Below are 71699 nucleotides of genomic sequence, written 5' to 3'. Positions count from 1 at the left end.
TAGGGAGAAGGATTGATTGGGAGAGAAGGAGAGAGAGGGGGAGAGGAGGAAGAAGCTATAATAAACTCAAAAGTATAATGCAAATATATAACTATTACTTATGGCAGAATAGTGACCTGCAATCTCCTTTGCCTTTTTGACAAAAGGTAAACATTATTTATATAAACAAAGTTCCCTCTATTAAAGGTTACTACCCAATACTTCCTGAAGCCACCTGGCCTTCCTCCTGGTCATATTCTGGCTTCCAGGAACTAAGCAGTCTCCTGTACAGCACCTTCCCTGCCATGGTATGTCATGCTGTCACAGGCTCAAAAGCAATGGCACAGGTAAACCTTAGAGTGAAACCTCCAAAGTCAGACCAAATAACCGATGTCACATTATAAGTCCATTAGTGGGGTGTTCTGTTGTAGTCCTGGAGAGCTAACACTATGAAGTTAAGAGACTAAGCCTGCTTCAGAATTTACAGGCAGCAGCTTATTGATAAAACCAGGGCTAGAACCCATGGATTGGTAGAGAACCACCTACATTCACCAGTATGGCATAACTCCTACTGTCTTCTAGTTCTTTCTGCCTGGTGGAGCTAGTATTATTATTGAGGAAAAAACTAAATCAAACCTCCATCTTCACACATTCTAAGGGACTTAAACCTCACTCAGTTTGGAGGTCACTAGCTAGACAATATGCTACTACTCTTCCAATTGCTTTTCTGTAGAGAACACTTCAGCCATGTGGGTTCCAGGGACCTGGTCACTGTTGTATTGAAACCACTGACTCTTCTTTGCCCATTCACACATCCACTGGGTAACTGGAGTGGAACCAAAGCCTTGGTCTTCACATTGTGTCTGAAACCTTTCCTGCCTTGACCTTTGAGTTAGATACTTCTGCTCAACTCTGCATGTAGACTGTCAATCATCTGAGGAATGTTTTCTTCTAAAACTGTGAATCAAGGTTAGTGACCTGGACTTGCCTGATCTCTCCATCCCACTTCAAAGCTGATGATACCACACAGCTGTCTGACAGGAAATGACAGGCCATGAATGGACTGAGCAAGTGTTCCCCAGAAGGTCTCTCTTATTACCAGAAAACAAAACCCAGTTGTTCCTCCCCTGTGTACACCTCCCTTCTTCCCTCCTTAATCTTTGATCTTTAGATCCAGAATTGTCTAATTCCTTCACTCGGTTGTAGGTACTTACAGTGTTTCCATGTTTTTGTTTTTAATGAATAATGCTGCCATGAACATTTTTCAAATGTGTTGGTGTGGATAAATATTTTCTATTCTCTTTAATACACCTAAGATTGGTGTTGTATTTTATTGTTGATGTTATAAGTAGCGTTACTATTGCTGTGATGAAACACCATGACCAAAGCAACTTGGAAAGGAAAGGGTTTATTTTGTTTATGCTTCCACATCACAGTTCATCATTGAAGTCAGGACAGGAACTCCAAAAGAGCAGGAACCTGGGGCAGGAGCTGATGCAGAGGCCATGGAGGGATGCTACTTACTAGTTTGCTCCTCATGACTTGCTGAGTCTGCTTTCTCATAGAACCCAGGACCACCAAGCCAAGAATGGCACTACTCACGGTGGGCTGAGCCCCCCTTATCAATCACTAATTAAGAAAATGCCTTACAGTCAGATCTTATTGAGGCATTTTCTCAATTGACACTTTTTCCTTTCAGATAATTCTAGACTGTGTCAAATTGACATAGTGCTAGCCTGCACAGCTGGGCACTAGGACAACTTTCTGTTTAATTTAAAGATCTTTTTACTGGTTTCTAAGGCCAATGTACCATTTCTCACTCTCACAGAGACATCTTTCTTACACATATTATTATTTGTCTTCCTCCACTCCCACCCCATATTCTTTTTAAGTTAGCATCATACAGTGCATTATAGAGCATCATGGTGAATACAATGCATTAGATATCATTATGTTCTTTTCAGCAAAGTTTGAACAGATTCACCTCCTCCCCATCTCCCCCTTCATCACCCGTTCTCCTTACAACATTTCTCCAGTTTCCTTTATGCTTTCTCATTAGAAGTGTCCCTGAGGCCCTCCTTAGCACCTCTTTTTATCTGCTTCCTTTTCTCTTTTTGTTTTGTTTTTGTTTTTTGGATTTACTCACATTTAAACCTAATTATATACATAAGCATTTATATTTCAAGCTAGGAACAACATATGAGAAGTAATATGTTTCTGTTTTTCTGAGACTGGATCACCTTGCTTAATACAGTGGTTTTGAGCCTTGTTGGAAGAAGTGTATCACTTTGATTAAGCTTTGCATTTTCAAAAATCCATGCTAGGCCTGGTCTCTCTCTCACTCTCTCTCTCTCTCTCTCTCTCTCTCTCTCTCTCTCTCTCTCTCTCTCTCTTTCTCTGTCTCTCTCTACTTGGTGGTTTGAATGTAAATGGCCACCATAGGCCCATATGGGGTAGCATTTTTAGGAGGTGTGGCCATGTTGGAGGAAGTGTGTCACTGTGGGTGGACTTTGAGGTTTCAGATGCTCAAGCCAGGCCCAGTGTCACTCTCTCTTCCTGCTACCTGTGAATCCAGATGTAGAACTCTCAGCTACCTCCCTAGGACCATGTTTACCTGCATGCCATAATGCTTTCCACAATGACAATAATGGACTAAATGTTGAACTCTGAGTCAGCCCCTATTTAAATTTTTTCCTTTATAAGAGTTGCTGTGGTCCTGGTGTCTTTTCACAGCAATAGAAACCCCAACTAAAACACTCTTCCTACCTGCAACCTGTGAATAAGATGTGAGCTCTCAGCTACTTTCCCAGCAGGATGCTAGCCTGTCTGCTGCCACGATCCTTACCCTGATGATCATGGACTAACCCTCTGAATCTGTAAGCAAGCTCCCAATTCAATATTTGATTTTTTCTATAAATTACCTTTGTTTTGGGTCTCTTTACAACAACAGAATAGTAAATAAGACAGAAGTTGGTACCAGAGACTGGGATAGTGCTGTGACAAGTCTGCCCATAGTTTGTTGGAGAAATATAGTCTTTGAGACTTTGGACTAGAAAAGCAGTAGAATGCTTTAAGTAGGATTTAATGTGTCATCTTAGTAAGAACATGGAAGAATGGAAGACAGTAGTGCTGAGGGCAAATTTGAGCTCGGGAGGCTCAGTTCAAGAGGTTTCAGAGGGGATGGAGATTAGCAAGTGGCCTGAAGACCATTCTTGAGATATTTACGCAAAAAAACCCCAAAAACAACAACAAAAAAGGTGTTTTTGTCCTTGTCCTAAGAATCTGCAAGAGGCTAAATTGAAGAATTTAGTTTGGACTAATGTCATTGGCAGAGGAGATTTCAAGACAGCCTACGCTGATTGTGTCATGTGGTTATTAGTCATCACACTTATGCTGATCTCCACTGAAAAGTTACAAGGAGGGAAAAGAGAAATAACAAATTTTACAGATTGCAGAGAAAAGGAGAACTAGAAAATTACATGTTGTATCCCAGTCTTGTGCTTCCAGAAATGAAAAGTTTAAAGAAAGGCCTGACTCAAAATAGAATAAAGGAAATGGTGTTCTCAGGGTATGACCCAACCCGCTAAGCTTCCAAATTGTGAAAGAGAAGTAAAGGAAAGCTTAAGTAGCAAAGGAAACATGGACAAGGGAAAGCTTATAGAAATGTAATACACGGCATTGGGTGGGCAAGTTCCAGCTGCAGCAGTCATCAGAATTGGGCAGCTTTGACCACAAGGTTCTAGATTTAACCATACTGGAGTAAAGCCATTGTGGAAACTTCCCCCTGGGCAAAGTAAAGCCACTGAGGGAAGTGTATTGCATTCAGAAAATCTGGAAGAGGAGAGCCGTCTGATGAACTCTTGAACATCACAGGTGGAGTTGCGGAATGGAGATTGCCCCTCTAGGTTTCATTATTGCTTTGGTCCAGTATTTCCTCACTATGCCCATTTTATGTAGTGGTTTGAATGGGAATAACTGCCCCCCAGGCTAAAACACCATATTTTTATTATCCACTAATCTTTTGACGGCCATAGATACTGACCCCATTTCCTTGGTATCAGGAATAGAACATTAACCTTTTAACATCCTACATGGTGTTGCAGAATTGGCATTTGTCCCACTTGGTTTCATTTTTGCTTTCATCTAGTACTTCCTCATTATATTTCCTTTTGGGCTGGTAATTTGTATTTATGTTATTATATGCATGAAGTATGTGATTTGCTTTTTGCTTTGTTTTACAAAGTGTTGTAGTTTATAGATTTCCTTGAGTCTCCGAAGAGACATGCACTTTGGACTTTGAAACAATATGGTGACTGTGAATGACTTTGAAAAATTTTGAAGTTAGACTAAATGCATTTTGCATTATAATATGGCCATGAGCCTATGGTTGACTAGGAGCAGAATGTGGTGGTTTGAATGAGAATGGTAGTCATAGGGTCATCTGTTTGAATGCTTGGTCTCCAGTTAGTGGTATTGTTTGGGTATTGTTAGAGTAGGTGCAGGCTTGTTGGAGGTGGTGTGTCACTGGAGTGTAGTCAAAAGTTTTCTTCCGTCCCACCCAGCCCCATGAACGTGCAGCCACTTATAAAATAATCACGCAGAGGTTAAATACTATTTATAAACTGTATGGGTTATGACAGGCCTCTTGCTAGCTAGCTCTTATATCTTAAAATTAACCCATTTCTATTAATCTATGTTTTGCCATGTGTTCCGTGGCTTTACTGGTCTGTTTTCATGTTGCTCCTTCTTAGGCAGCAGGTTGGCGTCTCCCCAGACTCCGCCTTTCTCTTTCCTATATCTCTCCTTGGATTTCCTGTCTGCCTCTAAGCTGCCTTGCCATAGGCCAAAGCAGCTTATTTATTTACCAATGGCAACAACATATATTCATCGCATACAGAAAGACATCCCCCAGCACTGGAGATTGGCTTTGAGGTTTCAGAACCCTATGCCAGTCACAGCTCCCTCTGCCTGCAACTTGTGAACTACGTATGAGTTCTCAGCTACTCTCCAGCACCATGCCTCCCAGCCTGCTGCCACACTTCCTGCCATGATAATCATGGGCTAATCCTCTGGAGTTGTAAGCAAACCCCCAATCAAATGTTTTTCCCCCTAAAAGTTGCCTTGGTCATGATGTCTCCTCATACCAATAAAACAGTAATTAAAACACAATATTATCATTATTTAATTCATCTGTTGATGGCCATTGAGACTGATCCCATTTCACTCCTATTAGGAATAAAATATTGGGGATATATACGTTAGAACTACTTGAAGACACCACCTCATCAGTGGTGAATGGCAATCTTAAAGAAACAGGAACTAGAGAGATGGCTCAGCAGTGAAGGGCATTATTGCTCTTGCAGAGGACCCAGGTTTGGTTTCCAGCACCTACATGGTAGCACATATCACCTCTAACTATATTCCAGGAAATTCAATGGCTTCTTTGGACCACCTTGGCCTTAAGCATACATGTGGTGTACATATTTACACTTAAGCATGCACATATACACATAAAACAAATTAGTAAAACAAAAAAAAATCTAACAATGAATGCTGACTCAGAAAAGAAGAACCTTTATTCACCACTGATGGAAGTACAAACTAGTACAGCTATTTTGAAAATCAGTTCAGAGGTTTATTAAAAAAAAAAACCTAAAAATAGAACTATCTATCATATGACGCAGCTATACCACCCCTGGGCAATTCCTGTTGGGGATATTTTGGAAAATAGAAGAATTTTACTCATAACCCTAAAAACTGTTTTTCTCTATGATGATATATTCTCAGTCTTTTTTCCCTCTCTGTCCCTCCCTCCCTCCCTCCCTCCCCTCACATACACACATTTGCTCAAAAATATCTAAGCCAAATAAGATATATATGTTCCAAAACATTATCTTGTTGTACACCTGTAATCCCATAAAGCAGAAAAAGGCAAAAGGATTGTAAGTCCAAGGCTAACCTGGAGCACATAGTAAGATCCTGTCTCAAATAAACTGAAGGTTGGGATGTACCTCTGTGGTAGAGTGTTTGTGTAGCATGCATTATGTGTGATTCTCCAGAGCCACAATATATACAGAGACCTGTTTTATATTAAATATTTATAATATAAAATATAAATATATAAAAACTGGGAAAATTAGAAATTAAGAAATGATGCCCAGAATACATTTTCCCTTTTATAAGTAGATCAGTCGTCATCTGATTTTTTTTTTATCTTTCAGATTGTTTACCAGTGAACCACAAAGTTTCCTGTCATATTTCTTTGAAGCTGGCCTTCATGATGTCCTGGCAGGCGTTTTAGATCCCTCAGGGGCACACTGTGAGGAAGATCTTATGATGTGAGTATAAGGGGCTTACTGCTAGCTGCTAGACAAGGCTGGCACAGTCAGGAGCAAAGTTCTACATGCATGTACCGTCAAAGTGTCCTTTTGTTTATTTCCAGCAGAGCAGGAGAGACCCTGAGTAGCAATGGGGTAGGGTTTTTAAAGCGAAGGGAGCTTGGGGTCTACAGACTACATAGGAACACACTCAGGATTGGTTTATGCAAGTGGCAATCATGTTAGTAACTTTTAATTGGCTAGAGTTAGTTGGGAGTTACAGCTACGGTTTTTGTGCAGGCCCGGACAAATCCCAGGCTTTGTCCTTGAGCTGCCATGGAGGCTGGTTGACCTAGCACATACTGACTGGGGGGCTGCTCAGTGGCCCAGGCTTTGTCCTTGACTCATGCACGTAGCTCTAGGTTGTTGAGGGGTCCCAGACAGTAAACAATTGACTGAACCTTGAGCTGTCAGAGTACGTGCAGAAAGGGAGCAACTGCAAGGACTATGTCTTTTGTTCACAGTCCTCCCAGAAACTGCTTACTCAAATCTCAGGAAACTGAAATTGAGGCCTGATCTCTGAGATCAGCCTGTTATGGCATCTGCTTGGTCCTTTCAGTACCTGTTGTGAGATAATTAACTTCTTTCTCTGGCTTTTGTAATCTTGCTTGTTGCTGTGCTAGAGGAGGTCACACAGCTCCTCTAGCTCCTTTATCGCTGTGCACAGGAGGAGGGCAGCCCCTTACCACTGTGTGCAGGAGGAGGGCAGCTCCCCTACCACTGTGTGCAGGAGGAGGAGGGCAGCTCCCTTACCACTGTGTGCAGGAGGAGGGCAGCTCCCTTACCGCTGTGTGCAGGAGGAGGGCAGCCCCTTACCACTATGTGCAGGAGGAGGGCAGCCCCTTACCGCTGTGTGCAGGAGGAGGGCAGCTCCCTTACCGCTGTGCACAGGAGGAGGAGGACAGCTCCCTTACCACTGTGTGCAGGAGGAGGGCAGCTCCCTTACCGCTGTGCACAGGAGGAGGAGGGCAGCTCCCTTACCGCTGTGTGCAGGAGGAGGGCAGCCCCTTACCACTGTGTGCAGGAGGAGGGCAGCTCCCTTACCGCTGTGAGCAGGAGGAGGAGGGCAGCTCCCTTACCACTGTGTGCAGGAGGAGGGCAGCTCCCTTACCGCTGTGTGCAGGAGGAGGGCAGCTCCCTTACCGCTGTGCACAGGAGGAGGAGGACAGCTCCCTTACCGCTGTGTGCAGGAGGAGGGCAGCCCCTTACCACTGTGTGCAGGAGGAGGGCAGCCCCTTACCACTGTGTGCAGGAGGAGGGCAGCTCCCTTACCGCTGTGTGCAGGAGGAGGGCAGCTCCCTTACCGCTGTGCACAGGAGGAGGAGGACAGCTCCCTTACCGCTGTGCAGGAGGAGGGCAGCCCCTTACCACTGTGTGCAGGAGGAGGGCAGCCCCTTACCACTGTGTGCAGGAGGAGGGCAGCTCCCTTACCGCTGTGTGCAGGAGGAGGGCAGCTCCCTTACCGCTGTGCACAGGAGGAGGAGGACAGCTCCCTTACCGCTGTGTGCAGGAGGAGGGCAGCCCCTTACCACTGTGTGCAGGAGGAGGGCAGCCCCTTACCACTGTGTGCAGGAGGAGGGCAGCTCCCTTACCGCTGTGTGCAGGAGGAGGGCAGCCCCTTACCACTGTGTGCAGGAGGAGGGCAGCTCCCTTACCACTGTGTGCAGGAGGAGGGCAGCTCCCTTACCGCTGTGTGCAGGAGGAGGGCAGCTCCCTTACCGCTGTGTGCAGGAGGAGGGCAGCTCCCTTACCGCTGTGTGCAGGAGGAGGGCAGCTCCCTTACCGCTGTGTGCAGGAGGAGGGCAGCTCCCTTACCACTGTGTGCAGGAGGAGGGCAGCCCCTTCATCACTCTGTGCAGAGGAGAGGGCAGCTCCCTTACCACTGTGTGCAGGAGGAGGGCAGCCCCTTCATCACTCTGTGCAGAGGAGAGGTGCAGCTCCTCATGTAGCTGAGGGAAGGGAAGTAGTTTCTCCTGCAGCTGCTAGTTCCACAGAAAAGAGACAGTCGCGGTCTCCACATTTAAAAACCCTTCCCCAGTCCCTCCTGGGTGGCAACCCTCCCATGTGGTTTTAAGGTTCTCACCCTGCTAGGAGTATTAATAAACTCACCCAATTATAATTTGGATTGTCTGTGGTCTTTTCCTGGTGGTTTTTTGACTCCATAACACATAACAAACAGTTGATTCTGGAACAAAAGTGTTTAAAATGTATCTGCTATTGTGAAAGCCAAAATTACATTTTATGTTTTAATTACAAACCATAGTGATCCATGAAATAAAAATGTGTCTGATCTGCAGGCCTCTTTTTCAAGGACAGATAGTTTCTGAAATGCTGGAGGCTATTGTTTATGGAAGACAACAAGCCACATGTTTTTCAGTCCTACAAACAAGTTTATTTGACCTATCTGCACTGATGTGCTTGATCACATGTGGGCAGGAGGTACACAGGCAAGAATATGTCAGGATGTGTGCTTGCCCCTGATTGGATATAGGCTGGAGGTGCACCAGGATGTGTGCTTGCCCCTGATTGGATATAGGCTGGAGGTGCACCAGGATGTGTGCTTGCCCCTGATTTGGCCTGATGGGAAATGCAATGAATTATGGGTTTTCCTTCTTAAGTCCTTGCCATACTTGATTCTGGGCCATTTCCCAGAATCTGGGTATGGACCTGGCCAGAACCCATCCACCTGGCCCACGTGTAAGTAAAGCTTGCTTAGAATTGGGCTTTAAATTGTGGTAGTGGTCTTATTCTTGATCAGCTGGATTAACGCTATCACTTCATAACTGCTGAAAGTCAGGTCTCTCTGCCCTTGCTCAATCTCCAGTCTCACCTCACACTTGAGAAAGGTAAAAACATTAAAAGCTAGGGGCCAAGCAAGGCTATTTAAACAGCAGCCACTGGACCCAACAGAAGACGATGGCAGAAATAAAAGAGACCCAAGTAAAGAGAACTTAGTATAATTGAGATCATAGTCACACTAATAAAACTTAAATGTGTTGACTCTGAGAGTGAGGGCTTTGCCATTCAGGTGAGTCAGGCTTAAACCTGGGCTGATATATACATGAGAGAGAATGTGTGTGTATGGATATGTATTATATATTATATGTGAATGTGTATATGTGTGTGATTGTGTGTGTATGGGTATGTATGTGTGTGCTGTATGTGAATGTGTACATGTGTGTATATGGATCTGTATGTGTGTGCTGCACGTAAATGTGTATGAATGTGTTTGTATGGTTATGTATGTGTGTGTTGTATGTGAATGTGCACATTTGTGTGAATGTGTGTGTATGTGCAAAAGCACATCATTGACAGTCTGTTGATTCTAATGTTCTTGAAATTCTTTAGACATTTTGTTCCTTCTTACTTTGGTACCTTCACTGTGGATTCCAGGATTGCAAACAGACTGCCTGTAACTGTCCCTCAGCTGGCCAGATAGTAGCAAGTTTGGAGGAAACTGGGGTTAGGCCCCTCCCTCAGAATCAGCAGACAGGCAGGCAGACAGACCGACGGACACAGACACAGACACACACACACAGAGTGTGTGCCTTTTGAGTCCCAGCTCACATTGATAGATTGGGCTTACACATGATAATGTTACTGGAGTGTTAGGACACAGACACACAGACACACACACACACACACACACACACACACACACACACACACACACACAGAGTGTGTGCCTTTTGAGTCCCAGCTCACATTGATAGATTGGGCTTACACATGATAACGTTACTGGAGTGTTAGGACACAGACACAGACACAGACACACACACACACACACACACACACACACACACACACACACACAGTGTGTGCCTTTTGAGTCCCAGCTCACACTGATAGATTGGGCTTATACATGATAACATTACTGGAGTGTCAGGACACAGACACACACACACACACACACACACACACACACACACACACACACACAGAGTGTGTGCCTTTTGAGTCCCAGCTCACACTGATAGATTGGGCTTATACATGATAACATTACTGGAGTGTCAGGACACAGACACACACACACACACACACACACACACACACACACAGAGTGTGTGCCTTTTGAGTCCCAGCTCACACTGATAGATTGGGCTTACACATGATAACGTTACTGGAGTGTTAGGACGCATAGCGCAGGTTTGGGAGTTCTTATAATAAGTGAACTAAGGAAGACACAGTCATGGGAAACACAGGAAAACGGAGATTTAATCACAGTGCCTCTCTGTGGGAGGAACGGAGAAGGGGCTCCAGTGACCTCCAGTCCCTCTTCAGGGGACTGCCATGAATCCTGGTTAAGCAGGAGGAAGGAAGTGTTTAAGCAGAGAACAAGAGGTCCACATAGTTTATCAGTTCCGGTCTAGGTGTGTCCGGTTGATCTTTATCTCCAGTCTGCTTCTGAAGCTGCCTCCAGGAAGTCCTCATTGCTTTAGGCAGCGCCTTAGCTCCAGGCGCTGCCTCACAGGCATGGGGGATTGAGTGCTCTGTCTTCTGAGGCTCAAGATTGGTTGGGGTGGCTTTAGTCACTTGTCTGGAAGATGTTTAGCCATCCTGTTGTTTCTGGAATCCAAGGTAACTGCAGATTTGAGACAATGACTAAAGGTCTTCAGGGGCCTTTTGGAGTTCTAGAGCAGGGCATTCTAAATGCTAACAGTAAGTCCCTGCAGTTGACATAGCTGGAGACTATCATCATGAAGTACTCCGTGTATTCCGTTTCATTGACTCTCTATGGTAGAAGTACCTCAAGCTAACCAATTGCACCATTGAGGTTCCTCGAGTCTCTGCTGTATATAGGATGTGTGCTCCTTAGTATCATTAACGGGAAGGCTTTTATTGTAGACATGAGAAAGAGAACAGCCATAGGTATCCAGGAGAGCCCAGAGGGAGCAAAAAAGCAGTAGACTGAACACAGACACCAGACTGGGCCTAGCCATGAGAGGAGAGAGACAAAGGGAGGGAGAATACAGGAGAACAGAGAGAGAAGAGAGAGACAGAGAGACAGAGACAGACAGACAGACAGACAGAGAGACAGAGAGGAAGATAGAGAGGATGTGTGCAAAGGGAGAGTATAGCTGAAAACCCAGGGATTAAGGGAAATGAGTAGCTGGGGTGAGGGAAGCTTCTGAGCTGGAGGGAATTTAGGGTAAGGGAGGAGGGGAAAAGAGCTGAATGCCAGCATGGACTTTGAAATGTGTAACAGGTACTTGTGATACTGAGGGAGCCTGGAGGCCAGCATGCACTTTGGTATGCTAATAGGTACCACAAATAGTCATTTATCCCTTTTACATTTTGACATTTGGGGAAATGAAATTTCCTTTTGGTTCAGCTCGAGTGACTACTGTCTCCTGTTGGTTTTTATGTCTTATTTTGGGGTATCTCTTGGTCAGTCCCTCCCACAGATAACTCCATGTTCATCACAAACAAGGCTAGAGACCATCACTTATCTGCCCTTGCAGAAAGAACAAGAAAGTCAGTCTAGAAAGCCAGCTCTGCTTTGAAGTATAGGCTTCTCCTTCCCTTGGGGAATGGGGAGGCCCTGCAGAGCCCAGGCTCTAGCCCACTTCCCATGCACACTCCTTAGACAGCTATTCCAAGGGCACTTGTGTTACAGACGGTTAAGTCGAGGTGCCCCAGGATCAAATGGGAAGCTCTCAGTGAGGGGACCTCACACCAGTATTTGCTAGGGAGCCAGCTGCCTGCTCACATGGTGTAGCAAAAGCCACTTGATACTGAGCTGGGGAAGAAGCTTGTGTGGCTTCCTCTGAGTATGGCTATCGTGGTGAGGCCAGATGGGAAGTTGCAGACTGCTCAGCCTCTCAGGCAGGAAGATAAAAGCTGAACTGGTCCATCCATAGATCACTGTCACAGACCACAGTCTAGACCACTGTCACAGAGCGGCAGTTGCCGGAAAGACAGTGTAGGAGAGGTAGGAGATGGGATTGTTTGACCAAGCTGTGCCACCATACCTTGTCCATGATGGATCAGCACTTTCAAGTGGTGTCTTGTCCTAGGTTACTACCTTGCAGAAAGCAGCAGTTGGATCCATGTTAGTTGCAACAACTGAGACAGAATGACTCTGTCTTGTCTGTGTTGGTAGATACCACATTGTTTCCAGATCTCATGCTGGCCTTCCCTCAGCTCTGTGTTCCATCATGTTAGAGGCCTGTAATCCCTGCACTTGGGAGATAGCAGCAGGTAAATCAGAGGTTCAAGGTCAGACCCAGCTACAAAGCACATTTAAATTCAGCCAGGGCTACTTGAGATTATCCTGGGCTTTGTGAGTCCCTGTAAAACACACACACACACACACACACACACACACACACACACACACACACACACACACACACACGGGGGGGGGGGGGATGGAGGGAGGACACAACACAGAGAAAGATACACAGAAAGAAGGGGGAGGGGGGATAGAGAGAGATACAGAAACAGAGAGACAAAGACAGACAGAGAGAGAGAGAGAGAGAGAGAGAGAGAGAGAGAGAGAGAGAGAAACAGTGAAAGACAGAAATCTGAAAACCAAAAGAAAAACTAAGCAACCAACCAACCAAAAAATTCCTGTAAATTATTTGAGAAGATACAGTATTCTGTTGTTAATTATTCTGGATTATTTGTAACATGAAAACCATTACTAAGGATCATCAGACTTAACAATGGGGGTAAAGTGGCAGGAGACAGAGATTGGGACTCAGTTCTCAGTACATTATGTAATCTACAGCAGAAGAGTAGGTGGCTGATGGTAGGTGAAAATTACTGGAAGGGAACACCAGAGACAATGGGCATCCTGGCTTCTGCCAAAGGCAGGCCAGGGTGATCAGACAATGTCTGGGAAAGCATGGTAGCTGATCAGATATCAAGACTGATCAGGTATTGAAGTGTGTTCTGGTTAGCTAACAAAAATTCTTGTAAACGTTTGATTTTACAGGTGGGCATGATAGTTTATGACTGAAGTGTCAACAATGGGGAGGTAGAGGCAGGAGGTGAGAGTTTGAGGCTCTTCTAGTCTATAGAGTGAGACTTTATTTAAAACAACAACAACAAAAATATGGATTTCTACCAGGATGTACATAGATGAGTTTGGCTGGAGGTAGTACCAGCAGCGAACCTCCGTCAGGTACTATGTCTATGGAGGGGGATTCCATAACTAACCAAAAGATCTCTGTATTTGTCATTGTATGCGAGTTGTTTTTAGGAATTTGGATTCATTCCAGGATATTTTTCCTTTTCAGAACTCACTTAATTGGAATGCACACACCGACACCTTCGTGGATAACTGTGTGAATCAACATTAATGGGTGCTTGGCTAGGTGTTAATTATGATAACATTTGAAATGATGTAAAATGTAAGCATCAATCAAAATGCACACAGAGGAATATGGGGAAGCCAGGAAAAGGAATAAGAGAGTTCTGTGCAGTATTTTAGAGAGTTCATCAAAATATTTTTAATAGCAGCTTGTAGGTCTGTGGTAGCCAACAGAGAGAATGCTACCTTTTGACGGTAAGTAGGAAATCAGAGCTATACAGAGAACTCTAATATGCACATGTACACAGACTATACACACTGTAGTTTTGCAAAGGGTGGGCTGGAAGGATAAGCCAGAAGCAATAAAGCTGCAGGGGAAAGCTTGAAAAGGTTAAAGGGAGTAGAATACTGGGAGCATTCCTTTGTGTTTTCGAACATCAAGAGTGAAGTCTCACAGCTGGTGTGGTGGCCTGGTTTGCTACTGACATGCAGAGGGGCCAGGGCACAGCTAAACATTCTCTAAGTCGTGGCAGCCTCCACAGCCAAGACACATCTAATTCAAGTGTTTGTAAGGTCAATGCTGGGAATCCTTGGCCTAGTGTGAGGGTGAAGGAGGCAGAAAAGAATCTGAGGTTTCCAGAACTGACCAGTCTTTTAAACCTGGCCAGCATTCGCCCCACCAGGTCATCTTGCTGCTCCCTGGGAGAGATGTGAGACGTAGGAGTTTTCACTGACATTTACATAAAATGTCAATACCTGAGAGCTGGAAGAGTAGTGGAGTCTAGGACACAGCATTGACCATGGTGGCTTCTATTGTTTTTTTGTGCATGCTAGGCAGGCACTTGACTTCTTGCCGTAATCCTAAAAGCCTCTTCCTCGCTTTAAAAATTCCTGTTCAGTACTGTCTAATTTATTCCCATTAAGAGCTGGCACATTTCCCCCTAGCGGACATCGTCCTAAAAGCTCCCTCCTGGTTTAGATCAATTCCTTGGTTTTGTAGAGCCTGTATAACAGAGCAGTTAGACCCCTAGTCTAACTACACCGACCTGAAGCTAGCCGCTGACCTGGACTGGAAATTATGGTCAAAGAGCAGAGACAACCTCTCCTCTGTCCTTCCTGCTGTTCCTTCTCACCTCGACAGCCCGTGGCCACCTCTGTCACCTCCGCCCCCTCCCCCGCGCCCAGGGGGACTTCCTGCTCAGACCTCCCAGCCCTGCGGATACTTGAGGCCAGGGCGCCTGCCCTTCCTCTTCTCGGTTCTGCTCTCTGCGGGCTGGAACCTAGGATCGGGGTGAGCTCTACTGTGGTCGGGCTGTGGGGCAGGGCGCTGGGGGCACCAGAAGTGGATGGGAGGAGTAGGCATGGACAGAGGAGTGAGCCCAGAGATCCCTGCTTCTGTTCCCTGTGCTGGGAGCAGCCCCGTGGCTGACAGGCATCAGAATCCCGGAGGGATGGGAACCAAGGGGGACCTAGGGATCTGCTCAGGGCAGCAGGATCTGCTACCTCAGTGGCCTCTTACTGGCTGCTGTGCCCTAGTCTGAGAGACAGGGTTGGGCTGTTTTCAGGTAGCCCAGACCCTCAGCACTTGTAAGTGCTTATAAATTCATATGTTTGAGAGGATTGACACCCTGAGGACAATTCCAGATTTTTTTTTTAATTGAACTCATGTCGGGGAAATATTGCAAGATTCGATGTCTGAGGGACTAGAAGGACATAGCCAAAGTTTTGACCAGGTTTCTGTTCCAGATGAGATTGGAATCTATGTTCGTTTTTCCTCCCTTCCTCTTTGTTTTGTTGATGGTCCGCCAGGTTTTTTCTACCGGACACTTGCTCAGCCTCTCCAGCCCAGCCCAGCCCAGCCCAGCCCAGGCTTGCTGTTCATCCTTCCTCCTTGGATCTGTTTGGAGACATTTAAAGTATGGAAATCTGGCATAGGAGTGGTGTCAGGAAGCTGGGTGAGGTCTGGTTCTGCACTGTTTTCAGAGATCCTGTGAGCAGTTGCTTGTGATAGTGTTGTACCCAAGGCTGCCCGCTTCCTCCTGTGGTTTTAAGTGTGTGGTGTGGGGTCTGACTACCAGGTAACATTTGACTTGTTCTTGTGAGCAACACTGAGGCTCAGTAACATGCATGTGGTTACAGGAATGGCTGATATTTGAGTACTACCCCGAGTAATGGCATCCACCATGGTTTCTGTCATCACACAGAGAAAGTGTGTTTGGTTCACACTTGGCTCCTTAAACCAAGTTCCCTTGGCTCCCCATGTCTACTTACATGGATTTCACACTTAGCCAACGTGATTCAGCAGACAAAAATCAACAGCAGATGGGAACTACTGAGGAAAAAGCCAGGCCTAGTGCCGGTAATCTAAGCATCCAGGAAGATAGGAGGAAGGAGACAAGAAGATAGGAGATGGAGGTCAGCCTGGGGGGTGGGGGTGGGGGTGGGCTATGGTCTACCCAATTCAAACATGGGTAGACTGTTTTTCCTTTTCTTCTTCTCTAAACAGTATGGTATACAGGCATCATTTATATGGCATTTACACTGTATTGGGTAATATAGGTTATGGTCAGACAATTTAAAGAATATGGAAACATGTATATCGGTTATATCAAATACTATGCTATTTTATTTTTAATTTAAATATTTTGTATATCATGTGGTTTCTTGAATGGGGACATGTGGCGGGGCAGCTTTTTATGTGTACATGTGCATGTGAGTCTCAAGGTTGATATCTGGCATCGTCTTTATTATGCTTTCTCCACTGTATACTTCCAGGCAGGGTCTCTTAGTGAACACAGGGCTGGACATTTTGGCTATTCTGGCTGACTGCCTTGCTCAGGGGGATTCACTGTCTCTTCCTCCAGTGGGTTGGCAGAGGATGCTGCATCTGTCTTGGTTTTACGTGGGTTCTTGGGATCCAAACTCCTGACTTCCTGCTTGTGAGGCAAGCACTTTACCCTCTAATAGTCTGCCCCACCTATGATGTTACTGTAAGGGATTGAGCACCTGAGGATTTTGTATCTTCAGATTTTAACTAATGGTCTTCAGATACCCAGGAATGACTATTTAAATTTATACCAGGCCTAGTCCACTGCACTGTGTCTTACTACAGTTCAGTGAATCACAGCTAGCTCATTGCAGGAACAGCAGATGAAATCAGAGCAGGGTTTGGAATCAACAGTTTTCCCAATATCTGACATAAGGGTGTTGTCAGAGGAGCAGCAGGTGGCAATTGTGATTGGAGGCTCACCAGGAAACAAAACCCTGATGGGTGAATCTCAGCTAGGCAAGGCCCAAGAGCCTGGGCCCCAGATGTTTCTTGCTGCTGCTGTGTCTTTGCGTGTTTGCCGCTACCATTTCCCCTGGTATCTGGCATGATACGACTGGGCATGGGGAGATCCCCACTGTTCTTGATGTAGTCTTGGAAATATTCTGTTCTACTGGGCATTTTTACCTGAAGATGACTTTCTCCTAAGCTGTATGTACGGTTTAACTGAAGCCATGATTTTATACAATAATAGTGTCAGTTTAAATAGGATTTTGATAATTGAGAGTTTTTAATAAATATAGCAAGGGAATATGATAGTGGTTATTTTAGTGGAAAAATTAACATAGGTAAATGGAGAACAAAATGTTGCCTCTGCCTCTGATAAAGCAAAGGCTGCAGAGGATAAAATATAAAACAAGGAAGTGTCACACAGCCAGAACACATGAGTTTCTATTGAGGAGCCATATAGACTGTGGCTTAGGTTAATGATTAAGAAAAACAATTGAGTCCCAGTAGACCAGATAGCTTAAGTTCTTTTAATCTTAATGTTGGGAGACGTGTTCACAGGTTTTGGAATGCATCACAGCTGAAACAAAGCTTTGAAAGTTTGAAAATAACTTAAGGTTAGACTAAGAAGTCTTTGTCAAATAGCTTTGAGGTGAAAAACCCAAGAAGACAATTTAAAGTTTGAGAAAGGCACATAGCTGAGTGAGGGACTCGTTAAGGCCAGGAAACAAGAACAAAGCAGCCCAATTATCATTAGCTGACATGGCTTTCTTGCTAGGATTAGTTGGTGATCAAAGATGATGATTAATTCCTTGTACCCATTTCTACCCCCAACTGCCTCATATAAAAAACTGTTGATGAGTGGGTATGCACCTGAAAGATTTAAAGTAGAACTGACAGTTTTTCATATATAAAAGTTTAAGTTTGTGCTTCTTTTAAGATTTCTTATAAGATTACCTTTCAAGATAAGTAATAAAGTGATTGATTCTTTCTTTGTAAATGCAATATGCAGCCTGCCAGTAAAAGAACTGGCTGAGAAAAATACCCTGCTTGCTCACACTCTGTTAATCTATTACAAATTACTTAGATGTGAATGTACGTGGATTCTTGGGATGACTTTGTTTTAATCATGTAAGGGAAATGGGAAACATGTTTTTTAAAACCTGTATTCATTATAATCATTCACTTGAAAAATAGAATGTAACCACATTGTAATTTTTATATTACCTGAAAGATTTTGTTGAGATATATGAGTTGTAAAGAAAAAATAAGAACTGAGAAGATGATAGAAAGAGAGAGAGAGAGAGAGAGAGAGAGAGAGAGAGAGAATTTCCCTCTCTTGCGGGCCCTAGAGTTAATTTTAGCCTTCCCCCCCCCCCCACACACACACACATCAGCCGGCTTCAGAGAATTAAGTTTTACTCCCTCAGATAGAAAATTTCTGGAAAGATGGCTCAGCTGTTAAGAGCACTGGCTGCACTTCCAGAGGTCCTGAGTTCAATTCCCAGCAACCACATGGCAGCTCACAACCAACCGTAATGAGATCTGGTGCCCTCTTCTGGCGTGCAGGTGTACATGCAGACAGAACATTGTATACATAGTAAATATATAAATCTTAAAAAAAAAAAAAAAAAAAGTCCAGGTCCATGGACTCTGTAGGCTCCCCCTCAAGCCCTTGCTACTGGAGGCTAGTCCTCATGGCAGCCATAGGGCATGCAAGTGGATGTTGCCCACTCTCACTGAAGACTGCACCCCCTGTTTCCTAACTTGCTAGACCTAGGCCAAGAAGATGTTAGAAAAGACAACAGTGTATAACTCCTATGTTTATTAGTCCACCTTCCTCCCCTTGCAAAGGAAAAGAAAGGAGAAAGCACACAAGGGCCTAAGTGTCCATTAAACTAGCGTTTGAATGGTCAAAGTTTGTGAGAAAATGAAGGCATCCTTAAGGAGGTCAAGAAACACAGTTAAGTGGAGACTCCTGACTTAGCAGCTTACTAAGCCCTATGCACTGAACTCAGTGCCCAAAGGTGGTGATGATGCTGCACATGGAAATGATTCCGAAATCGACTCATTAGGCTGCTTTCAACAGTACAGAAAACTGTGCAGTACTAACACATTAGTAACACGTTTTCTGTCCCTGACTAACACTGTTTTCATTTTTCAAAAAGTAGTGTAGTTTTTACTGTGCAATGCGAGCTTTTACCCAAGAGTCTGAAATGTCCCAGGGAAATGCTTTACTACTAATCTGTGTTGCCAGCTCCAGGAATAGTATTTATACTGCAAAGTGAAAGTGAAAATTGTTTCATTGTTATGCAATAGGTTATTTTCAAACTTATGGCTATAGACAATTGAGGATTTTACTCAAGTTTTTGACAAATTTCACCCAAAAAAGTGGGGACTAAGGGGAAATAAAAATATATGGATTTTTAGACATTCAAGGATTTAGTTATTCTGATCACAGAAATAGTTTGTCCTGTGTATTTTATCTCCTTGTTCTCAGAGCATGCTAAACTAACAGTCGAGAAGACGGTTTTAAATCATCAGAACAAGGTCAGGACAGGAGAGGGATGAACAGGACTTGGACAGGACAGGCCTGCCGATGTTTGGAGTGAGCAGGTTGCTAGAGGAAGTTCTCAGTGTCCGTAGAGGGAAGAAGAGCCCAGAAAGGGCCACAGATGCAGTCTTGGAGGGACAAGTCCCTCAGAGTCAGGGGTGAATTCAGGACGAGGGAAGGAGAGGAAATGCTCAAATGTCATCAGACTTCTCAATAGCAAAGCTGATGGCTGTAAACAGTTAGGCAAAGGCTCCAAGATTCAAATGTAAAAACCACATCCAGCCTATTATAGACCTTGCTAAAGTGTCCGTGGAATGGAAGTACAATGACCATGCCAGAAAATCAGGGAATTGAATTAGCTGTTTGGACAGTGCGTGGCAGCAGAGTGAGGGAGTGACACAGGACGCAGCAAGCTCTTGGGGCCCAGGACAGACGATACTGGTGAAGGGGGTTAAGCTGTGCAGCCCTTAGAGCACAAGCAGCTACAGTGGAGTATTGTGGATAACGTGGTCTATGAGCACCAGACGGTGTAACACATTTGCAAAATGCAAGAGAAGAACAGTGTGCTGAGCCCAGGTGAATGCCTCCAAGTGCCAGTGTGTCTCGGAAGGGTCAAGTGCATGGAAACTTTCAAGATGGCCTTTACTGCACGATCCATTTGGGTTGTGAGGGGAAGTGTGTCTCCCAGTTTGTTACTGGTGTGCCCAATAGCATTAGCTGGGTTTTTCACTCAGGTCTGTCGCTCCAGCTGCACTCACAGCCCTTCTATCAACAGAAGCCAGGAGGTGAGCGATATGTCCCTGGACTAGAGATGTTGAGCACAGCCTATAAGGACCCTTTGTTGCCAGAGAGCCAGGATGTGTGAGTCCAAAAGCTCAGGGCAAAGTAACCAGTTTAAAGAGATCCTCACTAGACAAAAAGGGACATTTCTGAGCATCAAGAATAAAAGCAAAAACAAAAACACCAGTTAGCTGAAATACTTGGAGTGTGCAAGTTCAAGGGTTGAAACCTCCGTCTATACCGTCAGCACGCTTTCCATTCTGACAACAGCTCTAAGAGGCAGAGTGCATGCTGTGTCTCCTCACAGGCCCTAGAGGTAGGTTCCCTTCCCCTGCCGGTAGGCGCTTGCTTTCCCCTTTTCGTGTTCTACCTGCTCTCACACCCTGTTCAGGGGAGTCATCGGAAGCCTCTGAGAACGCCCAGGCTGTCAGGCTGCAGAAACGGGACTTTGGTAACTGTCTGTGGGTGACGTCAGAGCAGGCAGGCCCTGCTCCTGCAGTCTCCTGCTTCCAGCCTCCTCTGCTGCATCTGTAGATTCGTAGGCTGGTGACTCTACTGCTGCCTCTTGGCCTCTCACATGACCCCTGGCTCTTCATGTAAGGAATGACTTCTTGTACAGTAGAAGGACAAGGTACTGGGCCTGAGTTAGCCTGTCTGCTCCCAGCAGGGCTGTATCATTTAATGTATGTGACCTTCACCTTTCATGCTGTGGGGGCTGCATTCACTGAGCCACAGCATCACTGTGTGAGCGCGAGTGAAGACGCAGCTAACCCATCAGCCTGGGTTTATATGACGTTGATTTTAATCCCCCATTCCAGGCTCATCATCATGGATCCTCTGCTGGAAGCCAATGGCACCTTCGCCTTAAACCTTTTGAAAATACTGGGTGAAGACAGCTCAAAAAATGTATTTTTCTCACCCATGAGCATCTCCTCGGCCCTGGCCATGGTCTGCATAGGGGCAAAGGGAAACACTGCAAGCCAGATGATTCAGGTAACCAGCACCATTTCCCACCAGATAAATACCATATGGACTGTCAGTTGAGCTGGTCCAAATCTCAAAGTGACTGCTCTTGATGAACAACTGCTGGAGACATTAGAGCGTCAGTGTGTATGATGGCAAGTATCTGCTACCCCTGCTGGGACACTGGCATGAGCACCTTGATCCATTAGTGCTGGTGGGGTGAATGCTGGTTATGTTAATGGGAAGGTTGGAGATCACTTGGGCCAGGAACACCAAACGTTTGCAACCCTTACCCCATTATCTGTTTTTTCACTCCTCATGGGCCTCAGCCTTCCTTGAAGCAAAGTACACTGGGCTGATCTGTGGTGATATTTTATTTGTGCTCTTCCAAATAAAGCTTGCCTGAAGATCAGAGTGTGGAGCTAGCCATTAGTCAACCACAGATGATGCCAGGCAGTGCTGGCGCACACTTTTGATCCCAGCATTTGGGATCTTATGTTTTTGATCTCAGTACTTGGGAGTCACACACCTTTAATCCCAGCCCTGGGGAGGTGGAGACAGGAAGTGATGTGGCTGAGCAGAGAGAGGAATATAAGGTGGGAGGAGACAGGGGCTTGTCCCTTTTTGGACTAAGGAGTTGGCAAGGTAAGAGGTGGCTGTGGCTGGCTCCTTTACTTCTCTGAACTTTCAGCATTTACCCCAATATCTGGCTCCAGGTTTTTATTAGAATTGGCACTATACTGATCCTTCCCATGACCCTGAAGTTCCTTCCCACATTAGGTCAGGTGTGGCAGGGAGTCCAGAGACAGAACCAACCACAGCTCCTCCTGGGTACAGTGTTTTAGGTGCAGAGGCATGTGAGTTACAAAGACAACCTGCCCAGAATAACATGGGGAGACAGCCAGGGATGAGTCCATTGCAGAAATGGGGAAGGGGACATGTGTTAGCCAGGTACATCCGTGTAACAGACAGAACTGCTGGGTGATTTAAATGATACACCCTTTTATTTTTACTGTTCTACAAGCTGAAGTCTAAAACCAAGGGGTTGACATTTTGGTTTTCCGTGTCTTATAGATAGCAGCTACCGCTGTGTTCTCATTGTGTGTTTCCTGTTTGCTGTGATCCGATCTCCTTTCTTATAATGGCACTCCTCAGACTGGATTAGAGTTCACCCTTATGACCTCATTTCAACTTTACTATTCCCTTACAGGCCTGTTTCCTAATATGGTCACAATTATTTAGACAGATACCAAAGGTCGCAGGGACAATGTCTCATGTGTCTTGTCACCACAAACAAGTACTTCTGCCCACAGACACCACACCACAGACCCTGTTCTCCAGACCCCTGTAAACACTCCTTCACTCTCCTGCCTTGCCAGCTGTTAAGTCCAAAGCCAACACCATGAGTTAGATCTCATCAAGTTTTTTTTAGAACAAGCCATCCTGATATGCAGTGGGTAGAAGCAACACTGACAATGTTTCTCAAAATCTGGGTTCCAATGAGGAGGAGTTCCTCTGCTCATTGTGAAACCAGATCAGCTGAGGTCACCATGGGCTCTTTTAGCAGCATTGGAAGATCCAGTGAGGCTGATCTCATGTCTGAGGTGCCAGCTATTGGCTAGGGCTTTGGTTTTCTTCCAAGTCACTTTGTGTGGTAGTGTTGACTCCAGAGGTTTCCATGTTGCCAACAGCAGGATAGCTTGGTCTTCCTTCCATGAGGTTGGCTGGACACAAACATGGCACTGGGTCTTCGAAGGCCCAGGCCTGGAACAGTATTACTTCTTAATACTGTTGGTCAGTGTCTTAGAGTTACCATTGCTGTGATGAAACACCATAATAAAGAACAACTTGGGGAGGAAAGGGTTTATTTCAGCTCACAGTTCCGTATAGCAGTTCATCATCAAAAGCAGTAAAAGCAGGAACTCACACAGGGCAGGATCCTGGAGGCAGGAGCTGATACAGAGGCCATGGAGGAGTGTTGCTTTCTGGCTTGCTCATCATGACTTGCTCAGCCTGCTTTCTTATAGAACTTAGTACCTCCTTCCTGCCCAGGGGTGGCACCACCCACAATGGGCTGGGCACGACCTACAATACCCTTTCACATCAATCACTAAAAAAATGCCCTACAAACTTGCCTACAGCCCCATTTTATGGAGCCATTTTTTCTTTTTGTTTTCTAGACAGGGTTTCTCTATGTTGTCCTGGCAGTCCTGGAACTCACTTTATAGACCAGTCTGGTCTCAAACTCATAGAGATCCACCTTCCTCTGCCTCCCGGGTACTGGGATTAAAGGTGGGTGTATGCCACCACTGCCTGGTTTAGAGGCAATTTATTGACTGAGGTTCCCTCCTTTTTGATGTCTTTACCTTGTGTCAAGTTGCCATAAAACTATCTAGCACAGTCAGGCAGTGGCAGCACCTGCCTATTCAGGGGCGGAGGAGAGACTGTGGCAGTCTAAGGTTAGGAGCTGCCTGCTTTGAGCCAGTGGAGGTTGGGTTGGCAGCCATGGTTTTAGCAAGATAATAGGTAGTGAGCATGAAGAGTTGAGGTTTTTGGAGGTCCATTTCTGCACACTCCAGGGCTGACAGGGTCTCAGAAAAGACCTTAGAGAGGGAGCTTTCAAAACAACTTTGTCTTTTTAGGTAATTATTTGAGCGACAGCAGGGATCTGTAAAATTCTGAGCAGGAGCTTAGTGTTTACCTATTTCCTAAAGCTGCACTTACTGGAATTCTGTTTTGAATCTGTTTGATTTCAGGCACTCTCTTTGGATAAATGCAGCGGCAGTGGAGGTGGAGATGTCCACCAGGGCTTCCAGGCACTTCTCACAGAACTGAATAAGACCGGAACACAGTACTTGCTCAAAACAGCCAACAGGCTCTTCGGTGAAAAGACTTTTGATATTTTAGCAGTAAGTTTTTCCAGTTTTTGTGAAGCAAAGTGAGAGAGGAATTATGTGGTACAGTAGGGAGTGTGTGAGCTGGGAGTTCCCCAACTATGTGGGCATCAGGGCAACTCTCGTGTATGTGCATGTGCATTTGTGTTGTTTTGAATTGTACAGAATACAAATTAAGTCAGCAAAGCATGAGCCCTCCTCACCCTGTTTCCCAATCTCCATGTTACCTAGAATAAGAGGGTCTATAGAGTTGATGCTTGTCTTCCTGCATATACAGAAATTTATTTGTGAATATTTTCCCTGCATACAGCCATCAGAATATACATATTGTTTCATAATTTGTTTCTTTCATTCTTTGTATTTTATGTTGTACTACAGTTTTTCACGTTGTTATTTATTATTATCCTACTATTACTTTATTGTTATGATTGATGTTGGGGTTGGAATAATGGCCTCACACATGCCAAGCATACACTCAAACACTGAGCTAAATCCCGGGGCCTGCTCACTATGATTAGCCATCCTCCAATAGTCCTGAGTATACATGTTTCATGGCATGGAAAACCATTTTCCCATGGAGGGATTTTAACTTACACCCTGTCTGGGCCATTGCCAACCATATATTATTGAATATGATTTTGCACATTGTTTTTTTTTTTTTTTTTGCTCCCGAGTGTATTGGTAGAAAGAAGAAAGTGAAGCTTTGAGATTGTACTATGTATTGTTAATTGTTCTCCCACTGGACCTACAGGGACTCTCTGAGGTAAAGCCATGGCTGTCTCCTTACACCTAAGCAGAATTGTGAAGTTATATTATAAAAGTAGTTCCCGGAAAACAAATGAAATATGTGTCCGTGAGCTGTTTGAAAGAAAGACTAGGGAATCATTCCTCATATGCTGTCAACATAGTGCGTGTTTCAGCCCATTTGTGCAGCATCATTTTCTGTTCTAGCATGGCAGACTGTGGGCAATCGTTAACACTACTGCTACCTCATAGGCTGTGTCAGCAATAGGGTTTGAACATCTTTTTGTGCTGCTGGAGATCAAACCCAGGACCTTGTACATGCTGGGCCAGCCTCTCACCGCCAAACTGTTCACTAGACTATGTCCCCAGCCCTGACAGCTTTTTTGTGAGTTGCTCACATCTGAAGCTGAGCCACCCAGTGTGGTAACCACCAAATACACGCAGCTATTCACAATCCAAACCATCAGTGAAGATAAAATAAATTTTGTCACCTCACCTGTTGTATTCAGGCAGTCTGTGGCCATAAGCAACACCATGCTTGAAGAGTGCCAATTTCTGCTTCTGTCCTCACAGGAAGTTGTGTGGAAGGCTAGTGCGGAATGACCTCCCATGTCCTGTGTTCCCTGCGACACTGTGTAGCCCTGCTGTAGGTCTTGTGAGGCTGTCATTCTGCATACCCTAGAGTTACTGCATCTGAGGATCTTCTCAGTGACCTCAGTCAGTCACAGCTACTGTCTGGAGGATTTGCAGTTCATGGCATTTTAAGACCACCCTCTTACCTTGCTCAAAAACTAAAATTCAAGAGTTGAATACAGAGAAGTTTATTTTTTATTTCTCCTCCTTTTTAATAGTAAGTGCATTTGTACGTCATTGAATTCTTGCTTCTCTGCTTTTGATCATCAAGGAAGGAGGCTGTTAGTGCTAATCACTTCCATGGCTATGTAGTTATGTTGCTCTGTCTCAGTCTTTTAAAGATTCCTGCCACAAGTTCTACGAAGCAGAGATGGAAGAGCTGGACTTTCAGGGAGATACAGAGCAGTCCCGACAGCACATCAACACCTGGGTGGCCAAAAAGACAGAAGGTGAACACAGAGTCCATCTGTTCTGTTTGTTTGGTTGGTTTTGGAGCTGGGAATTGAACCCAGGGCCTTGAACATGCTCAGCAGGTTCTCTATTATTGAGTTACTTCCTAGTCACTGTTAGCCAGTTAGTCTATTTTTAATAGTCTTATTGATCTCTTATTCAGAAGAACATCGGCTGTGAAGGGGAGTATCTCTTTGCTTTTTAAGGTGATTGTCTCACTTAGGGTTTCTATTGCCGTGAAGAGACATCATGACCACAGCAACTCTTATAAAGGAAAACATTTAACTGGGATGGTTCACTTATAGTTCAGAGGTTCAGTCCATTATCACCACAGTGGGAAGCAAGGCAACATGCAGGCAGACATGGTGCTAGAGCTGAGATTGTTTGCATCTTGGTCGAATGACAGCAGGAAGTGAACTGTCTCACTGGGTGGAGCTCGAGCATAGGAGCCTTCAAAGCCTGCCACCACAGTGACACCTTCCTCCTGCAAGGCCACACCTACTCCAGCAAGGCCACACCTCCCATTTGTGCCTCTTCCTTGGGGGCCATTTTCTTTTAAACCACCACAGTGACACTTCCTTTTTATTTTATGGTTTTGCCATGTTAGGAATCAGCTCCAGGGCTTTGTGCATGTCAGCAAACATTGTACCACTGAGCTATAGCCTCCAGCCCTAAAGTGGAGTCTCTTAAACTTTTCCCATTTGTGACCCCCTTTCACTTAAGTTATCTTTATGTGACTAAACATCAAGTGTCAAACATATATGTATATATATATATATATATATATATATATATATATATATATATATGTAGTCATTTATTAAGATTAAAGCACTTTGGCATACTAATGAAATTATATTGCTTGCCCAATCCAACATGATCCAAATATATATAATAATTTAATATTTACTCACTGAAGAACGATGACAGTAAAATATTAAAAGCCTTTGTCTTTTACGATTAAACCATTCTGTTTATATAAGAGCAGAAAATGTGTGTGGGAAAACACTGCAGTTCCCAACATTCAAGAGACTTGAATCTGAACCACAGTGTTTCAGGTAGCATGGATTAGTGTTATAGGAATGACAAGATGTGTAGTGCAATGTGCATATGTGTGTTCAAAACCATGGCTGCAGAGAACTCATATGATGCAATGCAGTCCATTAATGCCAGGAGCACCTCAGGCTGATTAAATGTTTGATTTCAAAGTAATTTTTGGCCATTGTGCATTCAAATACCTTTTATGGTTGCCCACTATTTTTGCTGCTGCTTCATTCAGTTACATGGTGGGACATGACTCCCATTTTAAGAAGCCTTCCTCTTCTGCCAGGTGTAGTGGTGTAGGCTTTTACTCCCAGTATTTGGGAGGCAGAGACAGAGACAGAGGGATCTTGGTGAGTTAGAGGTCAATTTGGTCTACAGACTTGTTCTACATATAGTGAGTTCTTAGCTAACCAGGGCAACATGGTGAGAATTGGTCTCAAAGAGGGAAAAAGAAAGAAGTGGCTTTGTTCTAAATTAATTCAACCTTTACAGTTCTGTCTTTAGTAAATTAACAGTGTCTGACATGTTTTCTAGCTTTAGCCTGCTCTAACCCACCTATCTGTGATGTCTGTCAGTATCTTGGATAGCTTTTCCAGAGCACATTTCCCTCCCTCCCTCCCTTCCTATCTACCTGTCTGCCTGCCTTCTTTCCTTCCTTCCTTTCTTTTAGTCTCTTCATGAATTGAGTGAAGAACAGTTTGCACTCTGAGTTGAGCTCCCTACTCTGATGTGGCTCAGATTCTACAGTTCTGGTGTATCCCTACAGGTGGGTTCGCCCTGCTGTCCTTCACCTGCAGTTGTGAGCTCTGCCTTATACTTGTAAGGAGCACTGTATAGCTGCTCCTCTACTTTTAAATTTAATTTTTAAATCCTGACACAGGAAATTATGCATATGTTTGGGGCTCTGTGTTATTTTCAAGACATATAATCTTCCTCAAATAGGGGGTTAATATTCTTATTGATCCAAATATTGTGTATATGTGTGTACATGTGCAGGTCCATCTGTGTGTTCATGTGTAGGTATGTATACATATATGTTTCTGTGTGTGTGGAGGCCAGAAGACATTGGCTATTGTTTCTCAAGCACTATCCATTGGAGTATTTATCTAATTACTCTTTATCAATAAAAAATCGGAAGTCAGATATTGGGGTAAAAATCTGAATGATCAGAGAAGCTGTAGAGAAGCCATCAGTGACCTCCTACATCTTCTGTTCCTCCCTCCAAAAGCACCAAGATCCTCCCTCAGCCCTGACTTACTACTTCCTGTCTCCTATCTATTCTCAGTTTTCTGTTGAGAACAATTAGAAGGTAAATCATTTCCAACAGATGTTTCTAGTGTTTATTCCATGACATAAAAGTACCTATGGTTACTTTTGTAACCTCTATGGTTAATTTTGATCAGCTAGTGGCTAGCTCCACCCTCTGACTCAAAGCAAACTTTATTGTCAGAATTTGATCAAAATATCACACAACAGTCTATCTCATCATCATTCCTGTTTTTTTTTTTTTTTTTTTTTTTTTAAGTCAAGGTCTCTCACTGGACTGGAACTCACCAATAAAATATGCTGGATGTTCAATAAGTTCCACCGATCCATCTGAGTCTACCTCCAAAGTGCTGAGATTACAAGCATGCTTGATCACATCTACTTGTTTTGATTTGTTTGTTTATGTGGGTTCTGGGAGTTGAACTCAGGTCTTTGGGCTTGCAAAGCACACAATGCCTGAACTATCTCCTTAGCCCTAGTTTTTAAATTTGAGTTTATATCCAAACCATTTTTTAAAGATTTATTTTTCAATTATGTGTGTGTATATGACTGTTTGTCTATGTTTGAGTATTTTTACCTGTGGGGGTCAGAAGAGGGCATCAGACTTCCTGTAGTTTGAGTCACAGGTATTTGGGAGCCACTTGACATGGAAGAAGGGTCCTTTGCTAGAGCAGTAAGCACTCTTAACCCCTGAGCCATCTTTCTAGCACTTTCTCCATTTTTTAAAAAATTCTTTAAATTCCTTCATTAAGTTTAAGATACCAGCTGCTTCTTTTTCTAGCTCACATGTTAAGGATTCACACTGAATGTACTGGCATTGACTCATACATTTTAGGTATTCATTGGAACAATGATGTTTTTGTTTCATGAACAATTTCTTTTGTTTAATTTTTTTCTTCTCAGAACTTTTGAAAAATATTCCCTTTTCTTTGTAGTGATGGTTGTGTTGCTTTAAGGACAAATATTTGACTTATATTTAATGGACAGTGAAATCCCTTAAATGTGTACTTGACCATTCAAGCAGTTGGTCACTCTGCATGTATCAGCCAACTCTCTTAGCTAACTGGCTTTTTAATTCTTCCTTTCAGATAAAATTACAGAGTTGCTGTGTCCAGGTGCAGTGAATTCAGACGCTCTGCTGGTGCTTGTGAATGCCATCTACTTCAAAGGAAACTGGGAGAAGCAGTTTAACAAAGAGGACACCCGAGAGATGCCTTTCAAAGTCACCATGGTGAGTGCTGAATGGTCCCCTGTTTACACTGGCCTCTAAAACACACAAGAAGGCTGTCTCATGCAGTCTGTGCTTCATGTGGCTTTGGGTAGCTTGGCAAGGACTTCCCACTAACCTTCAGGGCTTTCTCTTCTTTTCTTCTTGTATGGTACCACACAGACACCTGCTTGCTCCCCAATTTCTTGCCTGGACCCTGCTTCTGTGATCTGTTATGCTCTTGCTAGTGTCTGCATACGGGACAAATCTCCGGCACTGCTCTCTGTTTACTTTATTTGGATCTTCGGCGTTTTTCAACTTTTGAGATAAAGTTCAAAAATCTACATATGGTATATAAGGCCCTTTGGGCCCCTGGATCTAGCCCATCTTTCCTGATTTCCTTTTTTTTCAGTGCTGTCCTCCACAAAACTCCATCCATTGTATACCCTCATTCTCCAAGCTGTTACCACGCTCCTCACTGGTCTCTACAAGACAACACAGCAGTCTTTTGTCACCTTGCTGTAAAAGCAACGGAGGGAAACACTTGTTTTATAGTGGCTAGTTTATGATTAGTGCTCAGTAGACAGTAAATCAGTGGGCAAAAATTAGTTTGATGGGACAGGTACAGATTTTTGCTTACAGACAAGAAAACAAAGACATGTGTATACAGGATAGACTCTGAGTATAGCAACCTCCACCTTGGAGGATATCACTTGCTGATGGATCTCTGCTGTTGTTCTGCTACCCTCAGCATAGGACCTTAGCTTTTTTATATACATAGTTAACATTTTTATTTCATGTGCAAGGGTGTTTGCCTGCATGCACTTTGTGCATTTGTCTTAAGCCCATGGTGGTCTGAGAGGATGGCATTGGGGGCTCCAAAATGGATGGTAGTGAGCTAGCATGTGGGTTTGCGAACTATAACTAGGTCCTCTGCACGAGCAACAAGTGCTCTTAAGTGTTAAGCAATCTCTCCAGTTCCAAGAGGGTCTTTCTCATGCTCGCACCATGGCTTGGACCTTGATGCTATATGAACGTGGAAAAGGACAGAGGGAGGAAGGAGAGCAGGAAGCATCTCATTTGAGCTCCTCCCTTTCATCCAGAGGGAAATCTTTCTCATACATTGTATTCTCTCTTCATTTCTTATCTCTGCAGTAGAGAAAGATGTGGCTGTGGCTGAGGGTCAACTGCAAGCCATATATGTATGTCCCTGGTCTGTTGAATGAGCTATCGTAACCATATTTTTTCTTATTTTGAATGGGTGAGTTTATTAAGTACATCCAGTTAAAGTAAAAGAATAAAAAAAAGTGATAGATGTAGATGGATGAATGGATACATGGGTGGATGGCCACCATCAAATCAGGAATTCAAAACATCTTGTAGTAGTTGATTGGGAAAGCCCCATTAAATAAAGCAATCAGCTGGCGCTCCCAAGACAGAAAGCCCCAGGTGGAGCAGAGTGTCTGCTCTGATGAGGCTCCAGATAAAAGAACAAGAAACAGAAAGGTAACATCATTCAACCCTGGGCAAACAAACACTCAGCAAACCAACTGAGGAAGCCCCATAAGATAGCCAACTAGAGCTCCCCATTGAGAGTCCCAGACAGAACAGAGGCTGTCTGTGAGACTTTAAAGTAAAACTGAAGAACAACAGATGGTGATAACACCATCAAACTGAAGCTGACAACATCCAGTAGAAACCTACTGGGAAGCTGAGGCAGTCATCAGAACCCCAGCTGAACTTTCTCTCCCTGACTGAGGTTCCCATGGCAGAATTTCCAGATTTTCTTTCCCACTGTAGGTACTTTTATGTCATGGAATAAACACTAGAAACATCTGTTGGAAATGATTAACTTCTAACTGTTCTCAAAGACACAGTATTTATACTCTTAGACTGTTTTGAATTTCCTGTCAGAGTTGGGAGGAGGGGGACAGCTGATCTCCAGGAGCCTAGGAGAATATTTGATATAAACATCTTTGATTTGGAAACATGTGTGGAGAGGAGAGGAAACCTCTCTTCCAGAAAGAGCTTCTCAATAAACTCAAACAATACAGGACACTTTCCAGTAGAATGTACTTGCGGTAGCTGGGGGTCCAAAACCACAAGGTTTTTGTGTTGATACAGACTTTTATTTAAATTCCATATTACTAAATGGATAGGAATTATAGACATGAATCAGTAAATAATTAAATTACTAAGACTGGGCCTTTTTATATTACATGATTGGATGCTTTGGGTACTAGAGACATATTGGGAGAAACTGCCCAAGGCAGAAAGCAACACCTTGTGGATTATGTCCAAAAGTCAGTCCAGGCCCGTTTTCCCAGACAGAATTTCTTGAGGACACACTCCTGCTTGTTATTGACAGACGCTCCAGCAGCAGAACAGCAGAACAGTTGTGACAAAGTGTGTGGGCCACAGGCTCAAGAATCTAAACATCCTGGTCTGCCACGGCTAAAGTGTCCTAGTCATGGGCCAAGGACATGCCTGAAGAGACGAGGCCAGGAAGCTGCTTGGCTTGGGGCTAGTTCAGGCAGACATGCCGTGGTGAAGACGGACCAGGACGACAGAAATGTCCTCCTTTTGCCCCCACTTGATTGAGAATGGGGTGCTGTGCAGAGAACTGTGACTGCAAAGGTAATGAGACAGATGTAGGGTATGAGAAAGGAATGATCTCTGCATATCAGATATTTACATTATGATATCAGATGTTCTTTGTTTCATGAGACAATCAAAGAAAGGTCACTCCAAGATGAACTTTAGGACTTGGCAGCAGGTAGGAGCAGCCTCTGATGACTGAACCTCGAACAGCCATTTAAAGGCGTATTTATTGATGATTACACAAAGTTGTTTTGGGGATGAACAAGTTCCTCATACAAAAGTCCCTGATCTAATCTGTATGTTTTTCTGAAGGAAAACATCACACCCTTTAATCTTTATTGTGTACTATTTGTAGTACCCAATAATCCAAGAGATCCAGGTGTGCCAGAGGTGTCTGGCACACAGCTTTCTGACACTGTATTTACAGTTATGGAGATAATCAGCTTAAGAAGAGAACAGGTTCATTGGATTCATTTTTAGGGGTTCCAGTTTCCGATTAGATGAATCCATGATTTAGGCCTGTTATGGCGGTTCTTACTGGTGATGGTGGGATCAGACGAGGAGCAAAACTGTTCACCTCAAGGCCAGAAAGTGAAAGAAAGGAAAAAGAGGCCAAAGTCCTGAAATCCCTTTCAAGGGCACATCCCAATGACCTAAACACCCCCTACTAGGCCCTACATCTTCAAGATTCTACCCCCTCCCAAAACTGTACTCTGACGACCAAGCCTTTAAAAAAAAAATGGGTCTTTGAGGCACAGGTAAGTTCTAAATTACTCCAGAGGCTGAGGGGCTGATGGAATGTTCTGGGAAGTTTAATCAAAGTGCTCCTAGAGGCAGAGAGTGACTGCCTCTGTTGCCCAAAGTATTCATTGTGTCTTGTTTTGACTTAATATTTATCCATCTCTCACAGAATGAGGAGAAACCTGTGCAAATGATGTTTCAGAAGTCTACCTTTAACATGACCTATGTGGAGGAGATATCCACCACGATTCTGTTGCTTCCCTATGCTGGCAATGAGCTGAACATGATCATCATGCTTCCAGATGAGCACGTTGAACTGAGAACGGTAAGGAGCATGGGGCCTTGATGGGGCTGTGAGAGAAAAATTGAGTGGCATTTGGGTTTCTGCTGGGGCAGCTCTCCTAGGCTCCCATGATCATGTTTTTATATTTTATTCATTTGTGATGCTGGAGTGGAACCCAGAGCCTGGAGCCTGCTTTACAAACACTCACCACTGAGCTGTACTCGCCCCTCCCAGCTACCTTATTGACTTACAGCCACACTTCCCTGGACAGTGTAGGGCCTCCCCATCATCTCAAGTGTCCTGTGACAACACTGTCCTGAAGTCTTCAACTCTCTTCTAGGTGGAAAAGGAAATAACTTACGAGAAATTCATAGAGTGGACAAGGCTGGACAAGATGGACGAAGAAGAGGTGGAGGTTTTCCTCCCACGGTTTAAACTGGAGGAGAATTATGACATGAAGGAATTCCTGTGCAAGCTGGGCATGACTGATGCCTTTGACAACAGGGCAGACTTTTCTGGAATAGCATCTAAAGAAGGCTTGTTTCTGTCCAAGGTCCTTCACAAGTCCTTTGTGGAGGTCAACGAGGAGGGCACCGAGGCTGCAGCTGCCACCGCCGCCAATGTATATTTTAGGTGTATGTCCTCCTACTTCTGTGCCAACCACCCCTTCCTTTTCTTCATCCAGCACTGCAAGACCAAGGGGCTGGTGTTCTGTGGCCGGTTCTCCTCTCCCTGAGAAAGGATTCTGCTGGGTCAGCCACGGCCTTTGCCCATTCCCCCTCCCATGATCTGTGATTTATCTGTGGATTAATAAATGTTGTGACAAGTCTGTGCTTGGTGCCACATAACTGTAAATCCAGCACTTAGCTGATGAAGTTGAAAAGATCAGAATTCAAGCAAGGGCAGTCTTAGGTACATAGCGAACTCAAAGCAAGTCTGGGCTACACTAGACTATCAAAGACATAAACAAAAACCAAATGAAACAAAAAGAGAAGGAAATACCTGAGTCTGGACGCTTTATAAAAAAGAAGTGCTTGGTTGACAGCTCTGGAAGCTGTAGAACATAGTTGGGGCTTCTGCACTGCCCTAGTGAGGTCCCCTGGTGGATGGCAATGCACAACAGTATGTGAGGTTCAGATTTGTTACTAACAAGCCATTCTCACAGGACTGATCCAGTCCCTTGATACCTACATTAATCCTTTCCTAGACCGTGACCTTCATGACCAAAGTGACATGGGAAACCACACTTCAGCCTGTGAACCCTCAGAGGACAAACTAAATCCAAGTCAGCACCTCTCATCCTCTCTGTAGCACTCCTGGTATTTTAATTTTTGGTTATTGATTGATTGATTTTTACAGTACTGGAGATTTACCATATGGCCTTACATATACTAGGCATATGCTCTACATTTAACTATATCTACAAACCCCCTTTTAAAAATGTTTCTTCCTTTGAGAAAGGGTCTCATTGAGTTGCCCAGGCTGGCCTTAAACTCTTTCTGCAGCTCAGGGGCATCTTGAATTTGAGACTTTTCTACCTCAGCCACGTGTGCAGCTAGGATTGCAGGTCTTTGCCACCATATCTAATGTTCCTGGTATTTTGTAAAACGTTTGGGACAAGGAGATTCTGGGTAGAGCAACTAGTTTACAAGGCAATTCTGCTGCAGGGAGTGCCTTTGAGATCTACAAGCCTGAGGTCTACTTCCCAAGGCCTTCTAATAGTCCCCAACAGTCCCCTGATGTACCTGATTGAGCACTCAGGCCCTGAGGAAGGAGGGCAGCCCCAGACCCCTGCTGCCCAAGCCTGAGGCAGCCTTGAATTGTAACTCTACTCCTATCTGGTGCCTTTCTAACTTCTACCACCCCTATCTCACATTTGGCGGACTCCTAGCACATAAGTTAATTGGCGTAAGGGCTACTTACTAATTATATGGCATGGAACCTTTCCGCATGTCCTACCACCACACCACACTCAGCTCTAAAAAAATTCCTATAGCAGCAAGGGATTCCTTTGTTTCAGAGGACTGAACGCTTTCTTCCTTTAGAGCCCCATCACACTCTCTCTCTGAGTATGTGCGTGCGCGCACGCCCCGCGCGCGCGCACGCTGCTGGTGACATGAGTACTCAGTTTGTTTTTTCTGTCACAGATGAGTGAGTTATTGGTTCCTTTTCCAGAGACTCACTGACTTTCCTCTCATATTTTGACCTTTTCAGTTAAAAAAAAATACCATCTTTAATGTTGGATATTTGGCTGATAGATCACTAGCCTGGCTTGTGCAGGACACTGAGTTTGAATACTAACCTGGCTTGTGCAGGGCACTGAGTTTGAACACTAGCACTGCAACAAATAACCCCCTCTCCAAATCTTTCACATTCCTTCTTACTAGCCTCCCTGTTCGACCTTGAAACCTGTTTCTGCACTCTGTTGACCTTGAATCTCATGCTTTCCAGGCTCTGTAGCTATGCTCCTGGCCCACATACACCATGTCTACCTGCCTGCCACCATGCTTCCCACCATGATGACAATGGACTAAACCCCCGAAAATATAAGCAAGCCCCAGTTAAATGCTTTCCTTTGTAAGAGTTGCCATGGTCATGGTGTCTTTTCACATCAATAGAACACTGACTAAGACAAATACCAATTTCACTTAACACTGAAATAATGCTGGGATTTAATATGACAACTCCATGTAGTTAAAAGGAGGTTTATTTTGGGGTATGTGGCTTTAAGTCAGAGGTTTTGTAGCTAGAGTTTTCCTGCCTGGCCCACAGTCAGGACAAATCTCTCTCACCTGCCAGTCCTACAGCCGCTCAGACCCAACCAAGTAAACACAGAGACTTATATTGCTTACAAACTGTATGGCCGTGGCAGGCTTCTTGCTAACTATTCTTACAGCTTAAATTAATCCATTTCCACAAATCTATACCCTGCCACGTGGCTCGTGGCTTACCGGAGTCTTCACATGCTGCTTGTCCTTGCAGTGGCTAGCAGTGTCTCCCTCCAACTTCCTGTTCTTTCTTTTCTCCTCTCTGTTAGTCCCGCCTATACTTCCTGCTTAGCCACTGGCCAATCAGTGTTTTATTTATTGACCAATCAGAGTAATTTGACATACAGACCATCCCACAGCAGGGGTAAGTCACAGCCAGTAAAGGGGTTGATTACAGGATCCGGGAGAAGTGAGGTACAGTTCAGCAGGGTTCTCTGGAAGGCAAGTAATCTCGTGTCTTAAGGGTTCCTGTCTCAGCCACGCCCCAAGGGCAGGTCATAGGTAGGCATTGTAGTTACTGGCTGCCTCACTGGGGTGGTGCTTCAAGGTCAAAGCTGGAACAGCTACCCATCACACTGAAATTATGTGGTCATGACCTTTATCAGTCCTTTTTTTTTTAAATTTTAATCACTAATATTAATTCAGATCACACATTACACTATGTGACATATTTGTGTATGTTAGAGTGGCTACAGATAGGTTAAAAAGACTGAAAAGTTAATAATATTAAAAATTGCTGAGTCACAGCATGTGGTTAAAAGAGGTATTAAGGAGCCCAACTGGAAAGATGAAGTGTCCTTAGTAACAGAGGCTTGGAAAGATTCACAGCCTGTTTGATCCAGGAAAGTGGAGAGAGAGGGTCAGCTGGTCATTTCTCTGCTGCTTTCCTGATCTGTCACCTGATCTGTCAGGTTTGTACCCCAATATCTGACTCCAAGTTTTCTTTTTTCTTTTTCTTTTTCTTTCTTTCTTTCTTTTTTTTTTTTTTTTTTTTTTTTTTTTTTTTTTTGGTTTTTCAAGACAGGGTTTCTCTGTGCAGCTTTGTCCTTTCCTGGAACTCACTCTGTAGACCAGGCTGGCCTCGAACTCACAGAGATCCATCTGCCTCTGCCTCCCGAGTGCTGGGATTAAAGGCGTGCACCACCACCGCCCAGCTCCAAGTTTTTATTAATAATAGAACAATATAATTAAACACTTCATCTGGCATCCAACATGTGGCACAAGCCACTGTGGCTTTTAAAGTTGCAGCTACTGTTGGTTACGCAGTGATGCAGTGACGCTCGTGGCTGGCCGCCACCTGCGGAGGCCATGCCAACTGAAGAGAGCGCTGGATGCTGCGGTGGCAGAAGAATCAAGAGCCATGGTTACCTTTCTAGAGCTTTATTAGGAGAGAGAGAGAAAAAGAGAGAGAGAGAGAGAGAGAGAGAGAGAGAGAGAGAGAGAGCACACAGAGGGGAGAGAATACAGAAGGAGAGAGAGAGTACAGAAAGAGGGAGCACAGAGAGGGCACGCCCGCTTTTTAGGCTGGGTTGCAGGCTGGTGACGTAATAAGGACATAATCCTTACATCCCAGACTTTCTCTTATTATAAAAAAGGAGGTAGATGGGAATAGGGGTGTTGTTTCTCTCAAAAGCTGCTTCCAGCTGACTGTTGGACGTCGGTTGGCTCTTGGGGGAATGAGGAAGGGGAGTCTTCCGAGGTAGACAGGCGTTGTGGGATGCTGTCTGCCATCCATTGTTCTGGAGACATGTATCCCTCTTGGCTGTGGCTGGGAACCTTCTGTCTGACAAGATGTTGGTGACACAGAAAAAAGCTTAGAGAGAAAAAAATCATTATTATTTTATGTTGGCACTTATCTGAGGTAGATCCAGCCTGTCCAGATGGATTTTGAAACATGTTAAGCTTTATCAGAGACAGATTATTTTAAAGCACCTGTTTCCTTTACTAGTTTGGCATCCAGGAGACAGGTGATCAATTATTAAAAGCATCTCACAGTAATAGATGTTTACATTAAAGTCTTTTTTTGTAGTGCCAGATGCTTTTGAGTCTGGGGGGGATAAATACCTTTTAGCTGTTATAGCTTCTTATTTGATGATCTCTGGACTCCGGTTCTGTGGTGGTCCTGTATCATTGGCTGAACAGTGAGTTAGAACAGGAAACTGGGAAGAGAAAAGCTTGTGGTGCATGAGAATTTACTTTTTTGAATTAGGGACAAGGCATCAGGGCCTTGTCTGTGTGCACGTGAGAAACACAGGCAGTAGATCTGGGGTGAGACAATGAAATAAAAGCTCCTATCTTAGCTGGAAATCTTTTTCCATTAAGTAACTCTGAAAGTACAATTAAATCTGGTGAGGTGGTAAGGCTGTCCTCTGTACCCAACAATAGAGAAGGAGTGACATCCCAAAACTCCCAGGACTGAGTCAGTGGTTTTGGTGTCCAGAAAGAACGAAATGGATCGCTTCCCTGCTGTGTTCTGGGTTCCCTGCCATGTCTGTAGCCAAGCCTAGGTCTGCTGGAGGTCTTAGTTTGATGTACCCATGCATCTTGGCACCTGGGGGCAGTCAGTTGACTGGTTGTTTTTCTAGGTGGCACTTTTAACCAGGTTGTTGATGGCCTGGCAGGGCACTTGCTAGCCCATGGCCTTTTCCTCACTTAAAACAGGGACCCAACAGCTTTTGGGAGTCAGCGAGTGCCAGCATTTGGCAATTTTGTTTTTGGGCTTTTATCTCTTCCCTGGCACACCTTAAATGTCACAGATGACTCTTTTGCCCGTGGGATCAGGAGCCTTGCTCTCCAGATGCTTAAGTTTTAGTCGGGGAGGTCTGGAGAACAAGAGATGGATTTTACTCCATGTCCTGAATTTTTTTTTCTTTTTTTGATGATTGTTGGCTTAAGGACAGCTTCTGGAAGATCTGCCAGGAGGCAGACTATAAACTGATCCTTTTGGAAGACTTGTCTGAGGCTATAAGCTGATTTTTGGCTTAAGAGCCATCCTGATTACTGTAAACTTATTTGCATGGATCTTAGCCGCTACCAGACCTGTCTGTGCTTCTCAAGGCAGTTTGATAATGAGTGGGTGGAGTTAAGGTGAGTTAGGGGAGAGTCAGTAGAAGCCACTCAAGCCCCCCCATTTGAGCTCGCCCACTGCCAGTGGAAGTCAGACAGAAAAGGTTGCAGAGGCAGAAATGGGGAGGGAGAAAGGTTGAGAGCTTTAGCAGAAAGCTTAGGGATAAAGTAACTCTTTTATTTGCCCGCTCACTGCCAGAAGTTTCCTCGAAGCTGTTATGCAGCCAGGTTTACCGGTACCCGCCCCTTTGTCCCATGGCTTTTGCCCATTTGCTGGCAGAAGTTTCTGCGAAGCTGTGATGCGGCCAGATTTACCGGTATCCCACAATGTAAGTGGTAAATGTATCCTCCCCTTTGTCCCATGGCTGTAGCCAAGAGAAAAATAAAAAATTAAAATAGCAAGCAGCAGGTCCTTGGTGATCTATCCCAGTTATGGCACCAGATGTTGGTTACACCGCAGCCATGCCAACAGAAGAGAGTCCTGGATGCTGCAGTGGCAGAAGAATCACGAGCCATGTTTACCTTTCTAGAGCTTTATTAGGAGAGAGAGAGAGAGAGAGAGAGAGAGAGAGAGAGAGAGAGAGACCGCATGGAGGGGAGAGAATACGGAAGAAGAGAGAGTATGGAAAGAGGGAGCACAGAGAGGGCACGCCTGCTTTTTAGGCTGGGACACCATCGCAGGCTGGTGATGTAATAAGGACATAATCCTTACAGCTACTTCTATGCACCACCAGTCTCCAGCTTTTCCCACTGTGGGTTTTTCCCACTGTCAGTTTTTCCCTCTGCCATCTCTGTGCTCTCTGGGCCTACACAAACACTGGACAGGAAACCCATTTGTGCTATAACGATCACTCAGGTTTCTCCTGCTGCTAATCCTCCATACGTGAACAGGAGATGCTGCGTCAGCCCACTGCATACCCACTGCCCATGCCCTCATCCCCCCTTACTGTGCACCAGCAGCTGTAGGTTCCCCTAGGGCAGCCCATGCAGTGCAGCGGCAGCCCCCTGCAACCCTAGCACCTGCGGAGCAGCTGGGACACCCTGCTCCCCCTAGCAGAGCACTGCTGCTGCAGCTGGCTACCCTCCCTCCCTTCACAGCTCCACAGTTACTGTGGTCGCTGATGTGGACAGACTGAAAAGTCATCAGATCTGGTGAGACACCTGGGAAGTCTTCAGGAGGGATTTTAGGTTTGATTAAAAAAAAAAAAACTTTCCCATGTTATGAATGGGGAACATTATTACAATGCAAGGGAGTTAGGACTCTGTATAGTTCTACAATGGATGGCTTGAAAATAGAAAAACTAGATGAAGGGATAACCAACTTAACTGGGATTGATAAAATATAGGTTGTTTTATTATCAGTTTGATAATTCATATTTTATCCTTAAAAGTGGTTTGATATGTGTGCCAAATATGAAAAATTGACTGATAAGATACAAGCCTTAGAAAGACCTACTAATGAAACTAAGAAAAATATTCACACACACAGAGGAATTTAGATCAGCACCTACTTCACTATTGCATGATGAAACTGAAGAAGAGCAGCACAATGGTATTAGAAAACCAACCCTAATTTATCCAGTTACCATACAAGAATGACCACCAGATGACAGGTACCCCCAAGACTATGCAGAAGTTACCTGGGATCCTGTAGAAATGTTAGATTTGAAGAGATTTATGGATACAGTCATTTCATATGGTATGCATTCACTCTATGTGAAGCAGATGTTAAATCCATGCCTTACCATCTACATTATCTCTGTGTTCTTCTTTTCTCCCTGGTCATGCTGTTCTGTCCAATAAAAATTGCCTGTTCCTTCATCCCTAGAAGTTCAGCGGGTCTGAGGAGCTGAACTGTTTGCCAATTGGTCTGGGAATATTTGGGCATGCAAGAATTTCATAGCAGAAGACAGTTGAAATACTAAAAGCCGAATAACACCAAATATTCATAATAAATGGCTTGCCTTTTGACAGACCCTTGGCTAGTCAAAGTATAGCTTTAATACACAGCTGAATCTCTATAATATATTCTTGTGGCCCGCCACACTAACTGGGGACCAAGCATTCAAACAGATGACCCTATGACTACCATTTTCATTCAAACTACCACATTCCACTCCTGGCACCCATAGGCTCATGGCCATATTATAATGCAAAATGCATTTGGTCTAACTTCAAAATTTCCCAGTCTTTCACAGTCTCCATACTGTTTCAAAGTCCAAAGTACATATCTCTTCTGAGATTCAAGGAAATCTGTAAACTACAACCCTTTGTAAAGCAAAGCAAAAAGCAAATCACATACTTCAGGCATATAATGACATAGAATACAAATTACCAGCCCAAAAGGGAGCATGATGAAGAAGTACTAGGCAAAAGCAAAAATGAAACCAAGTGGGACAAATGCCAATTCTGCAACACCATGTAGGATGTTAAAAGGTTAATGCTCTATTCCGAATAGCAAGGAAATGGGGTCTGTATCTATGGCCATCAACAGATTAGTGGATATTGAAATTGGTATCTTAGCCTAGGGGGCCATTCCCATTTAAACCCTCACATATGTCAGGAGTGATGCAATGAGCTATTGTGGGCCATGACACAGTTACAGCAGTTAGCAACTGATAATTCAGATGTCAACCCATTAGACGAATGGTTCTCTGATGGAGGAACCCTGTCAGGCAAGGCTTGCAAGGGCCACAGACTGAAAAAAAACTGTTGCTCCTGTCTGTAATTTCACTTGTGCAAAAACAGCGGTGGTATCTCCCCATTACCATGCATTTTCATGTAATGTGTAGATGTAATCTCATGATTACATCTCAATCTTATGGGCACACATCTTTGTGGATGGTCAGGAGGATAACTTCTCCTTACATTGTGTTACTTAGGTAAATCAAACAAGCTCTCATAGTTCAGCCTTTGTTCCACATTATGGTGAGAGATTTAGAAGCCTGTTCTCTATCATTAGTCCTACTGACAGGGCAATTTAGCTAGATGTAGTCTCTTTATGGATAGATCACAAGCAGTATTTTGACAGATTTTACTCAATGAGTGGAATTGCAGGTGTCTGGCATGGTTGCTGTGAAACCTCAATAACCCCCGCCCCTCCTCTATCCCCTACAGACAAAGAAAAGCTTAAAAAAGGATTCCTAAGTGTAGATAAGAACTTAGACCCCTCTTTCCCAGGTGGCTTTATCAGCTACAGAAACTTAAAAAAACACAGAGTCAGGATATACGACCACCTGGCAGAGGCTAAGTGGTCATAAAACATCCCAAACTTCTCGAACCCCGGAGACAGCTCGTAAAACTCCTAGACATGGTTGTTTAACAAACAAGAAATAAAGATAACATGAAAAGCTACTGATATGAACCAAAATAGCTGTGAGAGATGAATTATGTGGTCTGTGCCTTTAAGAACTAGCCTCACAAAGAAAGGGCCCCCCCCTCCTTCCAACCTCCCTGCTGTGCGTGAGAGATTTGGAACAAGCCCCCTGCCGTGGCTTGTAAACTTTGACTTCATTTGAATAAACCTTGCTTTTGCATTCTGTACCTAAGTCTCCTGGTGGCTTCTTTGGGGGCAATCTGGGCATAACAGTTGTATCAAAGTCCTTCAGTGATCAATAGCGACCTATATTGCCCTAAGCTTCCTCTGCTGGTCCTGCCTTATCGAAACCACAGTACCTACCCGCTCTGACTCAAAAAGAAATTAATATTTTGTATATATTTTCATGCCAGTTTTTGTTGCAAGATTTTAGGCTCAGTAGACTGATTCATGTGACTAATAGAAAAGTCTGTTTACTGACTAACTGTATCTGAATATTAGTAGTTACACTTAAGAAATGTTAAATAGTACATGCACTCCTTGCCTTCTCCTTAGATCTCTCAATGGTTTAGCTTCTTCCCTTTGTAACCCTTATAACTGCCCCTTTAAGAAATAAGTCAGAACTTTTATAGCTGCAACTGCTGCCAATTAAGCTGACAAGATATTGCTATGTGCGACTCTTTTCATATCTACAAAGAATGCTTGTGACCCTGAGAAATAGCCATGTAGCCTTTTTTATTACTCACAAGTTGCTAGTGAGTGGATATATATGCTTGGGAATTTGTAATAGAGGGAAGAAAAGAGAACAGAAGAATAAAGAGCACAAAGAATAAAGACCATTTGCCTGTGTGTGAAGTTATTATAGAAATCTTTTTGTTCCTGCTTCTGAGAAGCATTTCTGTGAGTAACCCTGGAACAGTTCTGGGAGCTGGCCTCCTGAGCTGCAAAACACATAAAGGGAGCATAATGAGGAAATACAGAACCAAAGAAATAATGAAACCAAGTGGGACAAACTCAAAATTCTGTAACTCCATGTGTGATGTTCAAGGGTTTATTAGATGGCTCTTCCCTTCCAGGTTTGTTGAATGCAATACATTTCCCTCAGTGGATTCACGTAGCCCAGGAGGAACTTTGCACAACCATTGTATTCCAGTATGCTTAAACCCAGAACCATGTGGTCAAAGCTGTCACGTTCTGCTTCCTGCTGTGATTTTAACTTGGACCCTCCCCCATCCTCTTGTGTTATATTTGCCTAAACTTCCCCTTGTGCATGGCTTCCTTTGCTACTTAAGCTTTCCTTTAATTCCTTTTACAAGTTGGAAGCTTAGCTGGGTGGGCACCACTTCCTTTATTCCATTTTAAACTTTGCATTTCTGGGAGCACAAGACTGGAAATCCAATATGTAATTTTCTGGTTCTCTTTTTCTCTGCAATCTGTAAATTTTGTATTTCTCTTTGCCCTGCTTGTTCCTTTTCATTGGAGATTTGCATAAGAGTGACCACTAATAACCATGTGACATAATCTGTAGTAGAATATTATTTTAAGGTGTGTTACTTTTGTTAATGTTGCATTTGTTTAACTCTGTGAAGCTGTGTTACTGTGCCTGTCTAAAACACCTGATGGTCTAATAAAGAGCTGAATGACCAATAGTGAGGCAGGGGAGAGAAATAGGCAGGTTGGGCAGGCAGGGAGGATAAATAGAAGGACAACTCTGGGAGAAGAGGGAAGAAGTAGCTAGAGAAGGAGGAGGACTCCAGGGGCCAGTCACCCAGATACACAGTAAGCCACAGAGTAAGAGTAAGATTTACAGAAGTAAGAGAACAGGAAAAGCCCAAGGGAAAAGGTAGATGGGATAAGTTAAATTAAGGAAAGCTGGCTAGAAACTAAACCAAGCTAAGGCTGGGCATTCATAATTAAGAATAAGCCTCTATGTGTGAATTATTTGGGAGCTGAGTGGCGAGTCCCCCAAGAGAGAAAAAACCAACAACATATTGGTGTACCAATGTGGCGCTTGAATTTCCATAGTGCCTGAGAAAGCTTAAACAACAACAACAACAGTAAAACCAGACATGGCTCTTTTAAGAGTTTCTGCTGGACAGTTTCTGCTGGTCACTGAGCCCTTGAGCAGCTAGTACATAAAGTAGGAACAAAAACTAAGTGAAAATGCCTGCCGCAGTACAAGCATTGGCATTCTACAGCTCTAGGAGGGTTGAATGCAGTTCCTGGTCAGACAAACCTCCGACAGGCTGTGAGCTTCACGCTTGGCTTTCACGACCTGAGAAACAGGTGGAGCCATCTGAAAGCTGCACACGGAGAATCCAAGTATGGTTTAGCAGCCTAAAGGTTTGCTCACATGGTCAAAAAAGACTAGAGATCCACAGTGAAAGAGGTCCAGACTTGATTTCATGCCCTGAGTTGGATGCCAGATGTTTCATTTATCTAATTAGTCTTTATCAATAAAAAATCAGGAGTCAGATATCGGGGTAAGAAACTTAATGATTAGAGAAACAGTGAAAAAGCAACCAGTGACCTCCTGTCTCTTCCGTTCCCCCATCCAAAAGGCCTGAGATCCTCTCCAAACCCCACCTTTTCACTTCCTGTCTCTCTATCTGTCCTCAGTCTTTCAAACCCTCTATGGTTAATTTTGGTCAGCTAGTAGCTAGCTCTGCCCTCTGATTCAAAGCAAACTCTATTGTCAGAATGCAATCAAAATATCACACAACAATCTGATGTCCTTTATTTTAATTTAATAATTTACAGTTTATTGGTCATTTTGAACAAAGTACTGGGCAGCCTTAAGACATGGAAATGCCTGTGATCTCATCTTCCCTTTATCCACAGTCCTTTTAGGGAAATGTTTCCTAGTAACTTCACATGGGATGTACTGTCCAGTTACAGCTTCATGGTGTGAAGTATCTTAGGAAAAGAAAAGCAAATGCTTTCTACAGACCCCAGTTTACCAAGACTTTCTCTGTACTCCATACTCTCCACTTTGACCATTGTTCCTTAATACTGGATGATATTTTGGGGACTTTGGCCTATTAAATTGTTTCAAAAATATTGCTGAAATTGTGTGACTTATGTTCTCATTATCATGTGTTTTTAATTTTGGATATTTCAATTGCAATTACAATAATAAACCATGTGTTTCTAACTTGTCAAATTATATAAAAATGATCAGTTTCTAAGACTATGATAAAAGAAAACAGCATTTTTCTCTTTACAAGTGTTTTAAAGAACTTAGAGGCAAATAATTAAATGTAGGGGTAGTGAGAGAGCTTACAGTGTTTGGTCTCTGACCATGGTAGAATCCCAGCCGTTGGGAAGCTGATGCAGGGGCATCATGAGTCTGAAGCCAGTCTAGGCTTCATGGTGACACAATGTCTCAAATCAACAAGATGGCGTTGCTCAGGCAAGCTCTTACTCAAAGTGAGTAAAGCCAAGAAGTTATAGACTGATGGTTTGGATCACTGGTTTCCTGACACTAACTGGATGTGTTCTAGCTTTGGTCTCCACTTTTACTCTTTTTATGACTTTTGTTTCAGACAGAGGCCTATTATACCCCCAGGTTGGGGTGTTTGGCCAAGGTGGAGAACTATAACAGTCTTGCCTGTGAAAGAATGAGACTATTTTAAAGAAGCAATTGTATTTCCTTTTGGCTAACATCTATTTAAACATTCTTCTCCTATGAATTTCCATTACCCAGGAATACCATGCAGCTAGAAGCAAAAATCCCAGAGCCTTCCAGAGGAAAACTGTCTTTCAGAAATGCCGCAGGCCACAGGAATGTATCATAAGAACTCAGCTGGTTATGGCAAAGTCACTACCTGGAGGAATCAGGGAATTCCTCCAGAGGAAGCCAAATCCCAAGGAGTTTTTGGTGTTACTTGGCTTGTTATATATCTGCTGTATTCTGTTATGAAAATCATGTGTGCCTTCATAATTTTCCCAATTGACTTTTCCCTAAGAAGGGCTAATAATGTGGACTGATCACTCTCTGGACATACACATTCCAGGTATTTGGAGAACTGCCTCAGGAAAGACTTTCTCTGGAATCAGCTATGTCCCTTGGCCACTTTCAAGGACTAGCAGTAATAACAGTCCACATGCAAGTCTCCTGATTTAAGACAAATTACACAAGGAGACACTGCCTAGGTCAGATGGATGTTCAGTAATAGCTTTACACAATTTCGCTTGGACCCTCCTTTCTTACAGCCTTACTAACTTTATAGACTTCTAACTCCTTATCTAACCACTTCTAGGAATATTTGGATAACCTGCACTGACAGCTATGCTCAGCCAGAACCCCAGTTCAAGCCTCCCTGTAATTATCATCATTGGCAACATCCAGCCAGGTCCATCCCCAGATGGAGGAAAGTACTTTATCAGAGATACCTCTGTACTCTCTAAGAACAGACTTAAGCATCCAGGCTACCTGTTTGAGAAGGCCTGGCGGATGTGCCAATTAAGCTTTACTTTCTCCTTTTCCAAAACTTACCTCTAGTTCCAGATCTCCCTTTAACTGTCACCAGAAGCATCTAGCTGTACAGGTTGCCTAGCGACCGAGCACACTTTCCCCCACCCTGCAGAAAAATGACAGATAGCTTGGACAGATATGAGTCACAGGAAAAAAGAAGACAGTTTTATTTTCTCCCATTGACCTAGCAACTTATAGATTCTTAACATTTTCTATCAATCACGTTTAAGATTATAGTTGAGCACAAAAGAGCCCTCTTCTTAGATATTACCTGAATTTAGCCTTTAGTTAATTCATTTCCCCATTGGTCACTTCCCTTTGGGGTTGCAAAGGATAATTAACGGGTATTACCTCCCCATGTGATTCTTATCACCCCTCCGTTTGACCCTGGAAGCCTGGCTTTGCACTGCTAAGGGAATACTGTTTGTAAGTGTATATATACCAGGACTTCCAGGGCACGTGGAGGACAGAGAAGAGAAAAGAGAATGGAAGAACTAGATGGGTAAGAACTTGAGAGGAACAGGAGAGAGAAGGAGATGGAAGAAGAGATGATATGGGAAGGAACAAGATGGATGAGAACCTAGAAGGGGCAGAACTAGATGAAGGAATTAAGATAGAACATAGAGGGGACCACAGACAAGTGTAGAGAGAAATCAGGCTAGAAAGGAGCTAAATATGAGAGCAGAATACAAGCTTGTAACTGACACAGAATAATAAAGTATATGGACTAAGGAGTTTCATGTACATAGATTCATTTCTTCTCATCAAAGATTAATTATCAGCTGGTTGTAGATTCTTCCCGGACCCTGGGAGAGGACTTTCGAGGGCCTGGACCCCCATAGTCCCCAATACAGAAAGAGATTTCTGACTTGTCTGGCCACCTTGCAGGACAGAATGGAGTCAAACAAGGATGAGACAATGATAGGTAGGACCACACCTTGACTGCTTAGCTCCATCTAACTCAGATCTTCTACTTAAAACTTAATCTTATGTCAGGAATTCCACTGATGTACTAAAAGGTCACTGGATGACTTGGTCCCTCTCCCCAATGTGGCCAAGTTGAATAATCCTCCTTTGTCTTCTTTTCACTCTAGATTCGTCTCTTTAGTTTGCTTTAAAGGAGAGGTGGCCAAGCCTGGCTTATTAGGGCTGCCGGAGCACAGGCTCTGACTGTAGCTGTTGATTGATATTATTGTTATTGCTGTTTGTTTGTTTCTTTGTGATAGAGGGTCACTACGTTGTTCAGGCTTTCTGGAACTTGATGTGTAGATCAGACTGTCTTTGAACTCACAGAGATGTGCATGTCTCTGCCTCTCAATTCCAGCATTACGCATGTGCACCATAGCACTTAGCTTTGCCTGGTTTATTTTCTCACTTCAGAGAAAGTGTCTGATAATGACTCTTCTCTGGGATTCATATTTTGTAGTCTGTTAAATGAAGTCTTAGCAGTTCAACACTCTCTTAACATTTATTAAACTCTCCTGCATTGCTTTCCATATAACCTTTATTTTAGTTACTCAGTTTCTAGCCACCAAAGGTGGGGCACTTCCCAGCCTGAGCCAGCTTCCTGCTACTGTGAAGTCCACATTCTGATTCCAGGACAGGAGCAGGGTCATAGGAGGCTGGGAGGTTGAAAAAAATTATGAGGAGACATGGACAAATAAGACATTTATTCACTATGGGTGGGCAACCTCCAGCAGACACCCAGGTACACAATGACACATACAATCTGAATATAGGAAGACTCAAGAATACACAGCCTAGCACACAGGGGACACAGAGGTAGAGTTGGGGACCTACAGCAGGCTGCAGAAGGCGAAGACTCAGGCTCCTGCCTCTGAGATGAAAGGAAAGAAAGAAAACTAAGTTGGGACATGGCAATCTCTAAACAGAATTTGAAAAAAATCTGCTCCAAAGTAAGAGCAACTTCAGTCTTTGGAACCAGTCAGCTCCAAGCAAGATTCTGCAGTGGAACAATCAAGTCTTCAATGCTTAAGTCTGATTAAAGGAGCTTAAAGTCAGAGGTATGAAGGCATGAAAGGAAGTTTTCTTAACAGAGGCCACACAAGTTCTAGGAAGAGGCAGACTAAGGTTGTGACTAGGGCTAGGAGAATTGTTCCATTAATCATGTGTCACAGAGATAGCAGAGTCGCCTGAGTGTAAGAATCTTTAATCTTGGGAGGACATAGAATTTACCATAGAGATGAAGAAGTTCATTAGAACAGACACAGAGTTACAAATTTGGTGTCATGTAATTCAATGGTGATTATGATGATGATGTCACCGCCAAATAAAAATAGGAAAAAGAATTTGAGTAGGCATTCTTATCAAAAGATCTATAATGGCCTGTGAGAACATGAAACCCATGTTTTTATCTCACCAGATTATAGTCTGCCAGAAGCCATCCCCAATGGTGGAGAGGTCCCAGAGAGGAGGTAAGGAGTCAGCAGCCAAGGAAGGAGGTGAGCCAGGCATGATGGTTGGGAGAATCTTGCAGCCTGACTGACTAGCAGTCAGAGTGCCTCTTTATTTATACAGAATTTAATAAGCAGGGATACATTCATGATGTTCCAAAACACAGATCATATCATTTTTGCTTTTGGACATGTGTTTCACTTCCTCTTGCTCATCTTTTAGTTATCATTGGTAAATTATGACAGAACAGCTATCTTTTCAATAATTTTTCTTCAAGTCTGACACCGTTGATAGAGTTATCATTTTTACTCATTAACCCATAACCCAATTTTAAAGAATATAGAGGCATATGACAGTCTGTTCTCAGGCTGGTAGCTCTGGTTGCTTCAAGGATGCTAGACCAAAAGAAAATCTCCAAGCTGGCCCAGGCATATTGCCATGTCCCAAGCAGTATATTATTAACTCTTAATGGTCAGAGTACCCAAGAAAAGTCCTCAGGCCAAAGCTGCTACAGTTATTATTTAAATTCTGGCATAATGCAATGTTTATACTTTATGTCTTTGTAGAATTTGTTTATATGTTCAATCCTGGCATTCTGTTGTTCCTTGGTCATATGACACCACAGTGGCTCTGCATGTGCCAACTTTTCTAAGGAAGGGAGGTCCTGACATCTCATTCTTTTATCATCTTTCCACTCCATTCTTTGCTCATCAATATGTCTGTATGTAGTCCAAGAACAAAAATGATCTGATCTATGTTTTGGAACATCATGAACATATCCCTGCTTACTAAATTCTGTATCAATAAAGAAGAACTCTGGCTGCTGGTCAGTCAGGCTGCACCATGGTCTGGCTCGCTTCCTTCCCCCACCAACTCCTTATGTCCTCTGCGGGGACCCTGTCCTGCAGGGGATGGCTCCTATCAGAGCAGGACAAGCCATACTGAGATGTGCCTCCTCTCTGTCCATCTCTCTTAAAACAAAACTAAGAAGCATCCTGTGTCTGATTCCTCCCATCGCTGCCCTTGCATCCACCCGTCTTCAGACCCTGTCCTCATCCGGAGCTGGACTCCAGCACCTATCCCTCACCACCTTTGGCAGGTGGGAGGACTGGCCCTGAGGCCCTGAGAACTAAAGAGCTGTCCATGCCCCTCACCTGCTGCAGCACTCGGGAGAGCAGGCTTTGCACTTCACCAGGGCAGCACAATTGAGCTGACCCTTTGCCAGGGGTGTGAGTGAGCCAGTCATGAGGGGTTAGGAGTGGAAAAGTGGGCTGCACCCCCTTGTCTGGCATATGATGGTGAGGGGGAGGGAAAGATACCAGACCCTCCTCACATCTCACCACATGTGGTAGGCAATAGAGTTGACCCTTCCCTTCACCAGCTGCAGCACTCTGGAGAGTGGGCCCTGACCTCACCTGCACAGCACAGTAGAGCCAACCCTGTTGGCAGGGGCCTGGGTGAGCCCATCCCAAATGTGAGCAGGCAAGATCTGGCCCCACCCCTCATCTGCCATACAGTGGCATGGGTGAGGGAGAGATGTATCCCCACCCCATCTTTGCTACCCGTGACAGGTGGGAGAGCTGCCCCTCACATCATGAAAGCAGGAACACTGGTCCTGCCCCTCCCTCCTCAGGTGCAGCACTCAGGAGAGTGGCCCTGCATGTCGTGGGATATTTGTACACTGTGTGAAGATGCATTGCTGTAACCGGTGTAACAAAGAGCGGAATGGTCAATAGCTGGACAGGGAGGATAAGTGGGGTTTCTGGGGGAAGGGAGAGGAGGAGGAATCTAGGTGCTTGAATTATGGCAGCTAAATGCCAATGAAACATAGAAGGAGTCAGACATACAGAATAAAAGAAAGGCAAAAAGTCACATGGTAAAATGTAGATTAATAGAAGCAGGTTAATTTAAGTTATAAGAGCTAGTGGGACAAGCCTAATCTAAGTCTGAGTTTTCATAATTAATAATAAGTTTTCCCTGTTGTTATTTGTGAGCTGGTGACCCAAGGAAAAATCTGACTATACCTGTACCTCTCCTGGACAACACAGTAGAGCTGGCTAGTCCTGGTGGTATAGGTGTGGGTGAGCCCTCCCTGAGGGCTTGAGAGCAGGAAAACTGGCCCACCCCTTGCTGCTTGTTGCATAGGGTGAGCTAACTAGAGATAGTTCTGGAGAGCTCACTCTGTGTAGAGAGCCGTGAACGGCCGTGCCTCAAAGATGGCGCTGGCGTCCGGCTTCTGCCTTCCCGATGGCAGGTGCTCCTTATTTGGCTAAGGCTAGGATCTGGCTTGCTTCTGCACACCTGGACCTAATCTGGCTTGCTTGCATATGTCTGACCCTATCGGCATTGTCCACGTGGCACTACGGGGTTGATTGCCCAGTGGCTATAAAGGGTGTGGGCTGGCTTTCCCCAGGAGAAAGATCGGAGGAGAGGAAGGAGATCAGAGTGAGAGTGAGAGTGAGAAGATGGCTTTCCCCGGGGTCAGAAGATTGTTCAAGGTTCCTGAATAAACTGCTTGGAGAAGAGCCTGAGGTTGCATCTTCCTTGCTGGTCGAGGCGGACGCGACCACTCTGGTGGTGAGGATGAGGGAAACGAGGGGGACTGACCAACCCAACTACCACCCCGTCCGAGAATTAGGACATCCAACCCATCTATGATCTGCTGGAGCCCATGAAGGGGCTGATCCTGTAGAGCCAAAGCTGCAGGATCTCCATGACACAGGGCAACAATAGAATATCCAAGAAGAGTCCTCATGAGGGTCCAGTACTGATAGTGTTGCAGGAACCAGCGGCTTCGAACCAGACCAAAGACTCATTACAATGAACACTTGCAAGTAAAGATATATGGACTAAAGTTTAAGCTGTGTGGCTTACTCTGATACACTGCAGCTTCCATGACAAGATTTTTCTTTCTTTCATTTTGGATTTTGTTTTGTTTTGTTTTGGGGGGCAGAGGTTGCAGGGCCAGAGGATAGATACAGGATGACAGGTGGATGGGTGGTGTAGGATCCACAGACAATCAACAGAAAGTAGAAGAGAAAAAAGAGAAGTAGAGAAAGAAAAGGAAGTCTTTCTATGAACCTGATGCATACCTTCTGCTGATATGGCTGCTCACTTAATGGAGAGTTGAAAAGTTCAGACAGGAACTTGATGCATTTATTTCTTCCTTGGTGGATTTTTGATGTATGTAGTCACTTTTGACTGTCCTTTAGAAGAAGAACAGGATTCACTACAGTACTGTGGGGAGACCCCCCCCACACACACACACTCCAAAAATAAGAAAAGACAGGAAATGGTCAGAAGTTGTTGGTCAAAGTAGAGGAGCTAGAGAAGCTAAAGGAAGGGACGGTTGAAATCCCCTCCGGGGTGGAGAACACAGGGTGACTGAGGACACAGATGCTGCACGTAAGCAAGCCAACCTTCCCTCAAGCAAGATGAGACAGAAAGCCAGAAGCCTCTGTCCCTTCAGCTGCTGTCACTCCCTGCTGGGTCAGGGTCAGAAGACAAGGGGTGTGAGCAGCCTCCTTGGAAACATGGAGCCAAGCAGCAGAAAGTGAGCACCCTGGGGAAGGCAATGGCACCAGGAAGCTTCTGAGAGGAAGAGATTGGTGAAAAGCTGCCGTCCATAAGCCAGGAAGGTAGAGCACATGGAGAAGAAAGCTTTTTAGATTGAGTGTGCCACAGGTAGTGTGAAATTGAGTGAGCTCTCAGGCTCAGCCAAATGAAACCTTGACCTTGGGGAGAACTACATGTGTGATCCTGTAGACAGTGTGAGCTTTTTGTGTGTCTGTGAAGTCTCTAATGGTCCTGTTCCAGAAGGCATCTTACTATGTTGAAGTTCTGTTTATGTATCTTGGTCTCATATAGCTTAAATTGTTGATGTTTTAAAAGCTTGTCCTTAAATACTACACCAATTAAATATTGGACCTCTATTAAGTAAAAAGGGGAAAGGAAGGTTTCTTAGCAACTTTTAATGATCTAACTTTGGAGAGTCACCAAAGCCACATTGTAGGTACCGCCAAAACACTGAAGCCATGCTCTCCCTGGAGACACCTGTATGCTTAGGTGTGTCTCATCCTTTCTTTGCCTACTGGCCCCCCCTCTGTATATTATTATTGTGTTTAAATGCATATGTGTTTGCTTCTTAATAAATCCAACTCTACTTCATACTGGCTCATCCTGAAATTCCTTTCTGTGGCAGAGTCAAAAATTGTGCCTTCACCTGAGTCGAGGTTTCTGAAAAGAACTCAACCCACTCTAGGTGGTACAATGTAGCATGTCTGCGGCTCACTCCCAAGTTGCTGACACCTTGAACCAATAAGCAAGAGTATAGAAAACACCAGGTTAGAAAAGAAGACCACACACAAGACCACATATTTCCTTCATAAGAAATGCTCATAACTGGGAAAAACGTGCAGAAAAAAGATTAGTGTTTTCCAGGAAAGAAGGGTGGGTGTGGGAAATAGACACTGATAATCGGCAGTTCATTTCTTTTTGTCAGTTACCAAAAGGATCTAGAATTGGATGGTGATGACTGTCACATACCTCTGTAAGTAAACTAAAAGACACTGAATGTATGCTTTAAAGGACAAATCAGTTCCTTGAGACCAAACGTTTCTGATATAAACGTGTCTGTCTTGGGACATAGTTCCTAAGCTAACATCAGCATGGTCAGGTGCAGACATCCCAAGGATGTAAGCAGCACTCTAGTCCAGGAGATCAGTCTTCTGACCTCTGTGGGCACCAGGCATGCAATTGATGCACAGACATGCATGCAGGTAAAACACTCACACACATAAAATACATTATTTTAATTATAAAAATTAGAGAAGCTGAGACACTTAAGACACCAAATTTAAGGAAGTCTCTTCAGGGCATGCAAATACAGTGATCCATGTCCAGGAATGGAGGACATGATTTCCTGTACTAATTTGCCTCAGTGTCTATTTCTGTTACTTTGTAAGGAGAAGTGTTCACATGGAGCAGTCTGCAGTTGGAAAAGTCCCTTCTAGAACTTAGCACCAGGATTCTGTATGTGGGTCTATACTAGTGTGGAGCTAACAGGACTCCTGGAGTCAACCCCTTCACAGCTGAATCCATTCTATGGATGGAGACTTGAGATCAGGAACAACTCTCATGTGTTCTTGGCATCCTGGGAATCCGTCTCCCTTGGTGACTGACAACCAAAGACTCAAGATCCCACTAGTTTTCCTTTCTCTAGGGCCTAGGTGTTCACTAACCCTTGGCTATCCCCACCCTGCTGAGGACAGAGCAGGAAGAGGTGAGGCCAGTCCCTCTTCCTCTGGCCTGGGGCTCTGAGCATGATGTCAGCCTCCTGCAGTGAATAAAGGGCCTTCCTGCACTCCAGGAGCATCAAGCCTTGAACACTGCACTGGGAGGCTGCAAGTTGGCAGGTGAGGGCTACTGGCTCAGTCCAAGGCTGTGGGACTGGCAGGGTCTAGGATTAGAAGGTCCAGCCTAAGTCCAGGGGAAGGAACCCAGGGCCAGAGTGTTAGTAAAAGTGACAGAAGGCAGGTGGTGTCTGGTGGGCATCCACAGAGGTGACTTCTCTAAAAACCAGAAGGCCATTGGCAGTGAGGCTGGCCTTAGGGGTGGGGTCCTGAAGTTATATTGACCCTTCTCTGTCAGGCATATGTGCTGCGGGGTCTCAGGGGCCTTCTCCACTGTCCTCTGTCCTGCTTCCTCTCAGGTCCTACCATCTAGTCCATTTGACTATGTCCTCCAGTATCTGTGAGTTCATGTCTCTCTTACCTCTGTGCCCTGTAAAGATCAGATGGCTCCACTCCAATCTGAGCACTCTTCATTCCAGCCATAGAAACGCATGACTCCATATTGACAGGACATGGCCCCAAACCACTGTTTATCCTGAGCATGCTTACAGATGATTAGAATCGGTGGGCCAGACATCTCCCTTTCATTCAGAGAGCACTAACTGTGGTGAAGACAACGAACTGTAAGAGAAAGAATTACACTCAGAAGTGGTAAAGAGATGAGGTCCTTAGGTGGTCCTGTCCCAGTGAAGGAGGGAAGGGTGAGTAGTTTGGACTCAGTGACAGAGAGGGGGTAGATGACCTTCTCGGTGGAATAAACAGCACTTCAAGGATTCAGAAGCCATTTTAAAGGGACATGAGGATGAACTATAAGGTAGGTGTGGGAGCTGGGTCAGATGAGAAGAGCAACCAGAAGGTCAGTCATTTAAATAAAGCTGCCCCAGCTTTCCTCAAGAACCCCGTGTGGCATAAGAGGAGAAGTCACAGGATCTATGCACACTTCCAGGATTATGTGCCCATCTCTCTGGGGAGAGAGAAGTATGGGTTACACACTTCCAGGATTATGTGCCCATCTCTCTGGGGAGAGAGAAGGATGGGTTATGATGATCTGAGACTCCCTAGGCTATTTGATCGGCATTTAAAAAAGCACTGTAGAAAGCACCCGGGAACACACTTCCAGTGTTCAAAGGTCATATGAGAGTCAGAGCACAGCCATGGGATGTGTAGGGACTCAGATTTGGGTTAAGATGTTAGGAGCAGTCACTTAGTCTAGGTCAAGCTGTCCATTCATCTGGGAGTGAGGTATGCTCCACAGAGAAACAGCCTGGTGCCATTGCTTGATCAAGGCCTTCTGAGCAGCCACTGCAGGTGGATGCTCCCTGCTCCACAGCAGAGCTGGTGACACCAGCCTGTCTTTGGGTCTCATTCAGCATCTCCATGTCTGTCCTGTAGCAGCTGCAAATACAGGGACTCTGTCTAATGCATACCTGGACATCTCAGAGGGGTCTTCACAGGCAGACCCAGAATGCAGCTTTGCTGAAGCCAGGCTAGAGGACCTGGATGCTCATGTCTGTTTTCGTCTTCCCTTCCTCTTTTCTCTCCTCCTCCTATTTATCCTCCAGGCCACCATCTTCAGAGAGAGGAGGTGGTGTGTATGGAAGGAGACTAGCGGGCCCCTCTCTCAGCTGTGTCCTGTGTGTGCAGTCCTGATGATCTGACCTCTACCTTTGCAGATGATACAGACGCTAGTTTGGTCTGCTGCCATGACCACACATAGATAATAATCCTAAGATTGAAAGGACTGTGACCAAGAATGAATTTTAAAGTCCAATTTTAAGTACTTTTGAGCTTTGAATGAGAACCAAGAGTAGAGTCCCAGATTCCCCTGAGTCAGGTCAATGAACCTTCAGTGCTGTGTTGAGTACCATTTCTCCTTTGTCTCCAGACTCTGCATCATGAATACTCTGTCTGAAGCAAATGGCACCTTTGCCATCCACCTTTTAAAGATGCTCTGTGAAAGCAACCCTTCGGAAAATGTCTGTTATTCTCCCGTGAGCATCTCCTCTGCTCTAGCTATGGTCCTCTTGGGGGCAAAGGGAGACACTGCAGTCCAGATGTCTCAGGTAAGCTGTCTGTCACCCCTCACCTGCTTCACTTGCCTAAGGGCTGCTGAGAAGGGAGGGTAGGAATGTGCTCACACTGTTTCATGGGGCAAGGGCTAAAGAGGAAGGGAACCATAGTCTCCTCAAGTATGACTTCTTATAGGGGCAAACCATTTTCTGAGTAAAATTTGGAGGGAACCCTTAAAATTTTGTCCAGACTTCACTTAGCAAATGGTGCTAAATAATCTCATGCTAGGCTTGGTGGAATGGACCTTTAATAGCAGCTGCTAAGGGCACTGAGACAGGAGGATCTCAAGTTCAAGGCTAGCCTGGGAAAGTCAGTTTCACATGTAAAGGTCTTTGTGTTATTGTTTTATTCCTTTTTTAATTATAGAGGAAGGGTGTTGGGCTTATAACTTAGAGCTCTTGTCTAGCATGACTGAGGACCTAGCTTCAGTTCCAATACTGTAATGAGAAAAAGAGTTACTGAAATTATTGGAAACATAGGTTGCTGAGATCTGCCTCATTTTTTAGAGCAATAGACTTTGTAAGTATTCATTGGCAAGGAAGATTAATTCCTCATTTTATTTGTTTCGATCCCAAACTGCCTTGCATCAGATTCTCATGTAATTTACTTCCTGAGCCATCTCTTTAGCTTGAAAATTGTTTTAAAATCAAGACATCTCATCACTGAGTTCATAAAGATTCATTCTTTTCCTTTACAGGCACTTGGTTTAAACAGAGAGAAAGACATTCAAGAGGGCTTCCAGGGACTTCTCCATATACTGAACAAGCCCAATAGAAAGTACGCACTTAGAACGGCCAACAGGCTCTTTGCAGAGAACACTTGTGAATTCCTCCCAGTAAGTGGTATCAGTAGAATGATATCAATTGTATTCAAGTACTTGTTGCTATAGATCACAGAGGAAGGACCCTAGAAAATGTGAGAAAATTGAGGATCAAGTTCTAGCCAGTGTGATGATACATATCTATAATATCTACATTTAGAAGGCTGAGACAGGAAGGTCATGAGTTCTAGTCCAGGGTTGGCTATAGAGAGAGACTCAATTCCATAACCTTCCCCAAAGATCATAATTATATAATGATATCTTGAAACATTTAAAATATGACTACTTGTAATTTTTATTTATTCAAGTCTGGTCATTCCACCTTATAAAGGCCTAGTACATGAAGATATTTGTTGCTAAAAGTGACATTTACATTTGTCTTAGTTTTGTTTTTTAATGCCACAGTATCAGAAGTTTGGGAAGCTTGCTGACACTATATTTTGCAATGTTACCTCACTGAACACATTTCTCTCCAGACCTTTAAGGAGTCCTGTCTTCAGTTCTATCACTCAGAGCTGGAGCAGCTGTCCTTTGTCAAAGCAGCAGAGGAGTCCCGGAAACACATAAACACATGGGTCTCCAAACAGACTGAAGGTCAGGATTTCAAGATGTTTCACACCCCACATTCTTGTCCTTTCCATCCACCCCTCTCTGCTCTTCCCTCCCTCCTTTCTCTTAACTTCCCTTCTCCCCCCACTGACTAATCCCACCACAATTTCAGAGAGTCAAAGGGATGCAGACCAGCTAGGTCACATGGTGTAATTTAGACCTCAGTGAATTCATGGTGATTTTACTGAGACACTTAAGACTTTAAAAACAGAGTTGTGCCGGGCGGTGGTGGCGCACGCCTTTAATCCCAGCACTCGGGAGGCAGAGCCAGGCGGATCTCTGTGAGTTCGAGGCCAGCCTGGACTACCAAGTGAGTTCCAGGAAAGGCGCAAAGCTACACAGAGAAACCCTGTCTCGAAAAACCAAAAAACAAAAACAGAGTTGTTTGTGTATTTCTCTAGGACAGAGGGGCTGATACAAATGTCCTGATTTCCAGTCTAACAGTTTACATTAGAAGACATGGATGGTCTGCAGTGATGGCAGGTCAGGTGACTCCACCATCTCTAAGATGGAGATGCATGTTTGGAAGTTCCTCATAATCTTGCCCTGGGCTGGATCTTCCTACAGTCTGTGTTGCCTGAGCCTGTACCGCCTTTACCTCTGAAGAGGACTTCTGTTTCTGCTTCCACAGTTCCTGCCTCGGATCCCTTACTTGTATTTGGTGAAACTAGACATGATTTCCACTGAAGACACTCTGTCATGGACATTCACTTACATTAACCTAAGGAGCCTCCCATTTGGGGTTGAACTTTAGTTATTTTTATTTCAGAGATGGCATGTTCCAGTATTGGTCTTTGAGATCATTGAAATCATTTTCTAATATTTGAACCCCTCAGATGCCTCTCTACCACTAGGTACATTTTTATTTTTCCTAACGGAGATAGTATAGAGTGAGAGCCTCTTCTTAAAGACTCATCAATCATTTGCCAATTCCTGTTGGAGTCTACACCTCTTGTGTACTCTTGATCTTGTAAGTTAGCAAGGATTTTCTTCTCCATTGAGGAAACTCATTAATACAGAAGAAAGGATTCTGTCCTTTCACCTGCATTATCTCTTCCAGGGATGGATAGCACTGCAAAGTATGTAATAACAATATTTCCTCCACAAGCTACTTCCTGCTTTGAGTTTCTGAACGTGGAATGCTAGATGAGATGCTGTATTAAACAGTCATGTATTAGTCAGTGTTCCCTAGAACAACACAATGAATGCATATTACAGAGGTGATTTAATAGATAGGCACACACAATATAGGCTAAGTAGTCCAATAGTGGCCATCTACATGGGGAGAGGCTAAGAATCTGGTAGCTGCCCAGTCTATGAAGCTGGAGACTTCAGCAGTCTCAATCTGGCATGGAAGGTCTAGAGTATTCCAGAGAGCCACTAGTCTTAGCACACATGAAAGTCTTAGCAAACGTGCACTTCAGTGTCAGCTGAAAATGGAAGGTACAGTGGTGTGAACAGTGTAGATGCACTCACCAGCAGGGACTAAAGCAGGCAGACCAAAGCAGTGCTGCTTCTCTCTAGGTCTTTATATTAGGGTAGCACAGGAAGCTGTTGCTCCCTTGGGAGAGCGTCGTCTCCATTAGTTACTCTTTCTGGGAAATGTCCTCACAGACCTGCCCAGAGATAGTTCTCTGGCTTGATCCAGACCCTGTCAAGATGGCAACCATCAGTAGCACATGGGGGAAACCCTGGTGCCCTGTGACCCCTTCCACATTTCCGGCTTCTTTGTTTTTCATTCTGGAGTCATGTTCTTTTTTTCTGCTTTTCTGAAATCTACTTTTCTCAAGAGAGAATGTCTTTCACCATCCTCACCTTGGCCGTGTTCCTCCAGTGTCTATGACCTTGAGTCAAAATGGGTGTTGGTATGTTGTTTTGATTTATTTGTTCATATGTTTATGCACATTCAGCAATTTGTCCAGCTGTCATATCAGTTAATTACTTACATTTGTATAGCATGAACCTGAATGAAGTCTCTGCTTTGTCAAAAGGGAAAATTCCAGAGTTGCTGTCGAATGACTCAGTTGATGAAGCGACTAGGCTGGTTCTTGTCAATGCCTTATATTTCAAAGGAAAATGGCATCAACCATTTGACAAAGATAGTACAAAGGAAATGCCCTTTAAAATTAACAAGGTAAAGACCAGTATTCAAAAGTTCATGCCAGTGTGATGAAGAGATTGCATGGAAACGTGTAGTCATGAATGTGTAGCTCTGGGGCTCAGTGGTAGAGATCCCATGTCCTGTGTGGGTGCTAGGCTTGATCCTCAGCCCAGAAAGAGAGAGAACAGGAAAGCACAGAAAACCATTTGAAACATTTATTTTGAATGATGGTTAAACTCCATAAAAAAATGATAGGAATATAGAGTATTTACTGCCTGTATTATTTTGCATTCTGTTGGTGGCTATGACTGCTTTTGATAATTTCTCATGTGACCATTGCTTCTACATCATTTTAGAAAATTTTCCTATAAGTTCCAGAATGTCAAAATTGAGCTGCTAAAGTAGTATATTGTCTGGACAGAGCATGAGGCAGAGTGGAAGGGCATATGCAAACATTTATTTAGTGGTGTAACATTTAATTAAAAAGCATTTGAAATTATTGGACAATTTGTCATAATTAAGCACTATTTATACATTTCTAATACTGAAACAGAGTGATTAAGATATCAGTCTTAATTGGAGCATAATTTGAATTAAAGTAGATATTAGGATAGCCTGCCCAAAGCATATAAAATATAACTTAATTCACTTTGGAGTCTTATGAATGTTAAAATCCCCATTCTTTTATTTTTAACTAGCAAAACTTTAAAAAATATTATAAATGAATGAGTTCTTTTAATGGGCAATTTGTAATTAGTAAATGAATGAGTTCTTTTATTGGCTCCCTCACTTGTAAAGTGTCAACAAAAATTTTTTGCTTTGTATTAGGTCATGAGACTGTAAAACATCACAAAGATACATGGAGATCTGTCCAGAGGGAATGACTAACACATCAGAAACAGGATTTTTATCATTTAATATGCTCAACAATTATGTTTAAGGAAACAGCATATAAGTAACAGAATAAATTTTCATCAAATGACTGGATTACTGTCATAGTCATGTGAATGGGACTACAGACAGTTATATTCTCTCAGAAAACAACCTGGAAACAGGAGCACACATGCTCAGAGGTTCACGATGGGTCACAACCTTCTAACCCACCAATGAGCAGAGAGCTCCAGAGCACAGGTACTCATTGGCTTAGAGCAGAGCTCCATCCTGATAGCCCATTAGGGAGAAGGAAAATTTCAGTTAAGTGGCTACAAATTGGGGACCCTCTGGAAAGATCTCCATGTATCTTTGTGATGAAATTATAGTCTGATGACAGAAAATTTTTATCAACCCTTTAAAAGTTGGGGGACCACCTGGACAGAATCTCATGAATCTTTCTTTGATTTAATGAATTGTTTTGGTTCTGATAGCCCAGGGGTATTTTTTAAAATATGGAAGTCGAACACATGAGAATATTTTAATTAAAATGATGCATTAAACATCAAAATTTGCTCTGACTCCACTCAGTGATGGAATATGACCTGAGAGTTGTAAGATGAAATAAACCCATCCTCCCCATATTGCCTTTGGTCATGGTGTTTCATGACAACTATAGAACCCTTTCTACAACAGTCCCATATCTGCATACAACACATATTTTTAATGAAAGCAGGAAGAGGCTGGCAGACATTGACTAAGTGGTCACTGAAACATGAGTAGTGTTTGCATTGTATTAATTGGTATTAACTGCAGCTCATTTGGAAACCTTCTTAACTCTGTCAATAATGTCTTTTATGTCCTTGATTTGTCTGTTCAGAGAGAGCAAAGACCAGTACAGATGATGTGTCAGGAAGACACTTTTAACCTCGCCTACATGAAAGAAGTTCAGGCACAGGTGCTGGTGATGCCCTATGAGGGCACGGAGCTGAGCTTGGTGGTCCTGCTCCCAGATGATGGTGTGGACCTCAGCCAGGTGAGGCGGGAAAGTCTGTAGCAGTCACCACTCTAGATGTCTATGAGAAGAATCCAGTGTCCCTGGTGTCCTTTCTCATTAGAGCAGAGCTCAATGTTTTCAACTTGGCACCTGCCATATGAGTGTGTAGTTCTCACACGCTCAGCTTCCAGCTCTGTGCAGTCCCTGTGTTTGAGGATCAAAGCTGTGTCCAAGACTGCCACTGTGGATTGTGAGATCTTGCCATATGACACAACTTCATCACTAGAATGGGAGATACAGACCTGATAGGATGAAGTGAGGACAACCCAACAAGAAACTTAGCACAGTGGTTGGAAAATAGTCCCCTCCATAAACACAGCCCCATAGCATGATCTTTGTTAGTATTTTGTTTAATTTCTGAGAACTTAAAATGACAGAAAAAATATTGCACTTTTACCCAAGAAAGAAGAAGAGGAGGGATGCAGTTGGGGAGGGCAGAGTCAGGCACATCATAATGGCACATCTAGGGCTCCCTTGCAGCAGGACACCCCAAAGTGTGTTAGCCATCCTCTGAATGGAGGGCAATGGAATAAGCATGACCAAAGGCGTCTTTGTGAGCACAGCAGCTCCCCTGGCTCATCCCATCCAGCTCCCTGACTGTGGCATTGTTTTTCTAGTGTGTTAGTTTTTCATCATTGACAAAATGCTTGACATCAACAGTCTATGGGAGGAAGGATTTATGTTGGATCACAGATTCAGAGGGCTCATTTCAAGTTACCTTGCCCATCCACGGGTTTGATAGTGATAGATGCTTGTGGCAGAGACTGCAGACCTCTTAGTAAACAGGAAGCAGAGAAAGGACAAAGGACAAAGGACCAAGGATGACCTTCATAGGTACACCTCCAGTAATTACTTCCTTTATTAAGCCGGAGTCCCTCATTTCGAAAATCTTAGCTGCCTCCAAAACAAGGTTTCAGAAGTGAGGCTTTCAGTGTAATTTTATACTTAAGCCACAACAGCTCAGAAAACAGAAAGAATATCCCTAGATAAACATCCATTCTGTTGTGGCCCACAATAAGTTCTATGTTTCCAATTTTTCACATTTTTTAGTAGTAATGATGTACTACCTTCAAAGCTAAGTCTAGATTAAGAAAACAAAAGCAAACATAACCTATTCCATAATCTCCTGGACATGAACACCTGTAAGAATTAAAGATGTCTCAGAAATGATGCAGAGGACAGCCAGGTCTTCCCAGCCCTGGGCTGCTTGTCTTCCATGCCTATCAGGGAAGCCTCATACAAGCTAGCAGGACAGTGAGACCCTCACACCGTCTGGCCATGTGAATAGACAGTGCCCCCTGCAGGATGATGGGTGGAACTGAGAGCAGGTTGTACCCATGAGCCTCTCCCTAAGATCTCACCTTTGAATCTGAAAGTCTCTAATTCTGCTTTGCCAGGTGGAAAACAATCTCACTTTTGAGAAGTTAATGTCCTGGACCAAACCAGACTTTATGAGGAGCACTGATGTTGAGGTTTTCCTTCCAAAATTTAAACTGCAAGAGAATTATGACATGAAGTCTGTGTTTCAGCGCTTGGGGATGGTAGATGTCTTCCAAGGGGGCAAAGCTGACTTATCAGGAATGTCTCCGGAGAGAGACCTGTGTCTGTCCAAGTTTGTTCACAAGAGTGTTGTGGAGGTCAATGAAGAAGGTACCGAGGCTGCAGCAGCCTCAGCTGGCATAGATGTACCTTTCTGCTTAAGTGAAGTCTCAACATTCTGTGCAGACCACCCCTTCCTTTTCTTCATCAGGCACAACAAAACCAACACCCTCCTGTTCTGTGGCAGGCTCTCGTCTCCGTAAAGACACATTTACTGTGTGGGAAACAGTTACTCCTACAGCTCTGTGAGGATGGGCATATGGGGGACTCCATGTTCCAAGATGAGGGCCCTTTCCTCCTGGCAGCCTGATCTTAGGATGCCCACAATCATCTCCCCTATCCCGACATTCATCAGTGCCCTTTGCCAGGTCACAGGATCACAGAGTGGTTGGGTTTCCTGTTGTGTAAACAACAAAGGAGGCAAACAATTCCCACAAGAGAGGCCTACAAAGTTCTCTAAGGTGACCCTAAGTAAATGCCCCCTCACTGCACAGACAAGCCATGCCAGCTCTACACGCTGTCCTTTCCTGGCTCCTTGACTCTCCCCATCACTTGCCTTAACCTGCTTACATCATAGTAAATGCTTTTGTGGATGATGACAGCTACTACAGTTTACTAGTGATTGGTCCTTAATGCACATTTTAAATTTATCTTCTTTGTTGTCCACCACTCACCAGGAATGTGCCCACCACTGTGTTAGGCTTGGGGACAGGTACTGGCAATGTGGTCCTCTAACAGCTGGCCTTTACTACTCTTTCAAGTTATCTAGCTGTCATGACAGCTGTCTTGGACTATCACATGTTATCCTTGTAGAAGTCATACTTCTGTAGACTATTGTGTTTGTCCACCACCAACTGTAATAGTTAAATTCTATGAAGTCCTTAAAGATTATTTCACAATAAATTTATTTTTCTGATCAACCATGTGTGCTCTTTGAACTTTAATTGGACCACATAGAGAAGTTGCTTTATCTGTTAACCTTCTGCATCTTGGATAATCCCCCAACTAGAATCCATGGTCACCAGGGGCCAGGGTTATATCTTTCTATGCCATATAGTCCAGGCTGTGCTACTTACAGGCAGTTAGAAGTGATTTCACCATGTAAGAGTGCCATAATGGGGCTGGACAGAAGGCTCAGATGTTAAGTCAGCTTGCTGCTCTTGCAGAGGACTCAGATTTACTTTCCAGAACCCACATGACTGCTAACAACTTCCTGCAACCCCAGTTTCAAGGAAGCTTATGCCCTCTTTCACCTTCAATGGGCTCCTATACACACAAGATGCACATATCCCCAATCAGACTCACTCCCATACACATAAATTTAAAGTAAAGACATTTTTAAAGAAGAGTACTCTAAGTTTTCTTAACACTTGGATAATACCTATTATTGCCCTTTAAGGACTTTTTATTGCAATTATTCCTGTAACAAAAATCAACAATATATGGATAAGAACTTCAGTGCCTGTCAGGGGCGTGCCGTCTTCATCTTTAATCCCCTTTCAGACACATTGCATAACCATCAGGCACTGATTCTCCATTCTTTCCCCACTTTGTAACCACCAATCTTCTCTGTTTCTGAAGATTTACCTAGTCTGTATATGTTTTGTAGATTTTCACTCTGCTTTCTTGTAATGCCCTTTCATTCATACAAACTGAGTATTGTCAATGAAGTTCCACAAGTTTAATATTATGTTTATCATTCAGTCTATCCTTGCCGCAGCTAAGAAACCCACTGCCATGCTCAAGGTCAAAAAGAACTGCCCCTATGTTTTCCTCCAAGGCTTTCACGGCTTGTGGCTTTAATATTATTTCACTGATCAAGTTTGAATTATATTTTATGTATGGCATGAGGTAGGAGCCCAATGTGATTCTTTTATATATAAACATCCAGTTTTTCCAGTCTGTGTTCATTGCTTTTGAATTGAAGATAGTGTTGACGACCAATGAAAAGGATAAGCAATGTTTCAACTAGTGGGGTAGTGTAGAAGTAACTCATTTACATATACTGAACAACATCGTAAGACTGAGGAAATATCAGAAATCAATGCTAAATGATAAAAGACAGATAAAAATTTCTGTAAGTCAGGGATCTCAGAGATGGCTCAGTGGGTGGAGATTTTTCCTGCCTTGACTGACAACTGCAGTTTGATTCCCAGAATGCACCTGGTGGAAGAAGAGAACTGAGTCCATCAAGTAGTCCTCTGACCTCTCTGTGAGCACCACAGTTGGCACGCACACAAATACACAGTTCAATAAATAAATAACCATGTAAATCAGATAAAATAAGTCAATAAGTTAATAATCAGGAAAATACACATAAAATACCATCAATTTGCTGTCAGGAAGAAATCTTATCAGGGAAGCCAGGGAGTAGTGTAACAGGGGCCATGGGATTACCAAATTGATAATGCTCAACCAGGACACACTCTGGTAATATCTTTAGTCATCTGTGTGCGCAGGATTTTCTAAGGTTCACTCCAGCACATATCTTAGTGATGTCACCCACAAGTCCATGAAAGGACAGTGACTTGGATGTTGTCTGTAGACACATTTGAAGCAGTAAAGAAACGGACCCAGGTGTCTTAACAGTAGTTAAGAAAGCATGCTGCACACTGAATACTGAACAGGAGTTAGAAAGTTGTCCTGTCTCTTTTTATGACAACTTGAGAAGATGCTGAACCACACTAGCTGGCTTCCTCTTCAATGTAGAGTTTCATATACAAGATTGTTTTGAAAAACCTGAGGTAAATCACAAGCCACCCCTAACACCTGCTGCCACCTTCTTCCCAAAAAGGGCCCACATCATCTCTTCTCTTCAGGTCACACTCTCTCTCCTGGGTCCTCCAAAACTTGCTGATCCATTCCAGGGCCAGCTGAATGGAAACTCCACCCCTTTTCAGTTGAACAACAGACCAGAGACATAAACAGAAATCCAGCAACATTTCCCCCTTTTTGGCTAATAAAAAGGGAAAGGTTCTAACTCTAACATAGTAAAACTATATACAATAAGAATTTTTTTTGGTTTTTTTTTTCAAGACAAGGTTTCCCTGTGTAGTTTAGTGCCTGTCCTGGACCTCGCTCTGTACACCAGGCTAGCCTCGAACTCACAGAGATCTGACTGGCTCTGTCTCCTGAGTGCTGGGATTAAAGTTACAATAAGAATTATTATCAAATATTGTCCAAATAGAAAGGAAAGTTAATAATCTTAATAAAAAAGAAACTACATACAACAAGAACAATTATCAAATAAGAAATACATTTTCAATGTTCAGTCTATAGGTACTTGGCAAATTTAGAGAGATTATTCTGTTAGGTCTCCTCTCCTGAAGAGTGCAAAGTTTTGTATGTAAAATACCTGTTTACCATGACTCAGGGGAACTACAACTGTCTAGTCTTCACCCTATCAAGGGCCTGAGAAGGATATAATATTATCTGAGCGAACAGAAAGAGCATTGCAAGTGACTTCCAAAATTAAGCAAAATGACAGTAACAGTTGGCTGTCTGGACAGTCACCCAATGTTCCTCTGTAATGTTGGGGAATCCATCTTCAGCCCACAGGACTAGAACATCTGATGGACTTTTTGTGAAGCAGGAAATATTGAAGGACTGTCTTACCCTACCCTGTCTTGGCAAAGTTTGGCAGTCACTTTTCTTTGTGTCCTGCTAGTCCAGTTTATACAGTATACTGTCAGCAGTCAAGGCAAGGTCAGTTTTTTGCCCAAATGGCTAGCTTTTGCCACAAAGAAAGCAAACTCCATCATCCTTCTTGAAGTAATTGGTGCTGCCAGGAGCAGATGTGTCTCATATTAAGAAAAGCCTAAGTTATTAAAACATTTTAAATGCCATATTCTGTGTGTCTTTAAAGTGCTTGAAGCACTCTGAAACACACTTCCAGTGTTCAAAGGTCATATGAGAGTCAGAGCACAGCCATGGGATGTGCAGGGACTCAGATTTGGGTTAAGATGTTAGGAGCAGTCACTTAGTCTAGGTCAAACTGTCCATTCAACTGGGAGTGAGGTATGCTCCACAGAGAAACAGCCTGGTGCCATTGCCTGATCAAGGCCTCCTGAGCAGCCACTGCAGGTGGATGCTCCCTGCTCCACAGCAGAGCTGGTGACACCAGCCTGTCTTTGGGTCTCATTCAGCATCTCCATGTCTGTCCTGTAGCAGCTGCAAATGCAGGGACTCTGTCTAATGCACACCTGGACATCTCAGAGGAGTCTTCACAGGCAGACCCAGAATGCAGTTTTGCTGAAGCCAGGCTAGAGGACCTGGATGCTCATGTCTGTTTTCTTCTTTCCTTCCTCTTTTCTCTCCTCCTCCTATTTATCCTCCAGGCCACCATCTTCAGAGAGAGGAGCTCGTGTGTATGGAAGGAGACTAGAGGCCCCCTCTCTCAGCTGTGTCCTGTGTGTGCAGTCCTGATGATCTGACCTTCTACCTATGCAGATGACACAGACACTAGTTTGGTCTGCTGTCATGACCACACATAGATAATAATCCTAAGATTGGAAGAACTGTGACCAAGAATGAATTTTAAAGTCCAATTTTAAATACTTTTGAGCTTTGAATGAGAACCAAGAGTAGAGTCCCAGATTCCCCTGAGTCAGGTCAATGAACCTTCAGTGTTGTGTTGAGTACCATTTCTCCTTTGTTTCCAGACTCTGCATCATGAATACTCTGTCTGAAGCAAATGGCAACTTTGCCATCCACCTTTTAAAGATGCTCTGTGAAAGCAACCCTTCGAAAAATGTCTGTTATTCTCCCATGAGCATCTCCTCTGCTCTCCTCTTGGGGCAAAGGGAGACACTGCAGTCCAGATGTCTCAGGTAAGCTGTCTGTCACCCCACACCTGCTTCACTTGCCTAAGGGCTGCTGAGAAGGGAGGGTAGGAGTGTGCTCACACTGTTTCATGGGGCAGGGGCTAAAGAGGAGCTAAGACAGAGTCTCCTCCAATAAGACTTATTTATTTGTTTATTTGTTTATAATTTATATACATTGGTGTTTTGCTTGCATGTATGTCTGTATGAGGGTGTCAGATACCGTGGAACAAGAGGTACAGACAATTATGAGCTGCCCTGTGGAATGAACCTTTGTCTTCTGGAAGAGCAACCAGCATTTTCAACTGCTGAGCTATCTCTCCTGCCTCCCCAGTAAGACTCCTTTTAAGGTAATACATTTTCTTGAGTAAGAACTTGGAGGAAACTCTCAAAATTTTGTCCAAACTTCACTTACATAATGGAGCAAACCAAATTTCATGCCAGGCCTGGTGGCACAGGCCTTTAATTCTAGCTACTATGGAGACTGAAACAGGAGAATGCCAAGTCCGAGGCTAGCCTGGACAACTTAGTTTCAAATGGAAAAAAAAAAGTAGTGGAGGGAGTGGGCTGTGATTATAACTCAGTGATAGAGCTCTTGGCTCATATGCTTGAGACCCTAGGTTCAATCTAAATAGTGCAATGTGAAAAAAAAAAGTTGTTGAAATTATTTGAAACACAGGTTGCTGAGATCTATTTTATTTTTAGAGGAAGAGACTTTGTAATTATTCATTGGCAAGCGTGGTAGTTGGAATGTAATTGGCCCCCATGAGCTCATAGGGAGTGGCACTATCGGTAGGTATGGTCACGTTGAAGGAAGTGTGTCACTGTACGGGCAGGCCTTGAGATCTCTTTTGCTGAAGTTTCACTCAGTATTGCAGTCCATTTCCCGTTGTTTGCAAGATGTGGGACTCTCAGCTATTTCTCCAGCATCCTATCTGCCTGCATGCTGCCATGTCCCATCATGATGATAATGGACTGAACCTCTGAAGTGTAAGTGAGCCACCCAAATTAAATATTTTCCTTTACAAGGTTTGCCTTGGTCATCGTGTCTCCTCACAGCACTAGAAAACCTAACTAACACAGCGAGGAAGGTTAACTCCTATTTTTAATTGTTTCAGTACCAACCTACCTCGCATCAGAGCCTCCCATACTTCACTGCTGAGCCATCTCCTCAGCTTGAAAGTTTTATTTACAACCACAAGGTCTCATCACTGAGCTCATAGTGATTCATTCTTTTCCTTTACAGGCACTTGGTTTAAACACAGAGAAAGATGTCCATCAAGGCTTCCAGGGGCTTCTCCATATCCTGAACAAGCCCAACAAATAGTACTTGCTTAGAACGGCCAACAGGCTCTTTGCAGAGAGCACTTGTGAATTCCTCCCAGTAAGTGGTATCAGTAGAATGACATCAATTCTATTCAAATACTTGTTGATATGGATCACAGGAGAAGAACCCTAGAGAACTTGAGAGAATTAAGGAACAAGTTCTGGTCACTGTGATGGTACACATCTATAATATCTGTATTTAGACGTCTGAGACAGGAGGGTCATTAATACTTGGCCAGCCTAGGCTATTCTTCAATGATATCTTGAAATAATTTCAAAATTGACTACTGTTATGTTTTATTTATTCATGTCTGGTTTATTCACTTGCAAAGATCTAGTATATGTAAATGTTTCTTGTTTAATGTAATATCTACACTTACTTTAGCTTTTCTTTTCATGCCCTAGTATTCAGAAGGTTGGAACACCTGCTGACACTATATTTTGCAATGTTATCCCCTGATTATTTTTCTCTGCAGACCTTTAAGAAATCCTGTCTTCAGTTCTATCACTCAGAGATAGAGCAGCTATCCTTTGTCAAAGCTCCAGAGGAGTCCCAGAAACACATAAACACGTGGGTCTCCAAACAGACTAAAGGTCAGAATTTCAAGTTACTTCACTCCCCACATTCTTGTCCTTTTTCATCCACCTCTCTCACTTCTTTCTCTTAACTTCCCCTTTTCTCCCCATGAACTAATCTCACTGTTATTTCAGAGAGCCAAAGTGATGCAGACTAGCTAGTCCATGTGGTGTAATTATGACCTCAGTGAATTCATGGAGGTTCTACTCAGACTCTTAGATTTAAAACACAGAGTTGTTTGTATATTTCTCTAGGGCAGAAGAGCTGATACAAATGTCCTGAGAACTCCTGGGCCTGATTTCCCATCTAACTGTTTGAGTTAGAAGACACAGGTGATCTGCAGTATTTGCAGGTCAGGCGACTCCACCATCTTTGAGATGGAGATTCACTGGTAGACCTTCCCCATAATCTTGATCTGGGGCTGCTTCTTTCTACAATGTGTTACTGTGGCCCCCACTACCTTTACCACCGAAGGGACCTTCTGTTTCTGCTTCCACACCTCCTGCTTTAGATCCCTCACTTACATTTCATGAAACTAGACTAATGGAACTAGAGTCAAGACCTCTGTCAGGGCTGCTCAGTTACATTGATCTAAAAGGGCCTCCCATTTGAGGTTGAATCTTTTTTGTTTTAATTTAAGACATGACATGTTCCAGCATTGGTCTTTGAGATCATTGAGATCATTGTCTAATATTTAAGCCATTCAGATATTTCTATACTAGTAGGTACATTTCTATTTCTGCTAACAGAGAGAGAGTAAGACTGAAAATCTCTTCTTAAAGACTCAGCATTTATTTGTGAATTAATCGTTGGAGTCTTTACCTCTTATGCACTCTTGATATCATAAACTAGCAAGGATTCTCTGGACCATTGAAAGGATACTCCTTATTAAAGAAAAAGGGAGTCTGTCCTTTTCCTGCATTATCTCTTCCAGGGATGGACAGTACTCCAAAGTATAGAGTAGTAATATGTCCTCCACAAAGAACTAGACATGACATGGAGTGCTCAGTGAGACACTGCATTTAACATTGGTGTGTCAGTCAGAGTACTCTAGAAGAACAGAATGAATATATATTACTAAGTGGATTTAGTAGAATGGCACACACAATACAGGCTGAGTAGCCCGATAGTGGCCATCTGCATGTGGAGAAACTGAGATTGGGGTAGCTGCTCAGTATGTGGTTGGAGACCTTACCAGTCTCAATCTGGCATTGAAGGCCAAGAGGATTCTAGAGGGACCCTAGTCTCAGTTGACATGAAGGCCAAATCCACTGGGTTCCAATGTCAGCTGAAAATGGCAGGTGCCGTGACTTGAACAGACCAGATGCACTCACCAGTGAGGACTGAAGGCAGGCAGACCAAGCCATGCTGCTTCTCTCTTGGTCCTTTATATCTGGGCAGCACAAAGA

General features: G+C 43.8%; 2 protein-coding genes and 1 pseudogene across 5 annotated transcripts; all 3 read left to right on the top strand.

Moving 5' to 3' along the window:
* Positions 1-14640: 14640 nt before the first annotated feature.
* LOC128104144 (serpin B6-like) lies at positions 14641-33879 on the top strand. Of its 4 annotated transcripts, XM_052728915.1 has the most exons (8): positions 14641-14905; positions 15424-15530; positions 21041-21215; positions 23942-24094; positions 25788-25905; positions 29305-29447; positions 32935-33090; positions 33389-33879. In XM_052728915.1, the coding sequence occupies exons 1-8, from the start codon at positions 14693-14695 to the stop codon at positions 33782-33784; spliced, it is 1461 nt and encodes a 486-aa protein (XP_052584875.1). In that variant the 5' UTR covers positions 14641-14692; the 3' UTR covers positions 33785-33879. The 4 variants fall into 4 exon arrangements, with proteins under 4 accessions (XP_052584875.1, XP_052584878.1, XP_052584876.1 ...); XM_052728918.1 differs by lacking the exon at positions 15424-15530 and having other exon boundaries at positions 14651-14905; XM_052728916.1 differs by lacking the exon at positions 14641-14905 and having other exon boundaries at positions 15424-15569.
* A 22457-nt stretch (positions 33880-56336) lies between these two features.
* Positions 56337-64032, top strand: LOC128103735 (serpin B9-like). Its single transcript, XM_052728346.1, has 6 exons — positions 56337-56504; positions 57209-57346; positions 57808-57925; positions 59932-60074; positions 61792-61947; positions 63366-64032. Exons 1-6 carry the CDS (start codon positions 56337-56339, stop codon positions 63768-63770), a joined length of 1128 nt encoding a protein of 375 aa, XP_052584306.1. The 3' UTR covers positions 63771-64032.
* A 4206-nt stretch (positions 64033-68238) lies between these two features.
* The window catches only part of LOC128103839 (serpin B9-like), an 8243-nt pseudogene continuing 4782 nt past the window's right edge, over positions 68239-71699 (top strand).

Source organism: Peromyscus californicus, unplaced genomic scaffold, assembly GCF_007827085.1.
Source record: "Peromyscus californicus insignis strain IS unplaced genomic scaffold, ASM782708v3 Scaffold_8__1_contigs__length_139910024, whole genome shotgun sequence".
NCBI lineage: Eukaryota > Metazoa > Chordata > Mammalia > Rodentia > Cricetidae > Peromyscus > Peromyscus californicus.
Note: the sequence above shows the minus strand (reverse complement) of the source record. Positions and strands in the feature narration are given on the sequence as shown.

Coding starts and splice junctions, on each gene's coding strand:
- LOC128104144 (XM_052728915.1), top strand. CDS start 14,693: ATGGTCAAAGAGCAGAGACAACCTCTCCTCTGTCCTTCCTGCTGTTCC. Junction 14,906..15,423: donor GGCTGGAACCTAGGATCGGG/GTGAGCTCTACT, acceptor ATGGTCCGCCAG/GTTTTTTCTACCGGACACTT. Junction 29,448..32,934: donor TGCCTTTCAAAGTCACCATG/GTGAGTGCTGAA, acceptor CATCTCTCACAG/AATGAGGAGAAACCTGTGCA.
- LOC128103735 (XM_052728346.1), top strand. CDS start 56,337: ATGAATACTCTGTCTGAAGCAAATGGCACCTTTGCCATCCACCTTTTA. Junction 56,505..57,208: donor CTGCAGTCCAGATGTCTCAG/GTAAGCTGTCTG, acceptor TTTCCTTTACAG/GCACTTGGTTTAAACAGAGA. Junction 57,926..59,931: donor GGTCTCCAAACAGACTGAAG/GTCAGGATTTCA, acceptor CTTTGTCAAAAG/GGAAAATTCCAGAGTTGCTG.